This window comes from Daucus carota, chromosome 9 (genome assembly GCF_001625215.2).
Source record: "Daucus carota subsp. sativus chromosome 9, DH1 v3.0, whole genome shotgun sequence".
Classification (NCBI taxonomy): Eukaryota; Viridiplantae; Streptophyta; class Magnoliopsida; order Apiales; family Apiaceae; genus Daucus; species Daucus carota.
Window position 1 is genome coordinate 890388 of NC_030389.2, and position 53622 is coordinate 944009.

General features: G+C 34.3%; 9 protein-coding genes and 1 long non-coding RNA gene across 16 annotated transcripts; 6 read left to right on the plus strand and 4 right to left on the minus strand.

Moving 5' to 3' along the window:
* Positions 1-7064: 7064 nt before the first annotated feature.
* On the plus strand, positions 7065-9953 carry LOC108200972 (deSI-like protein At4g17486). 4 transcript variants are annotated; one of them, XM_064085536.1, is made up of 4 exons: positions 7065-7296; positions 8431-8695; positions 8771-9058; positions 9404-9953. In XM_064085536.1, the coding sequence occupies exons 1-4, from the start codon at positions 7294-7296 to the stop codon at positions 9652-9654; spliced, it is 807 nt and encodes a 268-aa protein (XP_063941606.1). In that variant the 5' UTR covers positions 7065-7293; the 3' UTR covers positions 9655-9953. The 4 variants fall into 4 exon arrangements, with proteins under 4 accessions (XP_063941606.1, XP_063941608.1, XP_063941607.1 ...); XM_064085538.1 differs by having other exon boundaries at positions 7066-7283; XM_064085537.1 differs by having other exon boundaries at positions 7069-7287.
* A 2311-nt stretch (positions 9954-12264) lies between these two features.
* Positions 12265-15464, minus strand: LOC108200992 (4-hydroxy-3-methylbut-2-enyl diphosphate reductase, chloroplastic-like). Of its 2 annotated transcripts, none has more exons than XM_064085534.1 (10): positions 15185-15464; positions 14713-14909; positions 14389-14571; positions 13935-14102; positions 13764-13838; positions 13583-13688; positions 13274-13368; positions 12913-13098; positions 12729-12815; positions 12265-12566 (listed from the first exon to the last, which is right to left on the minus strand). In XM_064085534.1, the coding sequence occupies exons 1-10, from the start codon at positions 15411-15413 to the stop codon at positions 12501-12503; spliced, it is 1392 nt and encodes a 463-aa protein (XP_063941604.1). In that variant the 5' UTR covers positions 15414-15464; the 3' UTR covers positions 12265-12500. The 2 variants fall into 2 exon arrangements, with proteins under 2 accessions (XP_063941604.1, XP_063941605.1); XM_064085535.1 differs by having other exon boundaries at positions 13935-14066; positions 15185-15462.
* Positions 15465-18669: 3205 nt separating this feature from the next.
* On the plus strand, positions 18670-19450 carry LOC135149738 (uncharacterized). Its single transcript, XR_010287929.1, has 2 exons — positions 18670-19054; positions 19176-19450. It is a non-coding gene; the product is annotated as an uncharacterized LOC135149738 (long non-coding RNA).
* A 2920-nt stretch (positions 19451-22370) lies between these two features.
* LOC108200487 (probable E3 ubiquitin-protein ligase ARI1) lies at positions 22371-28274 on the plus strand. 2 transcript variants are annotated; one of them, XM_017368660.2, is made up of 6 exons: positions 22371-22640; positions 23568-23600; positions 23711-23990; positions 24732-25212; positions 27282-27830; positions 27902-28274. In XM_017368660.2, exons 1-6 carry the CDS (start codon positions 22512-22514, stop codon positions 28038-28040), a joined length of 1611 nt encoding a protein of 536 aa, XP_017224149.1. In that variant the 5' UTR covers positions 22371-22511; the 3' UTR covers positions 28041-28274. The 2 variants fall into 2 exon arrangements, with proteins under 2 accessions (XP_017224149.1, XP_063940930.1); XM_064084860.1 differs by lacking the exons at positions 22371-22640; positions 23568-23600 and having other exon boundaries at positions 23811-23950.
* A 1412-nt stretch (positions 28275-29686) lies between these two features.
* LOC108200624 (plastid division protein PDV2) lies at positions 29687-32365 on the plus strand. Its single transcript, XM_017368842.2, has 2 exons — positions 29687-30031; positions 31550-32365. The coding sequence occupies exons 1-2, from the start codon at positions 29798-29800 to the stop codon at positions 32195-32197; spliced, it is 882 nt and encodes a 293-aa protein (XP_017224331.1). The 5' UTR covers positions 29687-29797; the 3' UTR covers positions 32198-32365.
* A 248-nt stretch (positions 32366-32613) lies between these two features.
* On the minus strand, positions 32614-33595 carry LOC108202042 (protein VACUOLELESS GAMETOPHYTES). The gene has a single exon (XM_017370410.2). The coding sequence runs from the start codon at positions 33442-33444 to the stop codon at positions 32647-32649; it is 798 nt and encodes a 265-aa protein (XP_017225899.1). The 5' UTR covers positions 33445-33595; the 3' UTR covers positions 32614-32646.
* Positions 33596-34725: 1130 nt separating this feature from the next.
* On the minus strand, positions 34726-37329 carry LOC108203148 (CASP-like protein 5C1). Its single transcript, XM_017371908.2, has 3 exons — positions 36019-37329; positions 35253-35391; positions 34726-35162 (listed from the first exon to the last, which is right to left on the minus strand). Exons 1-3 carry the CDS (start codon positions 36189-36191, stop codon positions 34968-34970), a joined length of 507 nt encoding a protein of 168 aa, XP_017227397.1. The 5' UTR covers positions 36192-37329; the 3' UTR covers positions 34726-34967.
* A 1288-nt stretch (positions 37330-38617) lies between these two features.
* On the plus strand, positions 38618-40446 carry LOC108203146 (RING-H2 finger protein ATL65). Its single transcript, XM_017371907.2, has one exon. The coding sequence runs from the start codon at positions 38735-38737 to the stop codon at positions 40028-40030; it is 1296 nt and encodes a 431-aa protein (XP_017227396.1). The 5' UTR covers positions 38618-38734; the 3' UTR covers positions 40031-40446.
* A 2947-nt stretch (positions 40447-43393) lies between these two features.
* LOC108200640 (cold-regulated 413 plasma membrane protein 1) lies at positions 43394-44932 on the minus strand. Its single transcript, XM_017368860.2, has 4 exons — positions 44536-44932; positions 44160-44267; positions 44017-44087; positions 43394-43747 (listed from the first exon to the last, which is right to left on the minus strand). Exons 1-4 carry the CDS (start codon positions 44709-44711, stop codon positions 43494-43496), a joined length of 609 nt encoding a protein of 202 aa, XP_017224349.1. The 5' UTR covers positions 44712-44932; the 3' UTR covers positions 43394-43493.
* Positions 44933-47133: 2201 nt separating this feature from the next.
* On the plus strand, positions 47134-51621 carry LOC108200280 (extra-large guanine nucleotide-binding protein 1). Of its 2 annotated transcripts, XM_017368381.2 has the most exons (9): positions 47134-47317; positions 47540-48657; positions 48741-48878; positions 49009-49113; positions 49212-49388; positions 49590-49764; positions 49937-50184; positions 50305-50468; positions 50586-51621. In XM_017368381.2, exons 2-9 carry the CDS (start codon positions 47647-47649, stop codon positions 51172-51174), a joined length of 2607 nt encoding a protein of 868 aa, XP_017223870.1. In that variant the 5' UTR covers positions 47134-47317; positions 47540-47646; the 3' UTR covers positions 51175-51621. The 2 variants fall into 2 exon arrangements, with proteins under 2 accessions (XP_017223870.1, XP_017223868.1); XM_017368379.2 differs by having other exon boundaries at positions 47134-48657.
* Positions 51622-53622: the final 2001 nt, after the last annotated feature.

Sequence of the window (53622 nt, forward strand, 5' to 3'; positions counted from 1 at the left end):
GGCTAACCATTTTGATGAAACAGCAAGTATTTCACGTAAATGCTAAATCTTCAACTTTTAATTGGACTTGTATACTCACTTAGTAGCCAAAATTTTCATCATGTGAAGTCACTTCATGAAATGATGAATATAAGACATTCATGATCCACCTCAAATTGTCCTTCCATTCCTTTTCTGTTTTTAAGAATGCAAGGACTCCTTCGGTTTCAGACGTGTGGTTAACTTTCTATATTTTATACTCTCTCCGTTCCTCTCATTTTTTTACAGTTATTATTTTGATATGTCCCTCTCATTTCTTTACGTTACCATGCATAGTAAGTTTTTTCATCATTACACCCACTATCTCATACTCTCTCCGTCCCATTTTATGTGACCTCATTTCCTTTCTGGGACGTCCCAAAAAAAATGAACCTAGAATACTTGCTATTTTTGAACACTACTTTTTACTATTACACCCACTAACTCTATATTTTATACTCTCCTATTATTAAATAAACACTATTACACCCACTATTTTTCTTCACTATCCCAAATCTATTATTAAATATTGATAGGTCCCACCACTTTACCCACTTTTCAACTACATTTACTACTTTTTTCTTAATCTCCGTGAAAGTCAAACCCATTCATATAAAATGGGACGGAGGTAGTATTTAACAATAAAAACTACTATTACACCCACTACTTTCCTCCACTATCTCAAATCTATTATTAAATACTGATGGGTCCCACCACTTTACTCACTTTTCACCTAACTTTACTCATTTTTCATACATTGTCTTGATCTCCGTGTCCCCCTCCAATGTAAACAATTTGGGGGGACGGAGGGAGTAATCAAATTAATAAATTTAATTTAAAAATTGTAAATTAATTCTAAAAATCGGAAAAAATATATTTTGATATGTATTTATATAAAATTTTGATAAATTATATAGTAAACACAAATTTTGTCAAAGTTCGATCAATTTAACTTGAAAAATTTTTAAGTTAAACGACTAATTTATAAATAGATGGAATAATTGATAATAAAAAATAGTTTAAAATTTTGACGACATACTATTATTTTATATACTTTGCATGTCTCATTTTATGTTTTATATGATTTATAATGATCACATAATCAAATTTTGTTTGATATAAATAATTATAATTAAAAATGAAATATTAGATCTTAAATTATATTGAATATACTTTCTAATATTACAGTATTGATATAAAATTGGTAAATTTTAGTTAAAATTAAGTTAATATAGTCATATAAAATCAAATAAGACATATAAATTATATTCAATAAATTATATAAATTATATTCAATAAATTGTTGCTCATGAATTAATCAAGACATTAATACAAATTAGAAGTTTGATTTTCTAGTTCTAACATGAGACCCTAGCGTCAATATTACTCTCACACGTTTTTTTTCAACTGTTCGACACGCATTTCAATGCTCTTATTTTATAGTTCCGTAACTTATTTTTGAGATGTTCTTTTTCTGAATAAAAATATAAGAGCATCTCCAAGAGCCTCCTTGTTGCTCCTAAATATAATATAAAAAATGTGCCTCTTAGTAATTTAGGACAAAGTTAAGAGTGTAAACTCCAATAATACTCTCTACATCTCTTCTCTATTTGATATTTTATTCATATATTGGGCTCCACTATAACAAAAGAGAGGGAAAAATGGAGGTTGATTGGAGGGAAGGATTTTTTTTATTGTAAAAAAATAAGTTAGGAGCCATGTGGTGGCTCTTAACTTTGAGAAGAGAGGAGAGAGAAACAAGAGACTCTTAAGATTTAAGAGCCACTTAAGAGTTTTTTGGAGCAACATTTTGCTTCTCCCTCCTCAAATCTCAAGTTAGGAGCCTAAATGAAAAGCCTCTTGGAGATGCTCTAACATCCAAACATTAATTCAGAAAAAAATTTTAAAAATAAATTACATAATTACATTTTACGAGAGTATTAAAGTCCGTACCGCGTCCCGTTACTCGATCTATACAATTCAGGGGACAGAAGGAGTAGTCTTTTAATGATTTTTAAATCAGAATAAAATCCTGACAAAATCTTATTCCCGGTCCCTCGGAGATGCATGTACTGGGAAGTGGGAATTCACCACGCATTTTAAAACTTCGTTAAATCATATACTGTACTATATTTTTATGAATTACTTTTGACTTTTGTTCATAAAAAAGTTATTGTTTATTAAACTTTAATATGAAAGGGAAAAAGTTAAAAACAAATTTTAAAATCAGATTTTCTATTCATCTTAAATTATGTGTCGGAAGAAAGCTGCATGCATACAGTTAAATGGTAAAGATGAATATATTATACAGCAATATAGCATGGCTGTCGTTCTATCACTCTCAATAATTTGGAGATTCTACTTGATGGCCGATGGTGAACGTGTTATCGTGAACCGAATGGACAAGAAACTACCAACGTAAAACGGTGGCCATCGAATACTCAAAATTGTTTTACATGAATAAAAGTCTATTCCACGTGGATTTGAATTTTCGGGATTTAAATCGTACTTTAGTCTTGGCCTTATATTATTTGTGGCTCTCTTTTGGTCGATCGAGTACAATTTGAGAAAGCATCTATCTGTATTAGACAACAAATTGATAGATCACAACCCCACTTGGTGATAGCTATTTTTCCACATAGTAGCATTCATATTAAAAGCTTCCTTGATGAATAGTCAACCAATAAATCATTTTGTCATTGATTTGTTCAAAATTATTTTCATTTTCCTATAAATTTTATTAAAAATATTTTGCATTCCTTCTAGTAATAATCAGCATTCGACTTATACTGACTACAAATTTAACATTTTTTTGAGTTCAGACGAAATGATAATATAATTCACAAAATTTTATCATCAAATTGATCAACATATTTAACATTAAAATGTCAACGTAGTGTTTGGTGTATTTGAAGGTGAAACTCATATCCAATCAGTTTATGTAATTTGTGTACTTAATCCAAAATTCATATCTGTTTCGATATTTATCTATTTTCCCATCAATTTGTTCAAATTTATTTACATTTTCCTATCAATTTTATTAAAAGTTGTATTTCTTTAGGTTATAATTTACATTGGACTTACACCCTAACTATAAACTTACCATAGAGTTCCGGAGAAAAAACACAAAGTTTTATCTTCAAACTCATAAGCATATTTAATACTTAAACATGTCAATATGAGTGCTATGTATTTTCGTACTCTTTGTATTTTCCTGTTTTATGTATATGAAAGCGAAACTCATATTCATCTAGAATTTGTATATTTAATCTCAAATTCATATATGTTTTGATATTTATTTATTTAAAGATATATTTATATCATGTATATTCGTGTACTTTCTTGTATATAAAATGAAAATTCATATCTGACCCTTGATTTGCCTTTTATTTCTTATATTCGTGTATTTACATGTTTGTGTATTAAAAATTGAAATTCAACGCTAATTTTTCATGTCATGTTGATACGGTAATTTTCGCGTCGTGTACAAGATTCTCAAGTCTACTCAAGATAATTCTAACCACCATATCAATCATTCAACCATTTCCTTTAACCTTGTTTTCCTCGGCTTAAAATCCGGTTTTAAGTCATTTCTGACTTTAAGCTGAAAAATGTCTGTTTATGTAATAAGTCAGAAGTCAGCTTAAAGTCAGAAATAAGCCAAAAGCTGACTTAAAGCCAGAAGTTAGTTTGAGGTACTTTTTTCAGTGACTAATTTTTTTTGATAAAAATTACTCCTAAGTCATAAATTACTTATAAATCATTTTTAATTCTATTATTATATTTTTAATAACTCTTAAGTCATTAATAAGTCAAAATTATCCAAACAGATATTTTAATCTCTCGACTTATCACGTTAAGTTATAAGTTATAAACTCAGTCAAACGGATCCTAGGATTAGGAGCCGTTTATTAACGTGAATGAAATTAGCTGAATCATGAAGGGTTCATGTCATTTGCACGTGTAAATTTCTATTGGATGACCCAACCATTAAATTGTATAAATTATAAACCAAACCAAACCAAACATACTCAGTATATCCCGCTTAGAGCAGGGTCTGAGGAGGGTAAGATTTACGCAGCCTTGTCTTTGCCCTTAAAGCAGAGAGGCTGTTTCCGTGAAGACTCCCGGCTTAGTGCACAATAAATAATATAGTGTGTGATATAATATTAATATATCTTAGTCCATGACCTTTTTCACATGGGACTTACCTAAACAGTTCCCGTTTGTCGATGATGGGTGACAATGATCTGAAACGGAGATATCAAACTGGATAAAAACTGCCACTATTTGCACACTTTTTTGAATTAACTTGATTTATTCTTGTGTAATCCATCTATGTTGGTTCTGCTTCATCAAATCCTTCGACGAAACAATATCTGTGATGATCCATCAGTACGCACTAAACTTTATCAAACCAACCACATACATGATGATCCATTTGTACTCTACATTAGGGGTGAGCAAAAATCCGAATAGAACCGAAACCGAAACCGAAACCGCTACAAACCGCTAAAATCCGAACCGTATAAAACCGAACCGAAACCGAAACCGAAAATTTTAAAACCGAAACCGAATATGCGGTTCCGGTTATAGCTAGGAACCGATCCGAAAAAAACCGAACCGATCCGATTTTTAAAAAATTATATATATAATAATTATAATATTTATAATTTATATAGAAATCTATTAAATATCGACAATATTGACTATTAAGCTACTTCATATAAAGCAGGCAAGAGTGTCACTGAGGTCTAAGGTTAAACTTCTACTGAAGTTAACACCTGAAATCTGATTTTAGCTTCAGTAGCACTAGCTCTAATATGCATTGACCGGATGCAAAATACTACTGAAGTTATGGATAATCATTATTATTATAAGAGTTCAGCTTATTATTTAACCTGTAGATTAGACTTAATACTTATGCAGACTTATGGTTCTGATTGTTATGTTTTTCCTTTGTTTAAACTTTGCATGAATGTATAATTTTTAATTAAGTTTTAATTGATCATGTATAATAATTCGTACTTTTTTTCATGCGGTTTTTTAACCGAAACCGAACCGATAGAAACCGAATCCGAGGTTTTGGAACCGAAACCGAAACCGGCGATGAGGTTGCGGTTGCGGTTTTTAATTTTTAAAACCGAGGGTATGAGGTTCCGGTTGCGGTTTTATCCAAAAACCGCACCGAAACCGCATCCGCTCTCCCCTACTTTACATTGTGGCTAATTAGAGAAAATATCTATTTTCTTTTGGTCATTTGTGATTCCAAACTATTTACACTAAAAAATCACATATTCCGGAGAGAATGTCCATCTCACTTCTATCATGTTTCTGTGTGATCTTTGACATTGAAAATTTAAAACTCTCATATTTAGTCACTAGCCTTTTTTATAATATTTTCTATAACTTCCATTTCATATCCTTTTCATTCAAGTCAAGTGAACGTAATTTTTGGGTTTTAAAAGTAATTTAATAAATATGATGGAAACAATTTTGACTAAAACTTGCAAAACCAACAAGATTAAGGGGAAAATGAGTTAGAAATTGTGTACAGACTTGTTAGTGGACACTAAAATAGATACATATTTGTCGTTGTGTCTATATTTTCAATTGTCCACATAATTTCTTGGACCAACCACTATACAATGGCTAGAAATAACCTTCACACCTTGACTTGCAAAGTGTTGCATTAATGATTAATGGGCCTTCATTTTAGTCTTTTCAATTTTCTTTAATGAGAAAGAATCTTATACAGAGAAGTGGGTCCTGTTTCCTGTTAAGGGCCATGCAACTTTATTTCATTTATACATTATTTGGTCTTTGCTTCAATTTTATTCACTCAATTATGAAGAGATAACAAAAATTAAATGATTACCCGCATGCAGGCCGGTGTGAGATTTATGAAATTTTAGTCAAAAATCAAATTTACACATATCAAATCAATATATTATATATATATATATTTTATACTATATAAAAAAATTTCAGAAATTTTAAATATTAATTGGGATCTAAAAGCAAGTCTTGTTTGGCAAATTCCCCTGCATGTCAATATCTATACTGAACATGCATGACATGCTTCATTTTGTATGTATGATGTCACTATGGATAAATACAATCCACTGGATTTAGAACACGCCAATGTCGGAGATCAAAGGCCCAGAATAGCCCAGTCTCCTCAAGCCCAGAAACAAATGCTCCACAACTACATCAGTCTTCTTTCACAAGCCCATAGATAAATGCTCCATAACCACATCAGTCTTCTTTCACAGAACATAAGTCCAAGCCCAATACACAGAAGCTGCCAGCTGCCAAACTTTAATAGCTTACTCGAATAAAATTAAAACAATGACTTTTTTTTTTATCAAATTAAAATAATGACTTATCGAGCACGATCGGATAGCCCAGTGTTAAGGGTTTATCCTCTGTCGTCCCAGGTCATGGGTTCGACTCTGGCTCACCCCGAGAATATCTTCGAACAGATACTCACTTTGTAAGGCTATAAGCCATATTAGTCAAAAAAAAAATAATGACTTATCACTTCATAGAGTGATTTAGTTAGTTTATTTAGTTTTGGATAATTTTAATGGTTTATGATTTATTGAAAATATAATAATAATAATAAATTTAATAAATTATATGTTCGAGTGATTAACTTTTTTTTTGAGAGAGAATTCAAGTGATTGACTTGATTGTTGTTTAAAAATCACAAAAAAAGTACTTGAAAAAACTACATTCTATCAACTTTTATCCTGAAATCGATTTCAGATTTATTTATGATTTTAATTCAGTTTCTGACTTTTTACATAACTGATAATACGAAAATAATAAAAAAAACATAATTTTAGACCTATTAAGAAATCAAGAAGAGAAAAATGGTTGTTTCTATATTCTTTTTGAGAGGGAAAAGTTTGTTTACTAAACGCCATAATATGAGTGTGTTCGAAATAAAAAAACAAAACAAAAACTGAAAGACCATAATTTGATTGCATATGTCAGCTTGTGTACAAACAATAAGTCAAATCAAAGCGTAACAGAGCAAGATTTTTTCTTGGCTTTAAAGATTTCCCTTTTTGTTCTTTAAGCATTTAAAGGACACTAGTTTATGTACTCTCTTCATATGTCAGTTTGAATATTTTGCCTCAAGAAGAAGTTGGATATTCATTGCTCTGCACCCAGGTGCTGTTCTTTGTGCAACGATTGAATGGGTGGATTATGGGGGAGATTTTGCGTTTCATAGCATTCATGGGTGTGTTTTTCTTGTAGGTAAAGATGGTCTCTCCCTCTCTCTCTCTCTCTCTCTCTCTCTCTCTCTCTCTCTCCCTCTCCCTCCCTCCCTCCCTCTCTCTCCCTCTCTCTCTCTGTTAATGTAGTTGTTCAAATGTGTTTCTTGAATTCTTATATCTGATATTTGTATGAATCTTGTTTAATTTTGCTGGTTAACCATTTGTTGCTATTGTGATGTTTATCTTGTCTTGTACAGAGTTCAGTGATTTTTATTCTTTCTGTGTGTAGATTATTATAGCAAGATAGTTTTGTCCTCATTTTCTGCACAAATCCTGCAATATATTATGTTCTTGCTGATTCATAAAATTCCTGGAAGCCATCTGCCATGTCAATGAGCACTTTGTTATTTGGTTGTTTTCATTATGTTAAAAGGGGCAATTGACTGGATTAATTTCATTCATAAGTAAAAGGGGAGATGAAAAAAACTAGAGACTGTGTTTTTCTTTAATGGTATCGTGTTTCGTACTTGATTAGAGGTATGTGAGATATAACATGGCAATGGATCTTGATTTTTCAATTTTTTCAAAGGGTTTAATTAGCATTGCGAGTTGAATAGTGGAAGTGTTTTTCCAGATCAAGGCTTGTGCCAAAACTGTTAGGATTTGTGAGCTTATTTTGTGACAAACATAGCGAGGTAGTGATTCAGTTTGGGCTATCTGTTTTACAAGGATCCTGCTGTGAAGTAATTCTTTTGCTCTTAATATCTAGTATTTTGAAAATATATTGCAAAATGAATTGTAAGTTTGTGGTCTGTTCAGTGGAATATTGTTGAGACTTAGAGCATAAGTACATGTAGTAAATAATGCTGTCTTGAAGCCGTAACGTCTGGAATTGTGTGTCCTGTGTTTTAATAAGGATAGTCAGTCTTAGTTCGATTATTTCGATAACGATCTTTCTTAGGACATGCAAAGTGGTGCAGCTTGCAAGTAAGTTTAGTACTCAGGCTGATTGATATGTTTCGTCTTTAAAAGAATGTGGATTGTTAGTTTGCTATAGGATAATAGATGTTTTACCTTGCTTAAGAATATATTTAGAGGCATATATGTATCCTTGTGGTTGTATTTTATATGTTGATCTTATAACATGTCCTTGAATCTGAATGCGATGTTATCTATATTACAGGAAAGAACTAGGAGGGAATTCATTAACTGGTATCTTACATTTATTATCATGAAGATAGAACAAAAGCGTGGGTGGCGGTCGTTAGTACCTCATTATCTACGAGCCAGACCTAGCACTCGCTTTTGCATGTTTCATAAAGTACAGTCATCGAGCTATAGTCCTTGCGAGACACCTGTCTATCTGAATGTGTATGACTTGACAGCCATCAACGGCTATGTCTATTGGGCAGGCCTTGGTATCTTTCACTCTGGTTTGGAAGGTCTGGGTACTGTCTTGTGTAACCGTAAACTGCACTGGTGGTTCTTTTTACGTCTAAATATGAATTTTTTGATGCTTACAGTTGATGGAGTAGAATATGCTTTTGGAGCCCATGATCTCGCAGCAAGTGGCGTCTTTGAGATTGAGCCTCGACAGTGCCCTGGCTTCAAGTTCAGAAAATCAATTTATATGGGGTCAACTTACATGGATCCTTTTCAAGTTAGAGAATTTGTTGAGCAACAATCTGCACACTACTATGGCAATTCATATCATTTGGTTGTAAAGAACTGCAACCACTTCTGTGAGGATATATGTTACCAGCTAACTGGGAATCGGATTCCAAAATGGGTGAATCGATTAGCCAATATAGGTAATCATTTAACCGCTCTTCTCTCGCTGAAACACTAGTATACCTCTACTGTTGAACATGGGTCGTTTGTATATTTTTTGTATTGTAGCTTTGACAAGTGAAGCTTTAAGACCTGATATAATATGTTGATTTAACTATATAGCTACTGGTGTATGTTGCTTTTCTACCAGTTGTCAAGACTAACTTTCTCCCCTCTGTATGAGTAACACCTTTGGCAAGTGAGAATGTGAAGAGTTTTTCAATTCATCTTGCTGAATCCACTTTACTGCCTATCGTCTGAAATTTAGCAATGGTTATAATTTCCAGGTCTCATATAACATTTTTTGTTCATTCTACTATTTGTAGGTTCACTATGCCACTCTATCCTCCCAGAGGCCCTTAAAACTCCTGCTATAAGACGTGAACCAGATTTCCGTTGCTCTGATGATGAAAAGAAGAGTCTGACTAATGCCTTCAGTTGCTTCACATCAATGTCCATGCATCACAAGGAGAGGGAAGTATCAATTAATTCCTTGTTCCTACATTCCCACTACAAAGGTTGCTTACCTCCATGGGAAAACAAAAAGTCTGATGATGACTCTGAACAAAGGTCATGAAGAGTTGATTTTAAGTCATCGGTAGAAATGCAACATGCAAAGTGAAGATATCTGCAGCCCTCAACAAGGTTTTACCAGGAGAAATTTGTTAAATCTTTTATGCCTTTGTGTAAATTGTATTCTTGTGCATGAAATTTGAATATGTAAAGTCTGTATTTCACAGCTCAGAAAAAAAATCCCGGATTTGCGCTGCGCCTTTTTTTGGCTAATCGAAAATGCTCCCTTTTCTGTACCTTCGGCAAGTTGGAACTTCCATTTGCATTTCAAAAGTTCAGTAATGTGAATTAGGTTTAGCATAATTTGTAACGCGAAATGTTTGGGATTCGCATTCTTGGCAAATTGAGAAACATGTACTTGTCATTACTAACTATCGAATTAAGAACTACTACATATTTTAACATAAGACGAAGATTATTTGCAAGACTTGCTGATAACTTGTAAGTTATTCTGTTTCCAGGACCAATTATGTCCTCAGAATCGACCTAGTATGCTGGTATGGTACTTTAACCAGACGACTTAATTTAGTCATTAATTCATGACTGTCACATTTTCCCGGCTATTTTAGAGTTGGATTGTGAATAATTTGATTAGTGATCCAGATTTTCTGTTCAGGAAATTGGTCTTTGGCTTTGTAAACAAGCTGAATGGCTCGCTCAGCACACCAGAAAAAACCATAAGATCCTGCAAGTTTTACAGTTATATATTCCCACGTATATTCATTCCCATTTGCCTTCAGAGTTCTTACGACACCACCTGCAGAAGCCCCACGTTAGTTGCATGGTTGGATGTTAAGTACGAGTTGATGCTCAAGTGAAATTTAATAAATTATAATTGTGGCCTTACAGAAACAAGCTTATAACAACTAATTAAAACTCAAAATATTTAAAATAAAGTTAAGTCCACAATAATATTCTCTTGATATCAGCTCAAGGGTCTCCTTTTTACGTCCAAATCCTTCTTTAGGCCCTCCCGCTCCCAGTTAAGTTTTTATGAAACTCTTTGCTGTCAAAATCAGAATCTGGTGACAGAGTTGCCATGCATTTGGAAGACAAGGAGATTGGTTTCTTGCCATTGAATAGTCCGTGATGCAGCAAAAAGTGGCCTGCAGTGAGACCAGAGAACTGGATCGACATGGAGAAAGTTTATATGTCATTTTGAACTAATAGCCATTAAACCTTGGTAAAATTCATGAAACGGATCTTACCATGCCCTAATCACAGATAAATGAGCATGACAAGCTCAGTAAGAAACACCTGAGCATTAAACAAAAAGCAGTATTCGGTAATATAATTCTCTTTGTTAACTAGACATTGACAGATGCGAATGAGCTTAACATTATTAATCAGTAATCATCCTCTAATCAAAATTTTGTAAAAAGTATCACATTATGGCAATGCAGATCAGATTGTTGAGTATCAAAAACTGAGTACATGATATATTCCTTGACACAAAGCACACCAAATTAAAGGCATTTCCTGCACGTAGATCAGAATCAAATGGGCAGAGTGGTAGACGTTGCTTTTGGTTATAGGAACTGAAGTTGGTTTCTGAGGAGACCATGATATTCCTAAACATGTCTTATAAGTTATATCCTTGCTTACAAGGTACTGAGTTCTGTGTTATTTTCCCTCAACTTGGAGACTGTCCGCGTGCTGCAAATTTGTTGAAGACAACATATGGTCCAAATAAGTCCTCTTCCTAGCAGAGTATTTTCAGTAACCAACTCATCATACTGCAAACTATAGTACAGTTAAATTATTTAAGGCTAAAGTGACGTCGGTAACTGGTTTCACAAATGTACAAATAGGAGCTTTGAGTTTAGATGGGTGCTATAAAAACTCATAAGATCCTACAGGAATCTGAAATCTTATTAGAGGTCTGGAATGCTATTTACAGCTGAAGATTTTCATAAATAAAACTAGAAATTAGAGTTTACAAATTTTATTAAAAAAATAACGAGTATTAGAGTTTAAGATTTTAAACTCAAACATCTCTGACACAAAGAAAACTTGTTAATGCTTTCTAATAATCAGAATATCAGATCCTCACATACTGATAATTAACTAGGCTACTAGCCTCTCCGCGGTACATTTCCAAGGAGTGTGCTTTAATTATGTTCACTAATCCTAGTCGTTAGATGGTTGATCCAACAGTGTAGAAACCAACTGTTAAATAACTGGTGCCAGACAATCAATTGTCAGGTCCATTATCTGTAAATCAATTGCTTGTTCAGTGAGGATTCTTATATCTTATTTAGCTTTTGGCTTTGGCGCTTTGTATATATTTATATGAACTTCATAGTTAATAGGGTAAGGTAGTTCACCTTTACATATTATATATGTAAATTATCTCTGCCCCTTCGCATACTGATTGTATATTTCTGGAAATGTTGTTTCAAATAGATGTGGCTGTTGCTACCACTTAAAGGGCTTTGCATTTGTTTAAAGAAAAGGGAAGTTTTTCTAAATCAAGCACAATTTTTTAAGGATCCTCACTCCTACTCCCCCTATTCGGGGTTCTACTGATAGTCGCTTTTAAATAATCTTTATCATTTTATTTTCTGGCTCACATCCAATTTCCATGTATTGTAGGCTTATTAAGAAGAAGTAGTAGCAGAAGTTCAATACATCAATCTTCATTGTTCAATTTCACGTAATAGCAACTCAGAGAAAGTTACACGCTAGTAAAATCATGAATCTTCAGCATTTTACTTATAAACATAAGTTTATTAACCTTATTTAGAACTTAGAAGTTGCAACATGCTGAATTTCTTCTTCTTCTTCACATTAATCGCTTAAAATATAAACCAGGTGCTCAGTTCTGTTACTTGGCTCAGCACTTGGAGACTAGGCATGCTGCAATTTCTTCCCATTCTTCATAGCAAATACCTTGAGGAGAACATCTTCTACAACCTGATCAAGTTCGTTTTCATACCAGTATCTCAGATTAATTCATATCTTCAAATATTCAACTCTTTGCTCATGTATTAATATTTAAAATAAAGATGAAAGTCGAGTTCTTCAAGTTGAATCTCTAATTCTAAACAATATGAATCGCACCAGAATAAAAATTACCTTATCAGGGGTACTTGCACCAGCAGTCACTCCTATGGTAAGAGGACCATCAGCTAACCAGTTTTCCTTCTCAACCAATTCATTATGCTACATTATACAACAAAACAAAATCACGTATCAATTGAGTAATGGTATTAGAAACTAGATGATCCACGGCCAGAGGAGAATATATTGGTAAACTTACTGACAGCTTGTAGGTTATTCTGTTTCCAGGACCAATTCTCTCCTCAGTGTCCACCCAATACGCTGGTACGTTACTCTTCTCGGAAACCATTTGTAAGTGACTAGTATTATCAGAATTCCAGCCACCAACTACTAACATCACATCCAACTTATTCTCCAGAAGTTCATCTAATGCATCTTGTCGTTCCTTGAATAAAACAAACATGATGAAATTACTTTGTCCCAACTCGTAAAAAAATATGCTTCAAATAGGCAAAAGACAGTATTAAAGTTACCAGAAAAATGTTGATACATTTTGTTAGTTGAGTATCACTAGTTCTCACTAATTACAATTGGAGCTAAACACAAAAGGATCAAATTACTTGAGTAGCGTCGCAGATGGTGTTGAAACTCATAAAGTGGTTGTTGATGTTTTCCACCCCGTGTTTCTGCATCATGGTTCGCTCAACTAATTTCCCTGATTTGAAAACTTATCGATCAGAATGCATGCATGGTGCAAGCAGCAAAGGCAATGCACAAATTCACGTAAACTGAATCTTGTTTTTTTTTTTTTGAAAAGAAATATGCTGATTTGTTCTGCAGAAACAATAATATATTATGAAACAACATAATCTTAAACCATGAAATGATAAAGTACACTGTAAATAGCCCATACCAAAACAGTAACTTACCAATCTCCTCTGTTTCTCCCTTCAATGTTGTTGTTTGGTTAGCAATTCCTACTTTTACCAGATGATTGTCAGGATCAAAATCCTCAGAAACCTTATTTCTTAATTTCTGCGACCAGATATTCATGTATTTATTAATTTAAGTACAAGTTTAGGTTCCATCACGGTGCTACAGAATCCGTACCTCAAGAAATTCCTCTTTAGTTGAGCTAGATCCATCAAGTTCACCCCCCAGAATGTAATCACAGACATATATTGCCTGCAAAGTAGAACATATATACTGTAACCAAACCTCGAGCTAAATGATATGTCAAGTTCATGCCATTTTGGAAATATTTTTAAGAGCTTGGCCTACCTCTGCTATGTTCTTGACAACTACATAGTTTCCAGCAAAAGATTTGGTCCCTATTGTCTCTTGGTGATCATATTTTCCATGAATAATCGACGTGTACTGTCTGCTCTTGTGTTTTTCAACTTTTGTCCATACCTTATAACAAAAACCTTTAAGCCTTTTAAGAAACAACTGCAGAGACAATCATGTCTCTACTGAAACTTAAATGTTTATAACGAAAGTAATAAATGTCGAATTGAGAGCAGGGGCGGATCTAGGAATCAAACTTTTTTTTGGGGGGGGGGGGGGGGGCACCAAACAAATTTTCGGAAAACACCTATATATTTTTAAATCCTGTGGAGGTGCACTTCAATAATTTTGCAAAATTTAAAATAGTGAAAAAATATATTAAAAAAAAATTAGGAGGGACACGTGTCCCCCGTGTCTCTTCCTAGATCCGCCCCTGATTGAGAGGTACCTTAGATACCCATGGACATGTAGTGTCAACTATCTGCACATTTTTTTCACTCAGAATAATCATCTCTTCCACTGCAACTCCATGTGCAGGGAACATGACAACATCACCCTTCTCAATAGCATCGTATTGTTTCTTCGAATCCTTGGTTTTAGGAAGATACTCAATATTGAGATTCTCAAGTTTCTGGAAACAAATCAACATCACATAAATGTCATATATATCAACTTACCTTCATTTTCGTCTAATTGTGTTTTTTGTTGTATAACATTTCTCTATAGAACCTAGCTGATCATATGTCTAAATTAATTAAAAATGCATAAATACCTTACTAAAAGTTGGATTGTGAATAATTTCGTTAGTGATCCAGATTTTCTGATCAGGAAACTGGTTCTTCGCCTCGTAAACTAGCTGGATTGCCCTCTCAACACCCCAGCAAAAACCATATGATTTTGCAAGTTTCACAGTAATATCTCCCCATGTATATTCATACTCGTTTGCCCTCAGAGTTTTTATGATATCACCTACAGTACAAAAGAAAACGGGTAAGTAGTTGCATGCAGGGGCGGATCTAGCATGGGATTTCTCCAGGTATCAAGCAAATTTTTTAGATCATATCTTTATATCCATAAATTCAATTCTATAATTTTATAAAATTTAGAATCATGAAAAAATGTGAATTTTTTTTTTTAAAGAGGACACGTGTCCCGGCTGGTAATCGAAACTGCTATATCCGGCCCCGGTTGCATGCATGCATGCAAAAAACCTCCCAAAGAACAAATTAATGGAACCAACTTACTTCCATACTCTCTTGATATTAGGTCAAGAGTCTTTTGTTTCTGTCCAAAGCCTTGCCTATTGTAATTTGGCCTCCTTATCAAGTTTTTCCGAAACTTCTTGGTGTCAAACTCTGGATCCGTCGATAGACTTGACATGCATCTAAACAAGGAGATTGGTTTAGTTGTGAGCCTGTGTTGCGTCGAAAACTGGCCAGAAGTGAGGCCGGAAAATTGGAAAGATATCGACATCTGTAATCAGCAAGTTGATATGCGTTGATGTAATTATGGAAATAATATATTTACCAGATGCTGCAACTTTTATAATGGTGCTGAACTTCCTGCAACTTGTAGATTTACTATTAAAATAAGTGAGGTGATCCAGCGATTGTTTGTAACCATCTCTCAATAGATAACTTTTAGTTAGTCAGGAAGAAGGAAAAAAAATAAAATTAAGGTGGTGTTTGAGAGCCGCACAGAAGCACTTCTTAACTTTCGAATCTGAAAATAAGTCTCTCATAACATATGTGACAATCGGGTCAAATACCGAGTCTTTTTCAAAAATAGAGTCAAATTCCAAATTCTGAATCCGAAAATAATCCCAAATATACTGGCCAAACTGAATAAGCCCAAATACACCGGCCTAGCTGCAACAACTTGAGTAATTTACAATACCAACACAAATCTCGAAAAGATCATGATTTTGTGGGTACAATTAGTAGTAGTAGTACTTATGATTATAAATTGAACTAAAGTCTCCACCCTTTTCGATGTGCGACTGAGATGTTACAAAGAAACACTATTTTTTAAATTAACGCAGACGACCTTTGCATCAATAGCTCATCCGTATTTTTTTTAACTCTAACAACATAATTATAGAAGATAAGTACAGAAACAAGATGATGGATCAGTATTCATCAGGTCAAATCATTAACCTTGAGAGGCCATTGTTAATTTTAACTAATTAAATGCACATATGGATTTTCTATGAATTTTTTTATGACATTAAGACAGTAGGGTTGGACACAGCTCGTTGGCTTCTATCCAAGAAAGAAAAATAATAAAATGTGTACTTTCAGATTGTAATTGCTATTCTGTGTCATCCTAACAACTACAACAATTTCTTAATCACCTATCCTATTTAGCTGGAGCACGAGTCTTTTTTTTATAGAACACTGACAGATCCGCTGAAATGATTAATAATTTGTTGCCGAATATTTAGAGCATCTCTAAGAGTCTCCTTGTTAGCTCCTAAATATAATATAAAAAATGTGGCTCTTAGTAATTTAGGACAAAGTTAAGAGTGTAAACTCCAACAATATTCTCTACATCTCTTCTCTAATTCATATTTTATTCATATATTGGGCTCCACTATAACAAAAGAGAGGGAAAGATGGAGGTGAATTGGAAGGGAGGATTTTTTTATTGTGAAAAAATAAGTTAGGAGCCATGTGGTGGCTCTCAACTTTGAGGAGAGAGGAGAGAGAAACAAGAGGCTCTTAGTGATTTAAGAGCCATTTAAGAGTCTTTTAGGGCAACATTTTTTTTCTCCCTCCTCAAATCTTAAGTTAGGAGCCTAAATGAAGAGTCTGTTGGAGAGCTCTTAGTCGGTGAAAGTTGAACGAGATGTTTATGTTAAAAAATAAAGAGACCCTTAATGTAGGTACATCATACATGTTATGTCACTCGATGCTGGAAACAGATTTGAAATTTCCCTTTCGGGATTTTCTTTTTTAAATCACTCCTGGAAGTTTGCTTACACAAATAAATCTACTAAAAAGAGCCTGAAACGGCCACGATACCTTCTCTATCTATCTCCCTATTTTTACTCCAACATCATGATCATTGAGCTGCATAATAATATATGACATTATCTTCAAAATTTTAATGGATAAAAAGTTAAATATAAAATTGATAGTGGAGGTCATGTATCACTTTGCTCACTGATCTCAACGGGATATCAAATTCGAGTATGCTTTTTCTTAACTCGGGATTTGATAAAAAAATTATTTAAAACAAGTTTCATATGAGGTTGTTTTAAAGAACACTTGCAATAGCATCATTATTAATTGTTTATTCTATAATGGTATTTTTCAAACGAGAAACTTTTTCATAATTAATTATGTTCAAACCCTTTCATCAAATATAAGTTCTTAAGTAGAATCAAGTATTTCATAATTTAATATACACAAAATCACAAGCATATATTAGTAATCATAATTCTGTTGCTTTCAAAAAAAAATAATCATAATTCTGTTATCCACTACAAATTCAACATATAAATTCAATCAAAATATACTAATAATTATTTAAATTGTGTGAAGTATTGATAATAGAGTTATTAACCTTGGTGTTGATAAAAGAAGCAACTAGAACCGATAGATGAAAAGTTTGACAAATCAAAATTTTACACTTGTTTGATCTTCTCTCTTAATTTCGTTATATGTGGAAGGTTTATATTCTTGATTTGGGATTTTGCTTGCTGCACTGTGCTGAGGGGTAAATAAAAAACCGACCTAACCCGCCTCTTATTTTGGCAAAATAAACCGAACCGTCCAAAACCCGATATATAGCTGGGTTCATTTTATATTAACCCGAATATATTGGGTTGGGTTAGAATTTATGAAATATTAACCCTTATGCAGCCCAACCCTACCATTTACATAATACTAGTCCAATTTTAAATTAAAATTATTGTCGTATTTATAAGTTGAAGTCAATTTCACACTTGTGTGTAGGGGTAAGCAAAACCGAACCAGAACCGAAAAACCAAACCGAACCGTATAAATTCGGTCTGGTTTGGTTCTAATTTTTTCATAATTTTGGTCTATTTGATTTTTCGGTCTGGACAGAATTAAATTTCGGTTTGGTTTGGTCTTTCACAAAAAATTCGTTTTTCGACCGAATAGAACGAACTTTTTATATTAATATATTAAATGTAATATATGTTAATAGTAATACTATGAGGCCGTTTGGCTGAGTTTAAAAGAAGTGACTTATTACTTAAAGTAAAGAAGTGGATAAGAATTGAGAAGTTGGTTTGGACTTATAAGCTATTATAAGTGTTTGGATACCAAGACTTATAAGTTTTTTAAGTGTTTGGATAACCTAACTTATAAGTTAGTATAGTTTCGTAGTTTTGTAATATAATTATTTGATATTTATGAAATAAATTGAGAAAAGTTGATGAAAATATTAGATTAGATTAATATTTATATTATATAAATTTTTTTTTCTCACATTTAACTATTTAAGTGATGTATAAGTGTGTGTAAAAATTTATCTAAATATTAATATATTTGAGTATTTCATAAAATTGAAGACAAAAATTTTAATAAAAAAATTTCTTATATTCAATCACCCCATATTTGGATGGAGATAACATGAAGTAGACAACATGAATAAAAAATAAACAAAAATAATAGGTTGTTTCACAGAAAAAAACAAAAACAATAGGTAGCAGAATATCACGGGTTTAGAACAGAAACAACAGTGCGTGACAGGAAGCTGAAAAAAGCTGGAGTTCCCCAAAAAGCCCCGTTTCATAGCTTTTCTCCTTGACTTCTTTTACTTTTTTTAAGTACTTTGTATCATTTGCCAAACACACAGCAGAAAAGAGGAAGTGGACTTCTAGGCTTTTAAGCCCAGAAATCCAATTCCCAAACACCCCCTATATCTTTCTTCTTAGATTATAAGTCTGATTCTAGAATCCTCACCCCAGCTGAAACATAATAATCTGATTTATATGTGAATCCACGTATCTGTAGCTTGTTTATAACAAATACTTCCCCAGAATAGCAACCATTTCCGGTAGAGAAAAAATTAGTGTTTGTAGTGTTAATGGAGGCTACAAACAGTCCACTGATTATCACTGAAAAATGCTGGATCACCTGGTTTGGCCCTTTCTCCTAATTAGATGATAATCATCTCCTTTTTGATTATAGTTTGCTTGAAGTATATGTGTGGAGTGTGGAGATTCATGTAAGCTTCCTTTTACTCTGAAAAATCTGGCAGGAGATGCAGCAACTTGGAAGACCAAAAATCCTCTTTCTTGCGATTGGAATGTCAAAAAGACAAAAAGAATCGGTTCTTAGAGAAAGAACCGAACCGGATTATTCCGGTTCGATTCCGGTTCGACAATAAGATAATTTCAGTTCGATTCGATCTGGGAAAAATTACTAGTTCAGTTCTTGGTTCTTTCGGTTCGGTCTAGTTCTGGACCGAACCAACCGAATGCTCATCTCTACTTGTGTTATTGTTATAGTGTTATAATAAATGATGTTCATTGTAAGGTTGATAACTAATTATTTTACTCCACTGACAATATTCAAACATTAAATGTTAAATCATATAAAGAACTCAACTGCAAATGTTTTCTGTGGAATGATTTGCAAATGTGAAAAGTGTGATAAATATTATTATCTGAAAAATATTAAATGTCTTTGAAGAAACTAAGTTTTATGCGTTTCTCGTCAAATAATCATTATATAGCACGAACTATGTACATATGTATACATGTTTTGTGGACATAATAAAAATTGATTGTAGTGTTTTAAATTATTTTGTGACTTTGACAAGGTAATAACCTGACCCAACCCAATGTATAAATTATAAAAATCGGTAAAATATAATTTTTGAGGGTCGGGTTCAAATTTTTATAAACCGAATATAGTGGGTTGGTTTGATTTTATGCTCAAGCCCGGCTAACTCGACCCATGTTCATCCCTAACTGTGCTAGACAACCGAACTTTAATTTTAGAAAATATTGTGGTTAAAAAATTTCAAATTTTGATCATCACAATACCAAATCCGAGCTTCCACCATGAAAGCAAGACATCACATGATAAATTTTGTATGATAAAAATGATTGAACATTATAGATTCCACTAGAGCAATATCGACATTGTCACCGGTCCGACTCCAGCCATGACTGTCTTTAACATTACGTATTTACTTTTCAAAAAGAAAATATAAGTATAAAAATGTTTATATGATTCCAAAAAACTGTATCAAATAATTAAAAATTATTCTTAATTTATGAAAATATTTGTCTTAACTTTCAATTCACATAATCAAATTTCATATATTAATTATAAATTAATGATCTTTCAAATTCATGTATTATATGTAATCAACTGATCTCTTAAATCAATAATTCACAACTCCAACTATTTTATAAATAATTTTTAATTTTATCCATCACATCACATATCAAACTACTTGAGAAGCCGCACAATTAATATTTGTAAAATAAAATAAATTTGCGGCGTCTTATAAAAATCATATTAGTGATTCAAAATTAATATTTGTTGAATTAAATATATTTTATATTATAAACATCTTGAGTATGAACAGAAAAAATACCTAAGAGTATATGCTTGTCATTAATACGAGCATTAATCATGTCAGGACGTATTACTCAAATCCATGCAGGGGTATATTGGTGTTTTTGATATACAACTTTTCCAAAAAATATGGTCATAGTCTTGGAAGAAAAGTAAATCTTTTTCGTAAAATTTAAAAACAACAAACATGTCCGATGAACAAAACAAATATTATAAAAGAATAACAACAAACATATATTACTAACAGTTAATTTATTGACCTTTTATCCATCAATATTATGTCAAGACTATATTCTTCTTCCATGTTTGGATTTGTCGACTCCCACGTCGACAAACTCTTACTCTTAACAGTCAATCATCTTTATCGCTATTCCAAGCATATAGTACTCCCTCCGTCCCTTTCATTTCTTTACCCTTTCCTTTTTGGGATGTCCCACCCAATTCTTTACATTTCAAAACTTACCAAAAATAGTCGATGGTCCCACCACTTCTCCACTTTTTCTTCCGTTTCACACTACTTTTACCTCACTATCTTCTTTTAATACATTAAAAATCAATGAATCCCACCACTACACCCACTTTTTTTTCTCTTTTCCACTACTTTATACATATTTCTTAACCTCCGTACCCAACCCATTTGATACGGAGGGAGTATAACTCATTATTGTATTAGATGGAGAAGATACATAGACAAAAAAAATTGTTTATGTTAAATTTTATGATGTCTGACCTCAATTTATAGGGGTTGATTTGAAAAAAAAGCCGATTTATGTGAATTTTTTTTTCAGCTTTTGATATTAACCTTTTCCAAAATTATGATCATAGTCTTGGATGAAAAGTAAGCCTTTTTCTGTATCAAAATAATTGAAAAGAAGTTTAAAAACCCTGATTTGATATTTATTAAGGTAGGTAGTTTTTATTTTTGATATATTGAAAAAGGTAGTTTTGAAACTTTGTTCAAATATATCCGAAACTAAAAAGATTAATTTTTATTTTTGATATTTTTAAAATTAAAATCATAATTTGAAATTTTCTTCCAATAATTTTGATATTAAAAAAGGTAGATAGATTTCATTTTTGATATTTTGAAAAAGATAATTCTGAAACTTGCTTCTAACATATCCGAAATTAAAAAAAGTATTTTTATTTTTGATTATTTTCATCTAAAAATTCAAGAAAATCAGAAAAATAGAACGGACCTCTCTCAATCTAGACGCGCTTCTCGTTTATATAAATATATATATATATATATATATATTTTATTTATTATTTATTATTGATGGTTGATGATTATTTTAATATCTTGACACTATATTCGTAGAAATATTAACAAAATAATATTTTAAATAAAAAAATAATTTAAAAGCAATTTCCTAATATTAATTTTTAATTAAAATGATTAAATATCGGGAAACACTCACGGGATGTATTCGATTGGGATTTTAATGGATTATTTTTAATTTATGGATTTTAATGGATTGTATGAGATTTTGATTTGTGCGGATTCTTGATAAAATGTCGCAGAGTTGATAGGATTTAAGTACAGTGTTCAAAATTCGATTGATTTTGGTGGGATTTCAAAAAACTTAAAATACACTGAAAAATGCTGCAAAATCCATCATTTTGCGAAATGCAATAAAATCTATCAGCATTTGAATACCATCAGATTTTAAAGCATTATTTGAAATTCCAATTGAATACCACTAGATTTTGTAGCTTAATTTAGAGTCCCAATTAAATACCTCAAGATTTTAAGATATTTCAAACAATCCCAATCGTATATCCTGAAATTTTATGAATGCAAAAAAATGCTTTAAAATCCCAATCTAATAAAACCTTTCTCAAACTATAAGATGCTAAGGGGTAAACGTAAAACCCCAATTTTCCACCCCCTCTGCCTTTCCTTTCCCATCCCGGCACTCCCATTAACTCTGATCACTTTTATTAACACACACAAAAACACAATAAAACCCACAAAAACACACCCAACTGTGTGAAAACAAAGATGGGTGAAGAATGCACGAGCATAGAAGATTACTGCTACTCTGATTATGAACAGGACTCAGTTGATGAGAATTATGGTGATTTGGAGGCTGAGTCTCAGATGATCTTGCCTAAACGCCCTTCTACTAAGGTCTTTTATGTTTTTAGCACATTGGTTTTAATGAAGTTGTGATTTTTATTACATTGGTTTCTAAATTTTCTTGATGATTGTGTGAACAGTGGTTTGGTTTTGGTGGGGTTTGTGGTTGGAGGAATTGGGGTGATGGGTTGTGTTAAATTTGGGATTTGGTGTGATTTACGGCGATTTATTGGGTTTTGAATGATTGCTTTTTGCGGGGTTTAGGTAGTGTTTTGTTTTTGTTAAAGGGTGTAATGTGGATGTTGGCTTGAGTTTAGGGAGTAGGCGGTCGTAGTTTAAGGTGTTTCTTGTGCTTTGATTGATGAAAATTGTTTGGATTGTTTGAATTTGTCGATTATGGAATGTTGAGGTGATGGGTGGTTGTAATTGCATGTTGTATGAATTTTACTGCAATTTGTGGTTTGTTGAATGATCTCCTTTTTGGGGGGTTTAGTTAGTGTTTTGTTTCTTGTTTACGCGTATAATGTGGATCTTGGTTTGAGTTTAGGAGGTAGGTTGTGTAATTTAATGTGTTTTCTTGTGCTTTAAATTAATGAATTTGTTTGATTTTGGTACTTGAAGGTAATGTTATATTGAGGTTGTTGCGATGACATGGTTTTGCGATTCCATGGCAAATAATTGTTTCTTATATGTTGTGTTGGGGTTCAAGCATGGTCTCATTGTTTAGGCATTTTAATTAACAAAATTTAGGCGGGGAAGAATGGCTTTTAAATTTTAAGAGTCGAAAGTCGAGCATAATTAAGAGACCTTTGAGGTAAGATGGGTTGCTTTGATTTAGTTCTTGGGTTATGGTGCATGCCAGTTCAGTTAAATGCTAACTTAGTATATTGTTGTTTAATCTACTAACTTAAACCATCATATTGCTGCTTCTAAAGTTCTTTAAAGAATTAAACATAACTTCTAGAAAATCTTTTGCAGGTTATCACAAAAGAGTCCCTTCTGGCAGCACAGGTAAGAACAAATTACACAGTTACTTTTCTCCTTCTTTCTCACTGTTCTTGTGCTTAACAAGGTTCTTTTGGCCCTTGTTTTGGATTTTATATGCATCGGTGTTTGTGTAGAAAGAAGACGTACGTCAAGTGATGGAATTGCTATCCTTAAGAGAACAACATGCTCGCACTTTGCTTATTCATTATCGCTGGGATGTAGTAAAGTTGACTGCAATTCTTGTTGATAGGGACAGAGATTATTTGTTTTCTCAGGCAGGTGTACCTTTGGATGAGAACCATGTTGTTGGTTCTCTGGTGTGTTCATCTACAGTTATGTGCACTGTTTGCTTGGAAGATGTGCCTGGAAGAGAGGTAACAAAAATGGACTGTGGCCACAGCTTTTGCAACGATTGTGAGCACTATTTCCTTTATGATTTTTTTTTCTTGACAAAATAGTCCACAACATGACTAGGCAGTCTTTATCATTTAATACTTTTCTTTTCTGAATTGGTATATCATTGATGGTGTGAATCCAGCACCTTATTTATAACAGTGAAAATTCTTCTACTCTTCCCTTGTTGATGTCCTTTACCTTCCATGACCCAGTGACACAGATAGCAAGAGTGACTATTTTCCTAACAGAGTCTTTAGTTCAAAGACTTGATTCTGCATCCTTTCTATTTAAAACTTAAAAAAGAAAATTCTTCTGGGAGAGTTACAGAAAAAGAATTCATTAAATCCCTAGGTCATTTACAGTAAAAGAAATCATCAAATCCTGAAAATTAACTACACCGTCATTATTGGCACTGTTTCTTGGAAAGCTTTAGCCTGATGTAGATGTATATAACATATATCAATTGAGTGCTTCTCCTCTTCATGCCCCAGCCCCCCTGTGGAGCAGTTGTGAACATACCTTCCTTGTGAGATTCATTGGTCTATAAGACCATCAGTCCTGTGAAGATCTGGAGTTCAAACTGTGGTTTCTTCTGACAAGTTTAGCCTTTAGAATCACAGCTATACTAGGCAGCCTACAGTTAAGAGTATCTGCTATGATGGTCCTTTTTTAGTCTTTTATGCTTAGGTTTAAAATTCTGGAACCTGTTACACTTTTATGTGGTAGCGGTACTCTCATGCTGCGCATCTTTCTTTTCAGGCTGGACAGGCCATTTCATTGTTCAGATTAATGACGGGCAGAGTAAGCGTATAAAGTGCATGGCTGAAAAATGCTTTGCCATTTGCGATGAAGCTGTCATCAGACAACTGGTTAGTAAAAGGCACCCTGCTTTGGCTGAGAAATTCGAGCGATATCTTCTCGAGTCATATATTGAGGACAATAAAATGGTTAAATGGTGCCCAAGTGTCCCACATTGTGGAAATGCTATACGCACCGAGGACGATGAATTTTGCGAAGTAGAATGTTCTTGTGGCTTACAATTCTGCTTCAGTTGCTTATCCGAAGCCCACTCCCCTTGTTCATGTTTAATGTGGGAGCTTTGGAGCAAAAAATGTCAGTTGGAATCAGAAACAGTTACTTGGATTTCTGATAATACTAAAGCTTGTCCCAAGTGTCACAAACCTGTGGAGAAAAATGGTGGCTGCAACCTTGTGCGTTGTGTTTGTGGGCAATATTTTTGGTACTACTTTCTATCTCCTGCTATTGGCTTGTTTTTGCAATTGCACACTTGCACCAGTATATAGATTGAAGTGATAGTATTGTGCTATAACTTTTTGGTAGCTGCTCAAATTTGGAGATTTTAGTGCTCTAACCGTATCTGCAGTTTTCTACTCCCTCCAGCCTACCCATTCCTTTACACTTAGTTTGGACACGGAAGTTATAGAAGGAAGAAAAGTGGGTAAAATGATAGGATCATCAATATTTAACATTAAATTCTAGTAAATTAGTAAAGTTGAGGGAAGTAGTCGGTCTAATCAATTTGTTAATTGTTAAAATTTTACTACTTCTCAAAAATTTAAAAATGTAAACAATTGACAGAGACATCCTAAAATAGAAAATATAAAGCATTTCTATGTTCGGTTAAGGTTATAATTGGTAATGGTATTAAACTACTAAGAATAAAGAAAACTAGAGAAGAAATCCTTTGACCTTCAATGCTCTCATAAGAGAAGTATCCATGTTCTCTCTCATAGCCTCTTTCTATCCTCTCTAACCCTAATAGCATTTTTAATCTAATTGTATACAATGATAATAAAGGCCCTGTTTGGTGGCAACTTTTTTTATAATTTAAGGGCTTGTTTTTTTTTTTTGAAAAATGTATATTTTAATATTTTTTTAGATATAAAATGTTAAGGTGTTTTATATTCGTTATTTAGCAAAAAAATAAGCGCTTATTTTAGAAAAAAGTAGAGTTATATGTACTTTTCTCTAGAAATAAGCCAGAAAAAATAAGTTTGGCCAAACAACCAAAAATATGGTCCTATCTCTCATAATAAAAGTATTTTTAATGTTTTATTTAATATTAATATATACAAATAAAACTTCAATATCGAGTAGAATTCTTCCTCAAAATTCGTAGCTGTATTTGCTATTAAGTTTACGGGCTTTTTTAGTTGGATTTTGCTTATTGGATCACCTCTGAATTAAAGAGAATTCTGGAACTCAAGATATGGCCCAAACAACGTAGAAATTGTGTATAGCCAAATATATCCGATTTTCCATCTAATTTTGCTTTAAAGTAGCTATTTTTCCTCAAATCCTTCTCAACTTAGGAATTCTTTATTTCCTGCAATAAAACATTAAAATCTACTCCTTCCGTCCCCCTGAGTTGTATACGCAGGGGGAGCGGCATGCACTTTAATGCTTCTCTAAAGTATAGTTCTATAACTTATTTTTCGATTTTTTTTCTGAATAAAAATTTAATAGTTAAATTTTTATTCAGAAAAAAGAAAATCTTAAAAATAAATTACAGAACTATATTTTATATTTTATAGAAGTATTAAAAAGCGTGCCAAATAGTGAACTTATAGAATCTAGAGGGACGGAGGGAGTGCTAAATAAAAATCCAGTTCAATGAAAAAACAATCACATATGGAAATAAAAGTTTATAAAACATATATAAAAATATATTCTATCAATGGTATATGCTTCAGAGATTTGATTGTACCAGCTAGCGAAACGAAGAAGATAACTTAAAAAAGTAATTTATTCACTTATATTAGCTCTCTCGTTCTGATCTATGTAGCCTTTTTATTATTATTATTTTTCCGCAAGGAGCTGTTTCTAAGCGTCGAAGCTGTGACCTAGAGGATTTGATTAGTTTTAATATTATTTTAACCACTGTGCATCAACTTTTGGCTGGCTGCTTAATAGGCCACATTTTTTCGTATTTATGTTGCTGAAAAGTGAAACAAGTTAATTGACCAGAATAGAGTTTTGGGGAGTTCATTCTATGGGCTCAAAACATGTAATTGTACAATGTTTCTCCTTACAACTTTTGGGGGAGGCCATAATTTTGCATGTCTATTGTCATTCCACAAGTTCATATATGTTAACATCTGCATCTCTGTAAAAGACGAGAATTTACATATCACCTGTTTACATCATTCCCGTGAAATTCTAGCGGCTGTATTATGATTCCTTAATAAATCTACTTTTCACAAGTTCCTTTCTTTTCGAATTTGCATAACACCTGTTTACATCATTCCCGTGAAATTCTAGCTTCTGACTTTATTTTTATGTAAATAGTTGGTTGTGTGGTGGAGCAACTGGTAGGGATCATACTTGGACAACAATTAGTGGACACAGTTGCGGTCGTTATAAAGAAGATAGCAGTAAGAATTCTGAACGTGCAAAGCGGGACCTCTATAGATATATGCACTATCTGAATCGTTTCAAAGCTCATAAAGATTCTTTTAAGATGGAATCTGAACTGCGGGAGACCATCACGGAGAAAATTGAGGATTTGGAAAACAAATATTCGAATCTAAGAGATTTTGATTGGGTCAGAAATGGTGTTTCCAGACTATTTAGATCAAGGCGTGCTCTTACATACTCGTACCCCTTTGCATTTTATATGTTTGGGGACTACCTTTTTAAGGACGAGATGACTCCAAAGGAACGAGAAAGAAAACAGCTTTTATTTGAAGACCAGCAACAGCAGCTCGAGGGAAATGTTGAGAGTTTATCGAAGTTTCTTGAAGAGCCATTCCACGAGTTTCTTGAAGAACAACTTATGGACACTAGGATGCAAATCCTTAATCTTTGTGTGATTACTGACAACTTGTGCAAAAAAATGTGAGTACAGCTTCCCTAGAACTCTAAAAATACCAATAATATCTACGTGGTCACTAACTACTTACTTGCAGGTATGAATGCATCGAATATGATTTATTGGGTTCTCTCAAGTATCGAACTCAATGTATTGCTCCTTACAACTCAGAAGGCATTGAAAAGGCAGCGGAACTATGTTGCAATGCTGAAGCCAGTACAGGACGATTAACATAAACTAGATAATGATCAGAGGTGGTAAAGTGGTCTGAACTCTGAACTTGTTGGATTCTTAGTCCCCCTAAGGATTCTGGTCCCACGTGACTTGGTTTTGTTAGCTAAACAAGCCAAATGCTTTTCGTTTTACCCACTCTTAGATCCTCAATAGCATTTACGGAGAAAGTTTAACGGTTTACAACTTACAATTATCTATATTTCTAAAGCTAATATATCATAGAAAACTTATTATGTAATGTGGGTGGTCCTTATAATTTATGTTTCAGTTCTGACGTCTCAATTTGAAAAGGTTTAGTGTCCTTTCCCACTTAACTTGCTAGTTGACCTTTTCTTTATTGCAGCCCGCAATTGACCATATTTTAGATGGCCCTTCATGTTACTTGTGTTTTTGGCGTACCTTGCGCATTGTTGTCATATTAATATTTGCGTGTTTTCTTTTTGAAAGGATGTATAGTCATAGTGAACTTTCCTATGTGCCTTGGTGGTTATTATTTGTTCTTGAAAAAAATTGAAATTCTGTAGGATGGATGTCCAATGGAATCGTATCAGTCATTTGGTTCTTGGAGTTTAGATCATATTGGATTCTCGGCAGGAGTTTAGATCATATTGGCTGCTTTTCTTGAAAGCGGTCTAGAACAGGGTGATTCCGAGAGGGTGGCCTCCTTGATCTAAATTCTCCTGCAGAAATCATCTGAACAGTAACCAGGTTGGTGCTTTTCTATACACAAGTGCAGAGTTATAACCGAGTGCCAACTCTCTTCTGATAATTGTTGAGCATTCCCTAGATAGTATAGGACCTTGTAGGTGAGTCTTGTATAGCTAGTAGTTGTAGTTACTCGAATTCTAATTAGGAAAAAACAGATGTGGATACGTCGAATATCTAATGAGAAACATTTTTTCGTAATAAAAATTCATTCAAATTTAATTCAATAATGATAAAAACTCGAATTTGAATTTTGTCTATAAAGTTGAGTAACCACCTAATATCAGCATATACAAATTGAGCCAACTCAAATTTATAAAAATGTCAAAACTTCCTTCTTGTCACTCGAAAATATTAAAATTCATACTTGAATTCACAAAAAGAAAATTTTAAAAACATTAACTCTAACTATACGGGCAATGCACTTAAAAATATGTGCACAAAAATCAAACGTCAAATATTTGAAAACAGAGGTAATATTTAACAAGTTATTTTAAATTTTCTCCGATATAATTTAATATTTTAATACTTATATCAGTGTTGTAAATAGTGATTGATCATGATTAATGACTTACTTTTATAACAGAGTTTATATACAAAAATAATTTTTTTAAAAATTATATAAATTTATATTTTATAAAATTTTAAAATGTGTGTCAAGTAACGTAAATAGATATTAAATAATGTAAAAAATCGTAAAGAAATGTAAAAGTGAAGGAGGAATATTGTTTCAATAAAACGAAAATAGAAGGAGACAAATTCAAAAAGAAATGAAATCGAAACGGAAGAAAGTGATTGGATAGAAATTTTGGCAGCATATAATAAAAGAACATAGTCATCTATCTGCTCAACAAAATATCATCAAACCACAATCACTTAAATACTGAGTAGTACATATACTAAAAATAAAATAAAATAATAAAAAATATATATTGTGTGTCTACACTCTACACTGCTCAACACCCTTGCAAACCTCATTAGCCTAGCCTCTTTTTGGCGCTTCTAAGCTGCTTCTTTTCTCTTCTTCTCCCTTTTGTTTTTGCACAGAATTGAAATGGATGTTGATGGTATTGGTTTGGTTCTTGCTAGGGCTTCTGAATTGAGGTCCAAGATTGGTTCTTATATTCTAAAAAAATCAGCCCAAATCAATGGGATTACTGAGGAAGATGGTGCAGAAAAAACCCATTTTTCTGGGTCTGATATGGTGGACAATGAAGCTGTAGATGAGGATCTTTGTAATATTCAAGATGCATTTGAGTCCCTTGAAGCCCAGCTTTCTTCTTTGCAGGTTCTTGTTTTACTTCAAGAATTTAAAGTTTTGATTTTTAGGATAACCCTTTTGTTGAATTCTTGATATTTTCATTTCAGAAGTTAATGCTTTGATTTTTATGACAACCCTTTTGTTGGATTCTTGATAATTTAATCCAAGAAATAATTTCTTGATTTTTATGAGAACCCTTTTGTTGAATTCTTTAAAATGGCTGAAATAGCTAAGTAGATTTCAGTTGTGTTAGTTATAAACATGCTATTATTAATAGATAGATAGATTGGTATGTTATGGTCAAGCTCTACTTGACAACGAGCAAAGTAATTTTTGGTATATATTGTCAACCTCTCGAATGGCAAACAATGGAATTGAGACTCTCCATGGCCTTAAGGTTTTGTTGTTTAATGTATAAGGTCAAATATGAAAAATTAAAGTGCTGTTTTCATTTAAATTGGTCAAAATGAATTATTGAAGTTTAAAGTTGTGTTATGTAGTCTCGAAATAAATCTTAAGCTTTGGAGACTTGTGTTTAAGGATTTGAGATAGATAAATATAGGAGTGTCTGAATGCCTAGCCAGTATCTAGAAAGAACCATAAACCGAAAGTAACCTTTCACTTTTATCATTTTAACCAGCTCATTGAGATTATTCTGTATTAGCACAAGTTATAAGTTGCTTATTATCGTCCACCATGTTCAAATGAGAGGTATGTCATAGATTTAATGATTTTAATTTAATTATTTAAGACCCTTCTTCTCTCAGTCTGATGATTATATATAGAATAGGAATAATTGTTCTTAAACAATGAACAACCGAACCCACTGAGTTGCATGTCCACACAACTGATATGGGTTATATGGAAAATATTGTGTTTGTATGTAGAAGCCTTTCCTTCCTCTTACTCGGGAGTTAGTCTTCCCGTCTAAAGATCCAAAAGGGCTGCTTAAGTTAGAAATCTTGAATAAAGATGCGGCGACTCAATTCACTCCACAATTTTTACTCTAGAAGTATTTTTTGTTTCTTCCTCAGGTCCTTGTGCAACATTTTGCTAGAATACTTGTCTGTTTTAATTGTCTCTTGACTTTCAGCACTCAATAAACTTCTTATTTGTTATTGAATGATTGCCATACAAGAGAACTGGGTTCGAAGTCTTGTTGGTGTGTCCACCCTTAACCAATTATACAGTGAAGCGGCTAAGTAATGGTTAGGTACTCTTATAGATTGAGAGTCGTTTGCTGATGCACCAGTTTTTACTGTTGTGACTTGTGAAGTATAATAAGTCCTGCCCTGTTATATGAGTTCAAATTTGGGTGTCGAAACTTCCTGTAAATTCTCTTCAATATTACACGATAGAGCTCTGTTATAAATTTCTTGACATTGTACCAGAGTTTACTGTATATCGGTATCAGTTTTAACTCAAAGTACAACAGAAGTTACAGAACTGAGAAAAACTTATGGCGGCATGGATATGCTTTGTATTCCTCTTCATATGTTTCGCTAATCACTATAAGTCTCTTCATAATTAACTTTTGATGGCCAGGCACTACAACAGCAGCAACATTATGAAAGGGAAACAGCATTGGCAGAAATTGATTACAGCCGCCAAAAGTTGCTCAAGAAGTTGAAGGATTACAGAGGTGAGGACTTGGAAGTCTTAAAGGAGGCTACTGCTTTTGCCAGTGAAACAGTAGAAGACAACAATGATCTTCTTCTTCCTCCATATCCAAGCCGACCATCTCGTTCCCTAGCTTCTGAAAATGGCTTTCTTGCACACTTGCCTTCCACATTTACTCATCCTCAAAATGGGTTCACAAATGGTGACCCATCAAATAATTTGGGGGCAAGTCCCCAAGATTCTAAAACATATAAAGGGCAAACTGAATCTAAGAGCCCATTTAGACTTTTCATCAACGTGGCAACCAAGACAGTACTTACTGTAGTGAGTGTAGTAGGGTTCCTAAGTTTGGCTGGTTTTGACCCTAAGCTCAGAAAAAGGGATGCTCAATTCAAAGTTTCAGGGATATTTCAAAGCCAAGAGACTGAAGGAAAGAGACCATGGATTCAGTGCCCTCCAGGAAAAGTCCTGGTGGTCGAAGATGGTGAAGCTCGATGCCTTGTCAAAGAAAGAGTTGAAGTTCCATTCAAGTCGGTTGATATGACACCCAATGTAAATTATGGGTGTGGATAAGATGGTACTTGAGCCCTCCCCTTTGTACATGCCGTATCTTTTCTTCATGGTGTGATCAAGATAACTTAAAGCTTAGAGTCTAAGACTACGTATTCAAGTTAATGATCTAGTTGTAGAATTATAATCCTGATATTGTTTTGCTATATTAAATTATTCTCTTTGTTTGGATCTCTGATTGACATTTCACTTGCTTTGAGATTAAATGAAGTGCTTTTTGCGGGTTTGTCACAACATCTTTCCTGAGGTTTTATCAATGTAGATTATGTAAGAGTGAAAATAAGAAACTGACAGGAGATATAAAACACACACACACACACACACACACACAAGTTTGATTATATATAGATAACATGCAATTGGTTCATCAACTTTTATTTTTCACAAGCTGCTACCTTAAACACCATCAAGTTCTAGACTAGTTCTGAACTAAAACTTCAGATAGATTTGAGTTATTTTGACATCAAGGAGCCCACAACTCCAACTATCAGAGTTGTAGGATCTCCCAGAACTGCTGATATAACAAATTGCAGAGCCAAAGCCCCAATTTCGCAACATTTCCTCACTTTGGTTTTACTTCTCCTATGTTGATTTTGCATCAGTGTCCCCTTCAAACTAGGAATCCCATTTCTCAAGCCATAAGAATTCAGCCTCCCCCCAAAATATATCTCATGCCATGTTTCGACCAACATCTCCTTCACGCAAGCAACATGCAGATTATATTTCTTACATTCAGACCTGTAACTCCAGCTCCTCCTCCCTTTTCGACCACACTTGTGACAAGTTGACCTTACCTTCCTATACAAAAACAACTTCATTTCTCCATCATCGAGCATGGTAGGGAGCTTTGCACAACACGGATGGAGATCATATCCACATGAGTGGCAGTGGTAAACAAACCCTGTCACGTCCTTTCTGCAAGCATTGCAGTAGCGTGCTTTGGTGCCTGGTGGACGTGCTAAGAACTCAAACGAACATTTCCTGTAGAACGGGTGAAATATTGATGGGGATGTCGGGATTGCACAATGCATGTGCAGATCATAGTCACAAATCTTGCACGTGTATTTTGATCCGATCCCAGCTTCTTTGCAGCCATCACATTTGAATGGTGTTTCTGTGTACTCGAATTTAAGCTTGTGCTGAGGATGGCTGAAGTGTGATATGAACTCTTTCGTGTACTTCATGGCTTCTGAGCTCGAAAACACACACATATGCACATACACATTGCTTATCTCTGTATTTATAACCATTTACATGATTGATAGAACTTTAGAATATTGATTTGAAGGATAGAGAAATGCCGTATTGTTGAAGCATAGCAAGAATGAGTCAAGATAGGGAGTCATGAGACATGGGGAAGAACAGACACAAGGCATCTTTCTTGGTTCCATGCCTCCTCCCCTGAGAATATATTCTATTTTTTGAGTTCTAGTAGAACAACTAATCCAAAATGTGTACTGTTATTGTCATACGCTTAAGATCACGGACAAACCTGCATTAAGGACTATCAGGAATGTGCTTATGCTTGTGTTTGTAGATCAGATTCGCGCATTAGGGACTAATTATGAACATTAGGACAAATTTCAAGCATGAATTGACTCCCAAGTTGGGACTTGAGATAGTTGTGAAGATAGGTAGCTAATTCATCAAGTAGGGCACTTTTATGATTCTATCTGAAGGATGTTGATATAGAATGCAAAAGGCATCACAATCGTCCATTTAGATAGACATGCTGGTCTTAAAATATCGATTGCTCAGTTTTCGCCAGAAAGTAGGGCTGCAATTTGCAGAAAAATGTTTTTCAGAGGTTAGTATCACCGGTTCATCTCGCACACTGGTTTGATTTCAGGTTACTCACAAGTTGAGCACCTTTTTACCGTGAAAAATGTTCTGTAGAACCCTGAGAACCAAATGTTCTGCACTTGAACAAAAGTGCAGAACGTATGGTTCTCCGGTCCTCATTTGAGTTTGGCCCTAGGCCGACGTCCTGCTAATAATGCCAGTACGTACCTTTTCTTTACTGGAAAAAGAAAGCGAAAATCTTACACAGACATGTGTTCACCAAAAGTTGATCATCTTCTTTGCTCTTAATTTGTCTTGTATGAGTACAATTGTGTACAGGAACATAAGGAATAACAAAAAGAGTGAATGTTAACAAGCAGTGTAATGCCTGTTAACATCCAGTCATTTGATGCTGTGTATTTGCAAGATGGGAAATTAAAGAAAAGTGAATAATGAATATGGCACCATATTCTGCTTCCTTTTTCTCCCCACTTGGCTTTATCTCAGTACTGTACTTTTATAAACAGTGTTATCAAATTATCCGAAAAAACAGTGTTTATATCCACTGTCATATTCTCAGGCTCGAAAAAATTGATGCAGAATACTATTTAAGTGCAGAAGTTTGAGGTGTTCTCGCGACATTGTGTCTGCATCAAAGGAAGAAGTGAAACTCGGTTTCCAGTCTAATCTTATTCTTAGCTTTCTTACCATACTCTCGGCTGCTTATAGGATCAATGTTAGCCAAATCGTGATGAGAACAGATAAATTGATTTATTATATTCAACCAGATGCAACTTTTCTTGTCATATGTATACAGAAGAATGCTTCTGCTAGAAGACATGATTATGAAACAAAACTTGGTAGTTTGTACTTTCTAATACCAAAATCTCAACTACATCTATACACATACAAGATTTAATGAAGGTGGCTATAAATTATAATATGTATTGTAATACTATCCTTAAATCTGTACACTCATAACAATGGCAGGTCAAATGTGGGGAAGCAGCCAGAGATTGAAAAGAGACGAAGCCAACGAAAGGGACCACGAGAGGAAGGCCATGGTAGCAGATAGCTGATATCTGCTGCAAACTTTTGAAGGGCAATATGGTGCATCTGCTTTCATCAGAAGATCAGCTACGCTAGCTGTTGAGCAGGCTCCAGCAAGCGTGAGAATTGACAAAACCTGTCAAAATAATTAAAACTTCAAATTTTAGAATATGACCTATGCTGAGAAAATATCAGAAGTCTGTGATCAGGGAGTAACTTAACTTACAGTATCGCCTATAATGATCATCACTAGTATTGCCATTCCGGATCGACGTATAGGGCATTTAACCAGGACAGAGTATCCATCAATCAGGGCCAAAGTAAAACTCCACGGGATCACCAATCCCATGATTGTTACCAAAAAGCTGTGAAATGAGCAAAATGTATAGAAGATTTGTGTTCAGAAAATGTACTATGGACAACAGGAAATTGTTGCAGCAATGCAAGATTGTCCATCATCAAGTGATATCAAAATTACCAATACTCGTGTTGCAGGAGCATTGTAGTAAGACCTTTTTACATCAAAGCTCTCGTTTTCTTGTTTTTTAACACTAACCCTTCAAGTTTATGACAATGCCTAAGAGGTTATTGAGTAATAAAAAGGGTTCTACATTCTGACATGCTGAACTTTTTCACCGGAATGATAATTTCTTTATACCTCTCAACCGCGGAGATGTGTATCTACAACTAGGTGTTGAGTTCTACAGATGATATGTGTATGGAATGATTTAATAAATTACATACTCTAAGATAACTCTAAGATAAGACTGCAAAATTCTATCACATAAAGCTTTAAGAGCACTAGATCAGAAGAGAACTGCCATGTACAGAATTCACATAAAGTTGCAGGAATTTGATGCATAGGAGCCTGTGGTCTATGGACATCTACGCACTTGAGTAGGAGATAATCCGACATTGATCACAGTATCAGTCACCAGAATTGCAAATAAGAGAACTACAGAAACTTTACGAGGATAAGATATGAAAATTACCAGAAAGAGGTATAACTGTAGAATGGAACACCAAGGGACATGAAGAGAAGAGAAGCAGAAGAGAAGATGGTTTGGCCCAGTCTCAAAGCTAAGCTAGCACTGGTTCCAACAGAGCCTGGTACTTCATCCATGGCCATTCTGAGTTTTTCGATTGTTATTCTGTACTGGCACATCCTTATCTGATCATCTTTTTTCTTGACTTCTGATCACTCAAGCAACTATCCATCAAGCTGATCATAATATTTCACAAATTTTCAAGCAACCAAGAATATAATAAATGTCTGTGTGTCTGCGAGCAATGAATGTAAACGAAAAACGGAAGACAGAGTGTATTTGATTTATATCTACAGTCTAGTTGTTTTGCTGGAGATATTTGGCAGGGAAGAAAGAACTTGTGATCACTTTTACTTTGTTCAAACTCAGGCTTTGTAGGCTTCCCTTACTTTTAACAAGCAATATAAGACCAAATATATAGTCACTGCTTTGCTTTTGTTTAAAAGTGTTATTGACTGAATGAGTCTGAATATTGTGAAAAAGAGAAAACTAGAGTGTTTACGGACTCAACCTCTCTCCTTCACGGATTAAGGTAAGTTCTGCGTACATCTAAATCTCACTAACGCTACTTAAGTGAAATACTAGAATATATTTCATTTTTTCATATTTGGTTAATTCAAAAAAATGAAATTGACCTAAAATAACAGTCTTCCATTCAGCATCTTTAAGCTCCTTACAATTTTGGCAGTTGATATGCACCATTCAAAAAGGGCCCCTCAATAAACTGAGTTTGATTGATGCAACCCAAGAGATTAATTAATCAACCTACACATCAAAGCATTATCTCATAATTCACTAATGGCTGCTTGTGTGACTCCCATACAATTCAATCCTATAATCATTATGATTAGCATATATACTCCCAACCATAAAGTTAAAGTTGCATTTCTTAGGTGTGTGGTTGTTGCTACATCTTTGTGAATGGCAATATTTTGTATTGCTCAAGGTAAAGTACCAAATATGACACACCAAAGAAAGATGAACAATGAGAAGATGACAACCAGTGCTTTTCAAGCAGTGCATTTGCTCCAGCTTTCACTTGCTACTGTTGAGGAATATTGAAGATCTGGTGGAGCTTAACTGCTCAAGAACCACTAGAAGAAAATATAACAGCAACCTAACATATGTTAACAGGTTCCGAAATTTAATGTGAAGCATAACTATGATTTCCGGACATCAAATTACTTGAGATTTGAAAATTTAGCTAGTTATTCATGAATTAGGGTTTAGATCATGCTGTCATATATACTCTTACGCCTTCCTTAGTCATTGATAAGCTATGTTACCCCCGACTCTTCATTTTGCCTCGAGTATCCGTGTCGGACACTTAACACTCGGACATGGCTATGGACAGTTTAGATGAAAGAGCATGTAATATTACCAATATATTGTATTTAAAATTCAGACAACACTTATGAAGGGAGCCAAATTGATGATCATAAACACTATATGTATCATTTAAGATAGCAGGTCTGGAAAACTAAGTTTACTTTCGATTTAAGGATTTAAGTAAATTTGCAGAAATATCCAAAAGCTGCAAATAGATTTCATGCATGACATTCTAAAAGGAAAGATTACTAGAATTCAGGTTCCATTTTCCAGGCATCTGCTTCTTTGCAAGAACACCTGCATACCAAACAGACATCTGCATTTTAATCAATCAACGACAAAAAACGCAAGAGTTACTAAACAAGTTCATGCCGAAGCAAAATGCCAAAATCTTACATATTATAAATTTTCAATTCTTTTAGCCTTTAGGTACACCAAAAGCCTCCATGAATCATAGTCAGTTCCATGTTTCAGCATAACTGTGAAATATATATGTAGCGAACCTAACACAGGAACAGGGAAAACCTGATCAGAGGTCCAGAACTCGAATCAATCTTTGAAGCTCGTCAGCACTAGCATAGTACTGCAATTTATAATCCAGCAGCCATATCACATTCAGAACACCGTGACCTAATTTTCCAAATTGAGGGCATTATTGTTAGCCGACAAAGTTCTCCAGAAACGCAGCAGAACACATAAATTACCTAAGCTAAAACCTGCTACACCAAGAATCTTCAATCAAATAAACTATTTCAGTTATGCTCCGGTGCTTAACTTTAACTGCATTAAACGCCATCACATCCTAATCAGGCGACGAGTTTCTAAATTTTCTCAGTTCAACTGTCAAGTATCTACTTACTGGTTACTAGCACACGATTATAGCAAACAGATTAATCTTAACCGAACAATTAAGGCTGAATTATCATCTACAACGACAGAATGATGTCTGAAACCCTAAATTCGAAGCTGTTTCATATCTTCTTCTTTATCAGACTTCTACACAAACATTTATTCTGACACACAAAACTCAAACTAAAGATTATGTGCATGCAAGAACATATTATGACATGGAATACAGATAAATTTGGGCCCCCGAAAACATATCTGGGCCGGATTCTTCTACCATACCAATCAGCCCAAATTAAGATCACTACTGTAATGAACACAAGTAACACAACTAAAACAACAAACTCACTCTCCAACTCCCAAGCTCAGTTCTTTCTTAATACACACAATTTGACCAGACCCCAACCAATCACCGACCTCCACGTGTACACTCCACTACAAACTCCCACACTGACCAAAAGTCAAACTTCATTACTTCACACATCACATGTCAATCTCTCAAGTCTCAAGCCTCAACTCAGCTTCACTTCCATTTCATTACAAACTCAACTCACTCCCCTCCCTTGTCCTAACCCCTCTAAACCCCTCAAACATGTTCCCAACATCCCCCTCCCCTTCCCCCAGTCCACAAAAAACTCGGAACTCCGACATTAGTACGATATTGTCCGCTCCGTCCCCATCTCCTTCCCCCTTCCCCTCACAAATCCAATCACAATCCGCCACATCATCACAAGCCGTGAAATTCACACCACCACTAATCGCAATGGTAGCCATCGTCGCCACCGCCTTCCTCCTCATCACCTACTCCCGCCTCCTCTTCCGAAAATTCCTCCACCTCCGCGCCAAATTCCGCCGCTACCGCCGCCGCCGCCGCCTCATCACCTCATACAACCCCTCCTCCGCCGGCGACATCGCCGCCGAATCCCCGCCCTACATCTCCGATCACATCGAAAACTACCAAATCTTCTCGCCTTACGGCCTCGATGACTCGACGATCAAAACAATCCCCCTCACAATATACACTCGCAAGAGCATTTCACACGAATGCGCCGTGTGCTTGCTCGAATTCGAAGAAAGCGAATACATACGCACGCTGCCCGTTTGCAACCACACATTTCACGTCGATTGTATCGACATTTGGCTCCGATCACACGCCAATTGTCCGCTCTGCCGAACCGGAATTTTCCGGCCGAGCTCGCCTTTTATCCCCGTAATGGCGTCGAGAATCCGGCCGAGCCTCGACGAAATAATCCTCGAAAGCACCATTCTAGAAACCTTAACCGAAACTCCGCCTCATTACGACACCACTGCCGATGAAATCACCGTTGATTTATCAGAAGACCGGTTAATTCGGCGTAATTTTCTGCTCAAGAGGTCGTATTCTTTCGGTTTCGAACGGAATTTAGGTTCCGAGAGATTACTAAACGAGCCTGCCATGACTTCTCCGTGGCGGTACCGGAGAAGTGGAGGCTTCTGGAGCACTAAACGTCCTTCGCCATTTAGTACCTTAACAAAACACCGCGTGTTTTCATTAAGGTACTATCGGGGAATGAAATCCCCGTTCTTCCGCCAGAAAGGCGTCTCAGGTCTTTCTGGCGGAAGCTTCCCAATGTCCGAGTCAAGGTACGGTTGCGGGAGCTCGCGAAGGCGAAAGTCCTTCGCGAGCCCCATGTTCATAAGATCATCAGAAAGAAGAACAGTCCTATCCTCATCCTCAGAGTCTCGGTTACGGAGCGGTGATCCCGAGGCACTATTATCACCGGACCGATACAATCGTCGTTAAAAAATATTATATATGACACGTGACATTCGGAATCCAGTCCGGGAGCATTAAATGATTGAGCTGATCGGAGCAAGATGTTAGGTGAGAGGGGGAGGGAGTAATTAATGGAGAAGCAGAGGGGTGCATGTGAGAATTAATGGCTGCAGCTCAGCAAATTAAATTGAAGCGGCATTTATTAAATTGGAGACAGCTTCTTCAGGGATTGTACACTGCAGTAAGTGATATTTTTACACAGTTCATATTTGTATGTATAGTATATATGGGACTGATGAAGTGCAAACGTTTATGCTATTTACAAACTTGTGCCAGATAGATGTTTGCTCTTGATCAGTTCTTTATGGGATGTAGAATCAGACTCTGTTATCATAATTTATAACTTCAAAATTATATACATTTGTTTTTATTTGGCACATTTATATCATAACTGACTCAGTCTGTTCTTATGCTATTTTTTGTTATTGTTGTAATTTTGTTGTATCAAAATTTTTGTTCAAAAGGTATTTTGTATAGCGCGATCTCTATAGGTTTTGCATGCCTAGCTCGATAAAAACTCGTTGATTTTTGTTGTTGTCTATGATTTTTATCGATATATTTTGAAAGCCTAGCTCGATAAAATTTGTTGTTTTTATATTATTATTTATAATTTTGTTGTATCAAGATTTTTATTCAGAAAGTATATATGTAAAGGCTCGAAAAAAATTTGAAATAGAATCTAAAAATCTGCTTAATTTGATCTTTTTACGGTTCGAATAGGGATGTAATATTGTTGTTACTTGTCTTTATCTGGTTTTTTTATCGTTTAATCTGATTTTTTGTCAAATTTCATTTGTTTGCTGATTATTATTGAGCGGTTTCTATAATTTGGTAAAAAGCAAGCTGAATTCTTATTGACCGGTTTCTCCAATTTGGTCTTATTGACCGGTTTATCGCTGTTGATGATAAGACCGTCACTGATGACGAATTGAAGATTGCATAAAAATTCGGTATTTATTTTCGAGAGTTTGGACAAGACTTAGTAGGTGTAATTCATAAATGCTGAAACAGAGATAGTAGTCTGTTATTTGAACATGGTTTTGGCACACAAGCTGTTTAGCACCACTGTATACATGTCACCTTATCTTCTCATCCCGGTGTCAGAACAAAATTTATCTGCAGCCGTAGCCTGAAGATACTAATTTGTAAGGTATATAAGCCTACAAAAAACAAGTTCGTTGGGTCGAAAGTCGAGAACAAAGACTTATTTTCGGATAAAAATATACATTTTTATTATTTTTAAAAATAAATTCTTATTTATGAAAAATAAAAAATTACACACATTCTATATTTCAGTTCTGACTTTATTAACAAGATAATCAAATGTCTAATTATTGACGAGATAATCAAGTGTCTAATTATTTGTCGTTATTGGGACATTTTTTAAATTATTTATGGGGACAGGAGAGCTGTGTACGATGGTTTGAGATTTTTTGCTTGAAATACAGCGATAGACATGTAGATTGATGTGCATGCATGGGCCTAGCAAAGCACTAACGGAGCGAGAGCTGAATCATTTCTGCTTTATTTTATACTTTTGGTTCAATCTTGGGGATAATAATCATTCATTTTTGTTTTTCTATGCCCAACTTTAGCGGCTGGAAAATTCTAATGACTCGCAACATTCTTTGACTAATTGTACCCTTGCTTCCAGCATTTTTTATTTCTAACACGGATAGTAACATGTATTTAATATTTAATTTTATAAATTGTTTTTAAATTAATTAATTTAGTTTGAATTTTTAATAACACGGATTAAAAGAATTAAATTTAATTTGAGATGACATAATTTTGTAAAAAGGAGTTGAAAAATAAAAAAGTTCATATTTTTAATATTTTTTTGACTAGAATTTATTTTATGAAGGTGATGTGGAATATGAGGGAGGTGAAGTTGTTGAGTGGGCTTTGTGGCCCACGACGGCCATCTACTTGTTGCACTATGAGTGGGAACAGGAAATTTTAGTACATGGGCCCAACTAAAAATATCATCTTACAATAATAGTATAAATTTTACGAAGATGTCTGCCAATGTGAAATCGTGTTTCCTATGTTTCACCTTCTTCCCAGAAAACAGATGTTGTAAATCTGTAGATCTTGGTGTCTTCTGGCTACTGAGTGTGTATACATTTCTAATGTGATTGTAATTCTACAAATACCATTCACATCTAGCCACAAAGAAAGTTTTAGTACTACTGTGTTGGCTTCCAATATCACGTTATCAATTATTAATGTCAGGATGAATGATGATATGAATAGATGATCTCGAATATTTTTTCATTAACGTCGCGTTGTGTAGCGTTTTGGATATTGATAAGAAAAAAAATCACACTGTTGGAGGGGTTAAAAACGCTACTCCGTGTAGTGTTTTGGATAATAATAAAAAACGTTATATTATTACTGGGATTAAAAAAAGTTATTTCGTATAGCATTTTGTTGGGTTAAATAAAAAAGTGCTACACGATCCAGTGTTTTCTTCCAAAATTGAAAACGCTAAATTATCCGGTGTTGATAAATGGTATTTGAGACTTTTTTCACTAGTTCTTGGACATTATTTATGTGTTCCACAACAACCGCAATTTTTTTTCTTAAGATTATTCACTAGATATCGTAATTTTCTCATTTTAAATAAAATTATTCAACAATTCCACATTTTCAAATAAATATCCAACACATAATAAGAATCGGGTATCCTGACACAGTTACAACCACAGAAAACAAAAAAGCGACTATAGGGGTTAACGAAAGCCGTTTGACTTAGCTTAAAAGAAGTGACTTATTACTTAAAATAAAGAAGAGAATTATAAGTAATAAGCGAACTTAACTTATAAGTTATCAAAAATGTTTGGATAACTTCACTTATAAATCAATTGAGTGTTTGGTAATTTAAATTTATAAATTAGAAAAATAATTCAAATCATAAAAATACAAAAAACATTATTAATAAATAAAATTTATTACGTATTAAAATTTTAAAAACTTCATAAAAATACAAATCACAAAAAAAAAGCTCAAAAAAGGCTAGCATTTGTAACTTCCAACTTCTAGCTCCGAAACGCTGAGAAGCCCCTTCCGACTTCTGCAGCCAAACGCCAACAAAGAAGCTGAACTCAACTTTTATATAAAAAAAAGTGGGAAGTGGGTGTTCCCAAACACCCACGAAGTTTTTTTTGCCTAAACTTACGAATGTCATTGTTTGGCTAGTACAATAATTAGAAGTCCATGGATCATGGATAGCTCGTACGACCATATATAATGCTGGTCAGAGTAATTGTAAAACAACAGCATGCTGTTACAGACTTTCAATAATGAATCAGAACAATGAACATAGAGTAACAAACAGAAATCAGCTCAAGCTGTTGATTTATTACACTCAAGCAAACAACACTATAAACATACAAACATATAGCAAGCTGCAAACAAAACAAGACATCTATAGGAGTATGAGTACTAGAGACCAGACTGGATACACCAGCAAAAGAATAATGCCAACCGAGTTTGAAACGCCATGGCTCTTCGTGAATGAGTTCCTGAATCCTCCAGATGCGCGTATGTGTTCTTGCAACAAGTAACACCCGATGCCAAGGCATATCGCTACGCCAATCCAGTCGTTTCTTATGGTATCTGCAAGGAAGCTAGGCGACACTACTAGAATAAGGATCAACGCGCCAGGCATTTCCAGATGTTCTGCATTTAAATTTACGATATTCATCAGAGATGCCAAGTAATTCCTTGTTTGTATTGTAACAGGTATAAGAATGTTATATTAAGTATGACAAATTGAAAAAAATAAAAATTCAAACATAAGAAAAAAAATTCTGGATCCGTCACTGCATAACACAATGAACTATCATCCTGATTTTATTGTGACAACGTCGAATCAGTAATTAATACTTATAAAACGTTGTAGCATAAGAATAATTTAACAAATTATGATTTTTGGACAAGGATCATACTCGGGACATGATCAGGAAAGAACAGGCGCAGTACTACTGCAACAAAAGCAATCCATTTACCGAATTCTCCCCTGCATCTCAAATTAAGAAACTTTAATCGAAGAACTAATCGAATTCACCGAGAAAAATCGAAGGATGATCACCTGAACAAGTTGAAGAGTATCGAAGGAAGAGTCAAGAATATGTAAGGGACTAGAAGTGCTGTCAGAATCTTGGTTCTCCAGTTGGTTCTATCCAGGATCAACAGATAACTACAGAACAACCAGTATAAAATTTTGCTAAGTTATGTTTCCGATATCAAGATTATAAATTTGGAAATGAAACAAGTAAATTCTATGATCAAACACATGATACTAATAAGTATAGTTACAATTATACAAATATTAAAAGCTCAAACCAATCTGAGAAAGCACAGATGATCAACACTAAAATTAAGAGGGAGAGAGGGAGAGAGAGAGAGAGAGAGAGAGAGAGAGAGAGGGAGGGAGAGATCCACAGAATGCAAGTGTAAGATCTTACATAGCTGCAAAAGAGGCAACCCATGCCAGAAAAGAGGTTCCAAATCCAAGCCCACCAAGCGTAACAGCATGATTAGCTAGTTTTTTAGCAACTTCACCAAGTTCTTTAAAATCAGAACTCAGAACTTCACTGGCCATTGTATCAGTCTTCATTGCAATAAAACCTCTCTGCTTCATGACCTTTTCTTGTTCAATTGACAACTCCAAGAAACTTCTTATAGCCTCTGATCAAATCTTTATCCACTTGTTTTGTTATATAATATAGTTCTAAAGATATGATCTTGACATATTTTTCAATTTCTTAATTTAAAATCAATCAAGCTGGATCATGAGTTGTTAAATTATAGAATAGAGTTTGGCCTGCTCATTTTGGCTGTAATGATGCATTAGCCACGTGTACTCTATAATTAACAGGTAGAGATTAGATTTGACTTAGCAATCATGCTCTGCCACTTGTAAATTAAGTTAGTTCCGTGTGGTAGTGTATAGATTGCCTTTCCTTTTTTTTCTTTTTTTAATATTATATTTAAACGAGGTGACCAAGTGAGGCAGTTAGCTACGTAATTAAGAATTCGTAAAATAATTGATCCTACGGAATATTTTGCCGTTTCATTTTTATTGGTTGAATCATTTTACTTAAGAATTTATATAAAATTACCCCTTATCAGTCAATCACCCATGTATTTTTATTCCACCGTTTTGAATATCTCTAACCACTTGTATCATTATTGAAGTTTTCAGAGAAAACGGAGAAAAAGTAACGAAATTGATAGTTTGTTTTCTAGATTTATCATTTTCTTATATAAATTATAATTCATGTCAAATGGTAATTCTACAAGTATTGTTGATACATCTGTTGATGACCTCCGCTCTATCTTACTTTTTTTTTTGTTAGTAAGAACTTCAATTTTCTTACTTAAGTAATAGTATCCTGAAGTTGTGTCTTAGAGAGTAAAATTTAAGGTATTTGAGAAAATATTGTAATTCAACAGTCCCGTTGCATCTTAAAATATTAGAACACAATATCTGTCTCATTTTTGAGACACTATCACACTTGTCTTAAACTATTTCAATTCATAGAATATTCACTTCCCTCTCTTTTTACACTTATCTTAAATATAGTTTTATTCAAATATATTAATATTTAAATATTAGAGCATGAGGATAAGACATGTTCTTGAAGTAGATGTACTTGTATAGTGTCTTAAATCACTGCGACGTAATATTTTATTACATATTTAAGACTTATACTAGGACCTTGTCAGACTTGAGTTAAGCTGTTAACGAATAAGTTAAAAGTTGAACCAGTTTAGTTATGTTGTGATCAATTTTGAGCTTGAATAGAATTATTTTTTCGTTAAGATGTTCGAGACGTGTGAAGTATTATTAGTGTTCGATTCGACTCGTTAAAGTCGAACTCGATTTTTCAATTGTTAATGTGTAAAAAAATATGTATAATGTAATATAATTTTTATTATCTTTTTGATATTTTCCTAATATTATTAAAATAACTAGATCTTAACACCCTTACGGTTAAATTGTCAAGAAATTTTTTGGAAAGAGATATAATATCAATTCAGAGACCAGCCGTGTTTAAAGTAATAAAAATATAACTAGCTAACTATTAAAATTTCACATTAAATATACTTTATTTTTTAATATTATTATGACATCACAAAATAAGTAGATTATAACATCCTTGCGGTTGAATCATAAAGAAATTTTTTGAAAAAATAAAATAAAATATCAATTCAGGACCATACATGATACATGTTTTTAGGGGTAGTAGTTATTTTTGACTATTAAAATTTCACATTAAATATATTTTTATTTTTGATATTTTTGTAGTAACATTAAAATAAATATATCCCAACATTTGTGTTGTTGAATATTCAAGAAATATTTTAAATATTAAATGACTTTTTAAGAAAAGATAAATTTTTACGAACTACTCGACTCGACTGGAACTCGAATTGTTCGTGAAGAACTCGAACTCGATTCGGTTTTTAACGAAGTTAAGTTCCAACAACAAATCTTGTTAATAAATTTTATAATCAAACTCGACTTGCTAAATAAAAATTTGAGCTCGATAAATAAAAACTAGACTCAACTCGGCTAAGTTCGTCTACGATCCTCGAAAATAATCATTCAAATAATCTTTTAGTATTGACCGCTCGAATCCAAACAAAAAATTAGGCAAATAAATTATCAAACGGTCATGACGAAATTCATATCATCAACTCTCAAATTTGATATCCTTTGCAATTTTTCTTTCTCAAATATCTGATTTTCAACTTCACGAGAAGAAGGCTACTCTATTTTTTTTAATTGAAGAATAGTAGTTGCACCTCGACATAGATGGTGACCAGCACACAGCTTCCTGTTACAATGATTTTTTATATTTAGCGTGTATAAAATTTTCTGGATTTTTTGAAAAATATCGAAATATAGAATAAAAATCCTCGAATTATCTGAGTCGGCCACCCAGTTAAGTAATCATTACATGATCAACATCAACTTATGACTTCGTCATGCATTTGCGAAGTCACACTGACTTTCCTAGTAAAAATCAAAATCTAGTACGCGTTTTGACGTTGAAGAATTAGTCATTGCCCCCCTCACCAAAGTCTTTTCAAGTCTTCTCTTCAAGTCTCACGTTCTTTTACTTTCATGGTATCTTTAATCATAACAAGAGTGATCACTCTTATTCTTTCATTTGTTTTTTATGTGCAATTTTGATCTAATTGTTGTACATGCATGAAAGTAATCTTGGGTTTCAATTGGTAAGTGATCAAGTACTAGATGATTCTTTTTTTCCTTGTATATATAATTGAATACACTCTCGCTTGTCTTATACTCCGTTTGTCCCATTTATTTATATACGTTTCTTTTCAACTGCTCGACACGCATTTTAATGCTCTTATAAAATATAGTTCTGTAACTTATTTTTGAGTTCTCGATGTTTGGTTAAAGCTGTTGATATTAGATTTTTTTGTTTACCGGAGATAGAATAGACAGGAAGGTGGTTTTTGTTGATTCAGTATGAAGGCTGTTTTCTGATGGGGTTTAGGATTATATTTTTGAAATCGAAAATTTGGATTGAAGTTCTGTAATGGCTAGTGTTTTTAAAAGATTTGTCCCGGAGAAACGGTTAGGTTCTGATGTTGATGATGAGTACAATTCGGAGTACTCTTTTGCGACAGAGTACACTGGCCCTCTTGTTAGTTATGATGTTCCTTGTGTAGCCCCGGTGCACGTTGATCGAATTCCGATAGCAGCTAGTATAGCCACACCTGATAGGACTAAGAATATGGCACTTCCAGTTGTTCAACCTGTTGCAAGGGTTGATTCTGGGAAGTTGTCAAAGAAGTCGAAAAAGGGGTTATTAGGAGATGCTTCTTCGATGTCAGTTACCCATTCGAATGAACTTGATGTTGCTCGTGTACTCGATGTTTCTAAGAGGCATAGGACAGATTTTAGAGTGGTTAATGTGCTTGATACATCGGGTGAGTTAGAGTTTTTGGAGACTGAGGAATGCATCCACCGCAATTTGAATAGATGTGCTAGTTCTGGTACTTTGGGGTTTTCTGGGAGTCATGAGACTTCCTGTGAGCTGTCAGAAAGCTCGGGTATGGAGTCCTTACATGAGGATAAATATAACGGTGCTTCCTTTAAGGGCCATGAACAGGAAGCGGTGAAATGTACAGTGAGGAAAGGGTCATGTCATCGATGCCTTGTTAAAATTAGGTTCAGGGAGAAGGAAGTTTGCATAGTCTGCAGCGCAAAGTATTGCTCTAGTTGTGTACTAAGAGCAATGGGGTCAATGCCAGAAGGAAGAAAATGCATTACTTGCATTGGTTGTAGAATAGACGAGTCCAAGCGATCTACCCTTGGAAAAAGTTCTAGGATGCTTAGGCGTCTGCTCACTGATTCGAGAGCTAAAGAGATCATGAGCCATGAGATATCATGTGCAGTGAATCAAATACCACCTGAACTTGTCATTGTGAACGGGAAGCCTCTCTGTCACGAAGAGCTAGTTCAATTGCTTGGCTGTCCAAATCCCCCCAGAAAGCTAAAGCCCAGAAAGTATTGGTATGACAAGCAATCTGGACTTTGGGGCATGGTAAGAAGTTGGTCCTTAAGTTACTTTTCTATAAATCATAGTTGCTATCAGTTGTTATCTTACATTTAAGCTTAATCAAACAGGAAGGAGAGAAACCTTGCCAGATTATTACTCCACAACTGGCTGTTGGCGATCCCATCATGAAAAATGCGAGCAATGGGAACACAAATATCTTGGTTAATAATCGGGAAATTACCAAACCTGAGCTCTGGATAATGCAGGTTTGTTTTCTCAAGTGAATAAACACATCAGTCTTTTCTCCCTTTCCTCTCTTTGTTTTCTTTCTTTCACAAAGGCAGGTTTCTATGTTGTCTATGATAATATGCTTGACCATTACGTTAAAATTTGTAGTTTGCAGGAATCCGTTGTGAAGGGCAGCCACACTTTTGGTGTAGCGCTGACGGTTCCTTCCAGGAAGAGGGACATGGGAATGTAAAGGAGCGAATATGGTTCAAGGTACATATTCTTGCAACGATCGTCATGCTAGTTCATCCTTAATCAACAATATTATGTTATCTATTCATTTATTGTAACCTTTAAAATTCTGTTTTTAGCCAAAAATCAAACTACTGTGTTCAGTCCTGTCATTGCCCATCCCGCCAGAATCTGCAAACTCTGATCAAGGGAAAGTTGACGATAAAGTTGTGTTTAGCACTCAAAAGAGAAACGAACCATATAAATTACTCATGGTTGGTTATGAAAAATCTGGCACGAGTACCATATTCAAACAGGTATGATTTCCTTCCGACAATATTGTGAACTTTGATGTTAAATTTAGTTTCAAAAGTTCCATTTAAGGTATCTATATCTCCATTTCTGTGAAAGTAGAAGCTCGTCTTTAGGAACTGTATCCTGTTTACGTCTCCATGTTTAAACTTTTATGGGAAAATAATTTCATGTTTTAAGCTTGTGATCTTATATTCATATTTCAGGCAAAACTTCTATACAAAATTCCTTTCACTGAAGATGAGCGGCAGAATATGAAAAACATCATTCAGAGCAACTTATACCGTTACATAGGTATTCTGCTCGAAGCACGTGAACAATTTGAAGAAGAAACTCTAAATGAAATGAGGATGAAATTCATTAATCAACCTGGTCTTTCAGGTACAAAAAGTATCAAATTCACTTATTTTCTTTGTTAACAGCATACTCGTGCACATAATTTCTCTCCTGCAAGTGGCTTGTAGTCAATTCTAGTCCATTATGATTAACCAAATTCCAGCTTAATATGTTTTCTTTTGTTGTTGATATAAGTGACTTGATTATAATTGTACAGATACAGCAGATATTAATCAGATTGACAAGGCAAACATTTACTCCATTGGTCCCAGGCTTAGAGGATTCTCTGATTGGTTACTCCAAATTATAATGTCTGGAAATTTGACAGCGGTTTTCCCTGCTTCCACTCGCGAGTATGCACCCTATGTGGAGGAACTCTGGAAGGATAAAGCCTTTCAAGCCACATTGGATCGAAGGAATGAGATACAAACGCTTCCTAGAGTTGCTAACTATTTCTTGAATCGGGTAAGCTCGTGATTTCTGTTCCTCAGTTATGCTTCGAGTTCTGTATGCTCAAGGTAACATAATATTAATAGACACATTGATGGTAACACTCAAATTTGACTTTTTTGTTTTCCAATCAAGGCTGTTGAGATCTCGTCAATGTACTACGAGCCTTCTGACATGGACATATTATATGCCGAGGGGATTGCTGCTTCAAACGGTATAGCTAGCATGGATTTTTCCTTCTCAAAGTCGAAAAAGGATAGCATCTTGGACTCTAATGATGAAGATGATCCCTTGATAAGGTTTAGTACTTTTTTATGCTTTACTCATTAAACCGATATCTTGCCTAAGCCGTTTAACCATTGAATTGTTAGTATACATCCTTGTTCCTTATCACAGCTTAATATGGTAAACTGCAGTTACCAACTTATGAGAGTTCATTCAAGCAACCTCGGCAAAAACTGCAAGTGGATGGAAATGTTTGAGGATATGGATCTAATTATATACTGTGTTTCCTTAACGGATTATGATGAGTACTGCTCTGATATCAACGGAGTTTCTACCAACAGAATGATGGAAAGTAAGAAGCTATTCGAGACCATAGTGACACATCCAATCTGTTCTCACAAAAACTTCCTTCTGGTGCTCAACAAATATGACCTCTTGGAAGAGAAAATTGAACAGGTTCCTCTTACTCGTTGTGAGTGGTTCCGCGACTTTAATCCTCTGATCAGCGGTCAACAGAGCAGCAGGAGCAGCAGCAGCAAGAATCCAGTTGCAACACTGGCTCAAAGTGCATTCCATTATATTGCGGGGAAATTTAAACGGCAGTTTCAGTCCTTGACCGGAAATAAATTGTATGTTTTTCGGGTTACAGGGCTCGAATCAGACAGTGTTGATGAAGCAATTAAATATGCAACAGAGATTTTGAAGTGGGAGAATGAAAAGCCAAACTTCAGTATGAATGACTGGTCATCTGGCAGCATTGAGGCTACCACTACTACATGATTGTAGGTACATTCCTTTTTCTAGTGTACTTGCCACAAAACTTGTAGAATCACAGATCAGAAATAACTTCTTACATATATATGTACAAAGAAGCTTATCATCAAGCTTACATATAAAATTTTGAAAATTTTACATAATTTTGGTCTGATACACATGTTCAAGTGTCGAGCGTCTGATAATTATAATGAGAGTCAAGGCAAAATAAAGAGTCGGGGCAACGGATGTTTACATATATTTTCTTTTTCATTACAAGCAAAGAAAACAACTGCATCACAAAGCTCACTCCTATACTTGCTACATACTCCACAAAACACACACATATCTACAAACATCTCGAAACCTCAGTAAATTCTGATCTGCAGCCAAGTATAGCTGGAGTTAGCACATACCACCAACCCTAGTTCTTGGTTTCAAGATGGTGCAAACCTGTCCATGATCATGAAAATGGTAGCTTCCGAAAAACCACCATCTTCTCCCTTAGCCTCCACCGACGACTTCACATCGCGTAAAGAAGCAGTTTTGCCTTCTTTTCCTTGTTCTCCAGGAGAAACTTCTGTTGCACATCTGTTTCTGAACAAGAAAGACTTGTTCACCTGCATTTTGTCCTTGAGTTTTGCTACCTCTCTCATGCATGCACTTACCATCTGTGACATTTTCTACAAAACCTAGAATTCTTTGTCTATTTAAGTTGTGTTTAGCTCACTGATATGATTGTGTAGACATGTTGTTGATATTTATATGGTCATGGATTAAACAGAAGATAAGTGAAGGGTGAGGAATCAGTGTGCTGTGCAACCAGGCAACTTGAGAAAACAGGGATTTTGTAGTGCATTAGCCCACTGGAATTCTACAGGATATTCTAACAGAATATTGAATCTGTTTAATATCCCTCCGTTTTTTAATACCCCTGTTTTATACTTGGTTTCACTATTGTCACGTGATTTTAGACTCTGATTATATAATAAAAATTATTATATTTAAAATTTTAAAATAAAAATATAACATGAATATTTTTACTTAGAAAAGGGATTTTGAAAATTTTAAGTTTAAATAAGTGATCAAACTCCTAAATTTTCGTGTAAAAGAAAAAACGACTTATAATTGGGATCATGGAGATTATATGATACTTTGATTTTTGATGCATATTTTTGAGTATTTTGGTGGTATAATAAAAATTAATAATCTTAAATAATTTTTTGTGAAATTTTAAATTTTGTTTAAAGAAAGCGTGAAATAAAAACACATAAATAGTGTGAAGCGTCGTAGACTGAAAAACGAAGAAAACATGTGGCTAATATCAAGTATCTGCGGGCGCCTCTGCTGTTTGCCTTCTGGTGCTTTTACTTAAAGCAGCATTAAAATAATTAATTAACTTTGTAAAGTTAAGTAGAACTAGTGCCTGTTTAAATCGAGATAGATTTGTTGAAAATTTATCCGAACTACATTCGAATTCGGTTAGAGTGGTTCGATTATTTAATCAATCGGATATAAATTTTGATCGATCCGGTCATTATACGTATATAATATATATAATATAATATTGAGCAAACGATAAAGCAGTGGCGGTAGTTTTTCAAATTTTATAAGGTGTTCGCTGAACTTTAAAAACTACATAATAATGGCTGGAGTATATTTTCTCCTTTTGATAAGTTGGCGTCCGTGAACACCGTTATTATTCTTCTGTTACTTTAAAAAAATGAAAAAGTAAACGACAAAGTCTGATCCAACTCGATAGAATTATATGAATTAAGTCTGATCCAAATTAAATCTAATCTGTTCACAAGCCTAATAAGGTACTGATTGAAGCACTAGAACTTTTAAAAATATTTTTGCGCGCACTAGTCAGAGTTTGAATGAAATGATTTGAAATTTCAAGGTTGAAAATCAAAACGAGTTCGCCAGATTATGCATAGAGTTTCTCTATACTCGTGTTTAGCAAATTCTAATATTATTTTCACGTTTCCTCCTACGTGTTTGTTGGAGGCCCTTTCTTTTGATCTTTCTTGATGAATGTATCTTCTGTTTCAAGAAAAAAAGGGTTGAAAATGTAGGTTTCCATTCTGAAAAGATGAAATCCGTTCCAAACAAGTGAAATTTCAACATATTATAATCTAAACGCTTGAGATACTGGTTTCGATTAGCAAATCAACATCCCCTGATTTAAACAAGGTAACAATAGATTTGTTGTCGGGTTCTCAGCGTTGTGCGTAATTGCGATAGGATGAGGATCAATCGTTCATGGTGTGAAGGCTGATCGAAGATTCAATAAATAAAATTTGTGAGACACACACTAAGCTTTTATGTGTTTCCGCTGTATGCACAATTTTTGATTCTCTATCTTGCTTATATAAAGAACCGGGTTCTTGTCAATCAATTTTCACAATAACTTATCCGAATTTTATTAATGAAAAAATGAAATTTATATTTTTATATGAATGTAAAAATCAT

What these genes read in the sequence shown, in the direction of transcription:
- LOC108200972 (XM_064085536.1), top strand. An exon ending in CTCTGGTTTGGAAGGTCTGG is followed by an intron (nt 8,696 to 8,770) that starts GTACTGTCTTGT and finishes TGATGCTTACAG; the next exon opens with TTGATGGAGTAGAATATGCT. An exon ending in GAATCGATTAGCCAATATAG is followed by an intron (nt 9,059 to 9,403) that starts GTAATCATTTAA and finishes TACTATTTGTAG; the next exon opens with GTTCACTATGCCACTCTATC.
- LOC108200487 (XM_017368660.2), top strand. Translation starts at nt 22,512, where the DNA reads ATGGGTGAAGAATGCACGAGCATAGAAGATTACTGCTACTCTGATTAT. An exon ending in CTAAACGCCCTTCTACTAAG is followed by an intron (nt 22,641 to 23,567) that starts GTCTTTTATGTT and finishes AATCTTTTGCAG; the next exon opens with GTTATCACAAAAGAGTCCCT. An exon ending in GTTTGTGGGCAATATTTTTG is followed by an intron (nt 25,213 to 27,281) that starts GTACTACTTTCT and finishes TTATGTAAATAG; the next exon opens with TTGGTTGTGTGGTGGAGCAA.
- LOC108200992 (XM_064085534.1), bottom strand. Translation starts at nt 15,413, where the DNA reads ATGTCGATATCTTTCCAATTTTCCGGCCTCACTTCTGGCCAGTTTTCG. An exon ending in AATATCAAGAGAGTATGGAA is followed by an intron (nt 14,910 to 15,184) that starts GTAAGTTGGTTC and finishes TTTGTACTGTAG; the next exon opens with GTGATATCATAAAAACTCTG. An exon ending in ACAATCCAACTTTTAGTAAG is followed by an intron (nt 14,572 to 14,712) that starts GTATTTATGCAT and finishes ATTTGTTTCCAG; the next exon opens with AAACTTGAGAATCTCAATAT.
- LOC108203148 (XM_017371908.2), bottom strand. Translation starts at nt 36,191, where the DNA reads ATGTGCCAGTACAGAATAACAATCGAAAAACTCAGAATGGCCATGGAT. An exon ending in TACAGTTATACCTCTTTCTG is followed by an intron (nt 35,392 to 36,018) that starts GTAATTTTCATA and finishes CTCATTTCACAG; the next exon opens with CTTTTTGGTAACAATCATGG. An exon ending in TGATCATTATAGGCGATACT is followed by an intron (nt 35,163 to 35,252) that starts GTAAGTTAAGTT and finishes TTATTTTGACAG; the next exon opens with GTTTTGTCAATTCTCACGCT.
- LOC108200640 (XM_017368860.2), bottom strand. Translation starts at nt 44,711, where the DNA reads ATGAAGCAGAGAGGTTTTATTGCAATGAAGACTGATACAATGGCCAGT. An exon ending in GTTGCCTCTTTTGCAGCTAT is followed by an intron (nt 44,268 to 44,535) that starts GTAAGATCTTAC and finishes GTTGTTCTGTAG; the next exon opens with TTATCTGTTGATCCTGGATA. An exon ending in CTTTCCTGATCATGTCCCGA is followed by an intron (nt 43,748 to 44,016) that starts GTATGATCCTTG and finishes ATTTAAATGCAG; the next exon opens with AACATCTGGAAATGCCTGGC.
- LOC108200624 (XM_017368842.2), top strand. Translation starts at nt 29,798, where the DNA reads ATGGATGTTGATGGTATTGGTTTGGTTCTTGCTAGGGCTTCTGAATTG. An exon ending in CCCAGCTTTCTTCTTTGCAG is followed by an intron (nt 30,032 to 31,549) that starts GTTCTTGTTTTA and finishes TTTGATGGCCAG; the next exon opens with GCACTACAACAGCAGCAACA.
- LOC108200280 (XM_017368379.2), top strand. Translation starts at nt 47,647, where the DNA reads ATGGCTAGTGTTTTTAAAAGATTTGTCCCGGAGAAACGGTTAGGTTCT. An exon ending in AATCTGGACTTTGGGGCATG is followed by an intron (nt 48,658 to 48,740) that starts GTAAGAAGTTGG and finishes TTAATCAAACAG; the next exon opens with GAAGGAGAGAAACCTTGCCA. An exon ending in CTGAGCTCTGGATAATGCAG is followed by an intron (nt 48,879 to 49,008) that starts GTTTGTTTTCTC and finishes TAAAATTTGTAG; the next exon opens with TTTGCAGGAATCCGTTGTGA.
- LOC108202042 (XM_017370410.2), bottom strand. Translation starts at nt 33,444, where the DNA reads ATGGTTATAAATACAGAGATAAGCAATGTGTATGTGCATATGTGTGTG.
- LOC108203146 (XM_017371907.2), top strand. Translation starts at nt 38,735, where the DNA reads ATGTCAATCTCTCAAGTCTCAAGCCTCAACTCAGCTTCACTTCCATTT.